The sequence below is a fragment of the Argopecten irradians genome, chromosome 3 (assembly GCF_041381155.1).
Source record: "Argopecten irradians isolate NY chromosome 3, Ai_NY, whole genome shotgun sequence".
Classification (NCBI taxonomy): Eukaryota; Metazoa; Mollusca; class Bivalvia; order Pectinida; family Pectinidae; genus Argopecten; species Argopecten irradians.
The window spans coordinates 71412613-71477355 of NC_091136.1; the positions used below are offsets into that span (position 1 = coordinate 71412613).

General features: G+C 37.3%; 1 protein-coding gene across 1 annotated transcript; it reads right to left on the reverse strand.

The window, feature by feature from the left end:
* Nucleotides 1–6770: 6770 nt before the first annotated feature.
* On the reverse strand, nucleotides 6771–50206 carry LOC138319856 (uncharacterized). The gene is made up of 7 exons (XM_069262987.1): nucleotides 49870–50206; nucleotides 49386–49544; nucleotides 46837–46915; nucleotides 46700–46750; nucleotides 46425–46534; nucleotides 44728–44814; nucleotides 6771–7637 (listed from the first exon to the last, which is right to left on the reverse strand). The coding sequence occupies exons 1-7, from the start codon at nucleotides 49975–49977 to the stop codon at nucleotides 6771–6773; spliced, it is 1461 nt and encodes a 486-aa protein (XP_069119088.1). The 5' UTR covers nucleotides 49978–50206.
* Nucleotides 50207–64743: the final 14537 nt, after the last annotated feature.

A 64743-nucleotide genomic window follows, 5' to 3' on the forward strand; every position in this document is an offset into this window, starting at 1 on the left:
ACCAAATTTACAGATTACAAATATTCTACAAAGGTAAGCTAACTTTTTTTATTTCTCTGAAGAAGGCGACTCCCCTTATAAGGACGTCTACCTATTTTTCCACTAAACGTTTTATAGGTTGAAACCAGGACGAAGAAATACAAAGAGGATCTTTACATGAGTGGCTATGTAGTATGTAAAACCAGGACCACACAGCTCGGCGACGATCAGTTTTGGCAAAACTTGTCTGATTGGTCAATCAATCAGGGAACAGTGTCGGCGTGAATGTAAAACTGCCCAACTTGATGATGGATAAGAATAGTTTTGCCTGTAGGCGGGACCAACATGTGACGTAAAAGTCATGTTTTTTTTGTTTTGTTATTTCTTTATGAACGTTTGGATAATATTCAAATGAGCACATTCGCTAAACGCAGCATGCAGTTTGTAACCAACTTCTTTTTTTATGTGTAACATAAAGTAGGGAAATAATATTCTATTAACATATACATGTATCAAATAATTAAATAAAGTGAATAAACTTATACATTTTTTGCACACCAGGCGAAAATGATTAATGAAAGAAAATAATTTTTTTAAACAGTTTTAATAAAAAATAGTTCAACCAATCATTTTTTGTTGATCTGAAAAATTTGCAAATGTGGAATTTTCGGAATACTCAAAATTTTTTTACTATTCTCTGGACAGATTAATCTTCAAATAATCCCAATATTTTTCACAGTAATGTTGCATGCCCGCTAAGGATAATTTCATGCAGAGCTTCAATCTTCCTACTTTGAATAATGATAAGATTGCCTGAGCAAATATTAAAAAACATTTACATGTATATAGTTTTCCTGCATGTTATGGTTCAGATTTCATTTTGTAAAAACGCATTTTAACTGGATATAAAATCTTTGCTCTATGTAGTCCAGAGGGAAGAGAGAACAAAATCTTCAAATCCCTGTGTATCCTGTACAAATAAGGAATTAGATTCACTTATAAAGTCATGGTAAAAACTATAAAATTGAAAAAAAAATGCGACGAACAGTGGTCCCCGCCTTCTTTCAAACTATTCCGTCAATCAAAGTGTTAACACACTCACGCCGATACTGTTTTCCCCGATTGGTCAGCCAATCAGAAATTTTTTTGCAAACAGATCGTCGCCGAGATTACTTTGTTAGGAAAGGGATTTAAACTCGAAATTTACTGTTATTCAAGCGTTTCCTTTATAAATGAATGTATAGCGGTATCGCTGTAATTTACAGACACGTGTTGAATTTGTATTTCAACCAAAGGTATTGTCCTCTTTTAGTTAATCGATAGATTTAGTTATCAATTTCAGAGGTTTACGGAGTACTGTAGATGAATTCATGATGGTCCACTTAAAACTGTTGGGTGTTTTCAGTAATCGTACGTTCGAGGAAATTTTCAAAATATGGTTTGAACACATATACATCCTGTGTGTACAATATTTGAATTGCAACTTTTGCAGTGAACTGATAGATAGGGAAACATCGTTTCGAATGAAGTTTCGCGGCGGGAGATTGTTACACCACATGAAAATTTCTTTGATATTTGGACAGACCCCGTCATTGGTAAAAAAAATACACCCCCATATCACCGACCCAATTCTGTCGAAGAAAAAAACTCCACTTACAATTTGCAAATATGACGCCTTTTGATAAAGTCAGTCCAAAGATTTTAATATCATTGTGCTAGATGAAAACCTTCATATTAACAAACTTTTCATCGTAAACGGGCATATTCGTCTAAATTCAATAACTTTTAACGTATTAGCGTAAAAAAAAACCTTGAACTACGCCATAGTTATCTGTAGGATTGACATTCAAAAAGTCTAATTATGGACTGCGATATCACTTTCAAAGATTGGTCAATAATGGTAAGACCGTGAAAACGATTTCCGTTGAATCTAATGAATTGTGTTAATTCCTACTTTTCTTTACAAGGTCATGTGTTATTTAATGTATAGAAGTGATCGCTATATTCACAAGCGTAGCACAAAGGTTTGGCAGTGGTAAAACCCTAAGTGCCTTTTGTTTAAAAAATTACCACAGATTTTATCCATGCAAAAAGTTAAACAAAGTCCGCGGAAACAAATCAGTCTCCTATGAAGTCTATCTTATGAAATTGATGAAACATTGTCACAGGGTGAATGACAATGAGGAGACGACACCGAAATTCTGTTACTGAATCTTTTATTTACGATAATTTAGCACTGTCTTTCCTGGTCTATTATCAAGGAATTATCCACAATACATAAGTCCAAGAATATACATTACACACAAAAGTCCTCAAGTACAGTATAGGTAAAATTAATCATCCAATATGGTAACGATACGTTGTCCAAATTAACTACAGTATTTTACGTGAGACGGTCACTACTGTGATCCGAAATCTGACATAATTTTCTAAAACATTCTAATTTATACAAGATCAACGAAATTCCCAACATACAGTATAAAACTATTTCCATTGGTCAAACAACCAATTAAGTGGGAGTGGTTAACCCTTTACTGTTTACCCCTAGAGCTGGACAAGTTATTGACATGTCTAAACAATTAATACGTCTGGCAGGTTTAACTTATATTCTTAATTACCCCTAAGCAACTCTAACACTACGAGTATACATAATAGCCCTAAGTACTGCGAATATAATGCGAACATTTCTCATCTGCCAACGTTTAATCTCTTCAACTCTACTTCCCACAAAATACCGGATATATCTACCTTCAGGAAATTTGTTTTAATTGTATATCATTAACTCATTATTATATAATACCACACAAATCAATGAAACTAAATGTGACCCTTGTCACACTTGCCCACCGTTAAAATCTTGTTTGCTCCTGCAAACTTTCTGAAGACGGGTCCAACTTTTTGACATATTCTAAAAAAAATTAATAAAAATATAGCAATGATATTGGAATGTCCATGGAAGGTCCTAAGTCGAAAGAGTTATTCACATTAGTTCTTTATTAAAGTTGTTACCGGTACCGTCCGCGTGACTGACCGCCCCGTCGCTGTTGTCGACCACGTCCGCGAGGATTGTCCCTTATGGCTACTTCACATGATTGGTCCTGATGACGGTTTGCGGATTCCTTCTTGGTCAATGTATGGCACACTATATCGAAATTTTGTCGAGTTTCTCTTTCCTCATAAATGGTAATTCGATCCTGTAGCCGTTGAATGCACTGATCTTTTTCTTTCATGTGGTGAGCTTGTGAAGTGACGATATTTGTTTGGAAATGAAACAGTTCTTCGAGGTTTTGACTTTCGGTTTTCACCACATCAAGAGTTCTTTTATCAAGATCGTGAAGGTTTTGAAGTTCGGTGTATTTGGAAAGACAATTTTGAATTGTGTTATTAAGTTCTTGATTTTCTTTCTCTAGCAATGTACATCGTTTTGAGACAATCAAAATTTTTGATATCAGAGACTGATGAACGTTTGTATTACGATCAACTGATGCACACGGGAAGTCTTCGTCTGACAAAGAGGCGAAAGGAAGAATACCTTGAAGACGCTGGCGTTGTCTGTAGGTCTGAATCCTTTTCTTATCACGGCGTCGTTTGGAGCTGGACTTGGTACGTACATGTAGTTGTTGGTTTCCGTCCTGGTTGGTGCTGGTGATGTTGTGAATGACTCGTTCTTGGAAGCCACTGGGCTTCGAATGGAAACATAGTCTTGCATAGTGCCCTATGCGTCCACAAGCGTAGCAGTGGGACTGTTTGGCAGGGCACACACTTAAGTGCCCTTGTGTAAAAATTCCTCCACACTTTGTACAAGGTCCATTCACAAAAGTTTTAACACCACTGTATCGCACAAATTCATGTCTCCTGTGAGCCTGACCCATTGCTGTAGAAACTTGGGGAATATTCTCTTCCATCGCTTGGCTTTTCGGAGAGTACGAAGATCGATCTGCAGCTAAAGAGTGCAGAAACCGGTTCTCACACCAAATTGTCACAGGGTGAATGACAATGAGGAGACGACACCGAAATTCTGTTACTGAATCTTTTATTTACGATAATTTAGCACTGTCTTTCCTGGTCTATTATCAAGGAATTATCCACAATACATAAGTCCAAGAATATACATTACACACAAAAGTCCTCAAGTACAGTATAGGTAAAATTAATCATCCAATATGGTAACGATACGTTGTCCAAATTAACTACAGTATTTTACGTGAGACGGTCACTACTGTGATCCGAAATCTGACATAATTTTCTAAAACATTCTAATTTATACAAGATCAACGAAATTCCCAACATACAGTATAAAACTATTTCCATTGGTCAAACAACCAATTAAGTGGGAGTTGTTAACCCTTTACTGTTTACCCCTAGAGCTGGACAAGTTATTGACATGTCTAAACAATTAATACGTCTGGCAGGTTTAACTTATATTCTTAATTACCCCTAAGCAACTCTAACACTATGAGTATACATAATAGCCCTAAGTACTGCGAATATAATGCGAACATTTCTCATCTGCCAACGTTTAATCTCTTCAACTCTACTTCCCACAAAATACCGGATATATCTACCTTCAGGAAATTTGTTTTAATTGTATATTATTCATTATTATAAAATACCACACAAATCAATGAAACTAAATGTGACCCTTGTCACACTTGCCCACCGTTAAAATCTTGTTTGCTCCTGCAAACTTTCTGAAGACGGGTCCAACTTTTTGACATATTCTAAAAAAATTAATAAAAATATAGCAATGATATTGGAATGTCCATGGAAGGTCCTAAGTCGAAAGAGTTATTCACATTAGTTCTTTATTAAAGTTGTTACCGGTACCGTCCGCGTGACTAGCTGTGACACGGTTGGGGAATTAGCTGAACTATTTTAGCTTCACCGTGACACGCAGTGTACCTTTTAAATATAAAGAGAAGTCTTGAATCAAGTCCAAAGTTTATTGCTGTCGTCGAAAGAGTGAAGTTACAAATACAAATACATTTATTAATAATGAAGTTATTGAATTGATGTACAAAGAAAATGTTTACATTTAACAAACAGATGATCTTACATCGAATAATAAAAACAGCAACATAATATTATATATTAGTGCCTAACGCTTATGATTCATGATCGGTTTATTATGATAAACACGGTAACTTTGCTTAGCGCTTACAAGTCTAAATAATTCCTATAAAATTGAATAAAAATGACAAATAGATCATTCTAATGAATCGTGGCAACATAAATAAATATTTCACGATTCATAACACATATACTCCCTGATAAAACAAAACTAAACTATAAAAGCCCTTTTCCTAATTTGCAAAAAGCCGAAAGTCTTGTTGCGGAAGTCAGTTATGCGTATGTAATATTATAAAAAGAGAGGGATAATTATGTCCGGAATTAACAAAACAAATGTTAAACCATTAGTTATAAAATATCCGGAATAAGACAAATGATATTATAAAAAGATACAGATAATTATGTCCGGAATTAATTAAATAATTGATAAACAATTAGTTATCAAATATCCGAAATAAAACACATGATCTATAATGTATTTACAGAATATTCAGAACTATTTACAACATATTACTGATTGTCAAAAAATATAAAAATTAAGCTATTTTTCAATAACCTTTATCTTTAACCTTTATAACAAAAATGCTATATTAATTCTGCTATCAAGAATCATTACGAATTAATATACATTTAAGATAAATACCATTATCAAAAAATAGAAATAATTTACACATAAAATTATATGTATAAATATAAAGCAATCAAGGAATGTTCTTACCTTTTAAATATAAAGAGAAGTCTTGAATCAAGTCCAAAGTTTATTGCTGTCGTCGAAAGAGTGAAGGACAACAGCTTGGACCAGACTATATCAAGATTCTCAGAACTTTCCTTGACCAATCAAAACTGGGTTTACATTCCATTATTTGGATTTTAAAAGAGAATTATAATAATTAGCCAATGAGGACAAGCTGACCGATACAAAACGTGGCAAGGTCCGGTGACCAATACAGAACCTTAGGGTAAGATTAAATTAACTAGAACCGAAGGCAAGTTTCCGTAACTAAAGTTTAGGGCTGCTTTGATGATGGCTATTAACATGCCATACGCATCCCTAGGCGAGGAATCGCTTCCTTTTTGAAGTCGAAAATAAAATCTTTCACAACGGAGATGACGTCGTTGTGATATATTTCGATTAAAAGGACGAACTCCAAAGACGCAGAATATTTTTCCAAATGTGAATTTATTAAATGTAACTTCCTAGAAGTCGGTAGGCGATTCCCGGAGTATCCGAAAATCGACCCGTGTCGTCCGAGCTCTAGACCCTAACTAACTCATCACAAAGCATAACACATATGATTATATAACAATATCAAAAACACGGAAGATAAACAGATCTAGATGGCATTTAGAATTCAAGTGTCAGTGGTCTTACAGGTGAATTAATTGTCCAATGTCCTTGGGGATACGTGTCACACCTGGTTGGACCGGTCTCCTTAATACTTCTCGGTTAACACCACACAATAAATAGATATAATTACTACTCAGAATTAAGTCAACAACAATAAATCAAAGAGTTAAGAATAGCAATATAGAAAGTAAATGAATTGATCATAGAATTTCAGTACAATATTATTACACAATATTAAAATGATTTAGCAAAATTTGGTAATCAAAAGTCTCGAATGATATAATAAACCAAATGTACACAAATGTTCTAATAAGCACTTTTTCCTTATGAAATTTCCCTCCGGCTTCGAAAAATGTCGCGTCCCGCGACTCTTTTAACGATAATATGTGCCAGGTCTGTTATTTCTACTGTGTCCTCTTACTCGGCCGGAATTCCAATTATTACAACAAACACTCGTGGGTGGTTGCGTTGATTGTAGCGTTTCCAGTTGTCTCTTTAGATCATATATTTGCGTTTTCAACGTATTGTTTGATGCTATATAAATTTTGTTTTGAAGGTTAATGTCGTCCAGTTGGTGTGATTTATGCTTTAAATCCATAATTTCATACTTTTGTTTTTGAATTAGGTCCGAAAAGGTTTTCTTATCTTCCTCGCTGTTTCGAACGATGTCCAGCGCTGAGTCCAGCTGTTTGTTTGACTCGGATATTTCTTCCCGTAGTCTCGAATTCTCCATTCGTAATATGGCTAGTTCTTCACTAAATGAGATGCACTCACACTGTTGGGAACATTTCTGCTGTAATCCATCCTTAGAAAGTTTTTCGCACTCTTCTGATAGTTTAGAAACTTGCTGCCGAAGTTTTGCTATTATTTTTTGATCTGCTATTCCATTCCAGTTACATATGTTAGATATTTCATTGTCCGAAATAGTTGAAAATGGTAGCATACCTTGAAGACTTTTCCTCTCTTTGAAAGCTGATATTCTTTCCTTGTCTCTCCTCTTTTTGGCGCGGGATTTACACTTGTTCCTTCTCTGTTTCTCGTGTCGATGCAACATCCCAGACAGTTGCGGATACGTAGCGTCTCTGTTATTTTGAATTCCGGCGTCCCTGCCGTTCTGAATTCCCGTTTGATTCCTCGAATCGATTGTCCTTAGACCATTATGACGCCTACTTGTTTTGAAACGAAACTCACTTGAGAAACAGTTCCTAGAAAAGTGTCCAATTTTTCCACACTTGAAGCACTGGGATAATAAAGCAGGACATACACTAAGATGACCATAACTAAAGGTGAGGCCACAACGGGTACAATTTCTGTTACTCGGTAAGGTCCAGCTGCTTCGTCCAGTTCCGGTAGGATTCCAGAATTGCTGAGGAGTGCATCTTTGATAGAAAGTCGTCATCTTGGGAATCTCTCGCTTGGCTCTTCATGTACTTGGAAAGCGTACCCAGCTAAAAAGTGGGTACAACCCGGATAGCTCCACCAATCTTTCACAACGGAGATGACGTCGTTGTGATATATTTCGATTAAAAGGACGAACTCCAAAGACGCAGAATATTTTTCCAAATGTGAATTTATTAAATGTAACTTCCTAGAAGTCGGTAGGCGATTCCCGGAGTATCCGAAAATCGACCCGTGTCGTCCGAGCTCTAGACCCTAACTAACTCATCACAAAGCATAACACATATGATTATATAACAATATCAAAAACACGGAAGATAAACAGATCTAGATGGCATTTAGAATTCAAGTGTCAGTGGTCTTACAGGTGAATTAATTGTCCAATGTCCTTGGGGATACGTGTCACACCTGGTTGGACCGGTCTCCTTAATACTTCTCGGTTAACACCACACAATAAATAGATATAATTACTACTCAGAATTAAGTCAACAACAATAAATCAAAGAGTTAAGAATAGCAATATAGAAAGTAAATGAATTGATCATAGAATTTCAGTACAATATTATTACACAATATTAAAATGATTTAGCAAAATTTGGTAATCAAAAGTCTCGAATGATATAATAAACCAAATGTACACAAATGTTCTAATAAGCACTTTTTCCTTATGAAAGTATTAAGGATCTTTTTCAAATTTCATGTTTAGAAAGTCATCTTTCTTTATTCTAATAGATGGACTTGTTGCTGTGGTTCAAATTCAACATGTGAGATTCATACTTAATGAACCTTTCTGGAATTTTATAAGTACAACATGTATCTCTCTCTTTACTCTTGTTGTGTATAATGCACCAATTGGAAAACGCGGTAGTCGACAACTTGAAGTTCGTTACCATGTAGACATACAATTATCAAATATCTTGTTCGATATAGACATTTTGATAATCATTTTTAACATAGGATTGTATTTATTAATGCTCATTTTTTGAGACAGATAAGATTACAAAATAATGAATATTTGGCTATCTTGAAATTATTTGACTACCACGGTGCTTGACACGCATTTGACATTCAGGGGTGCATGATCTGCTATCCGCTTATTTTTATGTGATGTCATAATTTTTGTGCCATCGATCACAGAAAATGGCTGTTTCGTCCTTGACGATATTGATTTTTTTCTTTATAGATACAAATATCTTGGGATGTTATCATATAAGTGTTATCAAATGAAAATATATTCATTAAATTGCATTCAGTTGACAATTAGGGGAGTATGAATGCCAACTGGACATCTGTTAATTCAACATGAAGCGCTAAAGATATTGGACCAACATGTTAAATTGACCGATTTGTAAATCCAATGGTAAACGTCACGATATCTCTTGGCCCTCTTGCATGTTATCAACTGATTTGCTTTTATAATTTGTTTGCATATGATCATTTGTGCTATTGTTGTTAAGTTATATTCTAAGTACCTTTTCAATCGTTATTGTGTGTTAAGTCTGTGGAGAAATTATTAGTGAACTGACATGTAGAACTGTACTAACGCTATCAGCTAAAAACCCTCAGTGATCCTGTGTATCATGTACATATTCACGTATTTCTGTAGCTTATAGATCAGTGTGCTTTTCCTTTTGTTTACATCTTTAAGTTTTATGTAGTTTCTTGTATATAATTACTTTAACACAGAAACGTACTTCAAAATAGTACAATGGTACTCCATGGAGATGTAATTTGTCTGCTTGGTAAGGATTGCCTCAGTTCTACTTTGCTTCAGCAAACATTCCACGCAAAGACAATGCAAGAACAAATGGGTGTGTACAAATACATGTATAGACAAAAACGAAACAATATACAGTGTACGAATAACCAAAGTATTCAGCAAAAATAAAAATAAAAAAATAGTTACGATAATAGTTAATGATGTATCATGTATCTCGGTAGTATTTCCTCTTTACCTGAATGATTAGTTAGGGAAAACAACGCTGCAATATTTCAGCAATCTTTACGAAGCGACAAACCAATTAAAAATCTTTGGATGTGACCGTTACCCTGTGAACGACATCCTTTTTAAAAACAACAAACCACCAACTAGGTTATACAGGTATGTCACTTTTGTAGCGGATAAAATGAACGATAGCTACTACTTGAAATATAAGGTATTTTATATCAGTAAATAACAATAAAGTTAAAAAAAAATACACTTGACATATTAGCCACGCTTTGGGAAAAAAGACGGACGGATGATGAGCAATAGACGAAAAGCGATTTCAATAGCTCGTGAACCAATTGCTGATAGGGGGTTAAAAAGTCGTCTTTCAAGATCAGATAAATTCAATAAAAGTATTTTGGCGACTTATCCACAGTTTTCGTAACTTTGGATGTGACCGTTACCCATAAAGTTCTAAGTGTGACCGATATCACTTTCATAATTTCTAATTAAGCACCGTATATGATTCTCCACTAGCAGATATAATGAATGAAATATTTTCTTCCAACAGTCATTTATTACATATTAGTAAACGGGAGAGTTTTGTGGCAGCAAAATTTATTTATTTGCAATTTATAACGTTTTAGTGAATAAAATGTGACCGATATCTCTGCTGTCTGAAAATATTGCGTCGAGGTGTTTGCATAATCTGAGCTAGTTTGACGATATCTTATAGTTTCACAGAGTCTCAAACAATACACTGTCTTTGACGCACGATAGGTTTAGAAGATGCATTGCTTTTATGTCATAATTTTACCCGATTTTCATCTTGAAGCGGGCGTTTTTTTCATTGTTTTTGTGTTACTGATATCACTTCCGGTGACATAGGTTGTCCCCATTGATACAATGTGATATAATAGAGACTGTATTGACAGTAAGTCCAGTACCAAAAATGTCCATGTTTACAGTATTACTGAAGTTTAATGGAACATACAATGTGATATAATACAGACTGTATTGACAGTACTGAAGTTTAATGGAACATACAATGTGATATAATACAGACTGTATTGACAGTAAGTCCAGTACCAAAAATGTCCATGTTTACAGTATTACTGAAGTTTAATGGAACATACAATGTGATATAATACAGACTGTATTGACAGTACTGAAGTTTAATGGAACATACAATGTGATATAATACAGACTGTATTGACAGTACTGAAGTTTAATGGAACATACAATGTGATATAATACAGACTGTATTGACAGTACTGAAGTTTAATGGAACATACAATGTGATATAATACAGACTGTATTGACAGTAAGTCCAGTACCAAAAATGTCCATGTTTACAGTATTACTGAAGTTTAATGGAACATACAATGTGATATAATAGAGACTGTATTGACAGTACTGAAGTTTAATGGAACATACAATGTGATATAATACAGACTGTATTGGCAGTAAGTCCAGTACCAAAAATGTCCATGTTTACAGTTTTACTTACGCATTCATGCATCTCCAATGGATACCCCGTCAAAATACTTTTATTGAATTGATCTTTTAAACCCACCATCAGCAAATGGTTGGCGAGCTATAAAAATAGCCTTCCCCCCATTGCTCGTCATCCGTCCGTCTTTTATTTCTGTTATTTCTCTGAAAGTACTGGAGGGGTTTCATATGTAGATCCAGTTATGTATAATATATTTCGGAATCAATCCGAAATCGATTTATTTCGATACCGTTACATGTATTTGCCAGAGAGTATTAAGGATCTTTTTTTTCAAATTTCATGTTTAGAAAGTCATCTTTCTTGATTCTAATAGATGGACTTGTTGCTGTGGTTCAAATTCAACATGTGAGCTTAATACTTAATGAACCTTTCTGGAATTTTATAAGTTCAACATGTATCTCTCTCTTTACTCTTGTTGTGTATAATGCACCAATTGGAAAACGCGGTAGTCGACAACTTGAAGTTCGTTACCATGTAGACATACAATTATCAAATATCTTGTTCGATATAGACATTTTGATAATCATTTTTAACATAGGATTGTATTTATTAATGCTCATTTTTTGAGACAGATAAGATTACAAAATAATGAATATTTGGCTATCTTGAAATTATTTGACTACCACGGTGCTTGACACGCATTTGACATTCAGGGGTGCATGATCTGCTATCCGCTTATTTTTATGTGATGTCATAATTTTTGTGCCATCGATCACAGAAAATGGCTGTTTCGTCCTTGACGATATTGATTTTTTTCTTTATAGATACAAATATCTTGGGATGTTATCATATAAGTGTTATCAAATGAAAATATATTCATTAAATTGCATTCAGTTGACAATTAGGGGAGTATGAATGCCAACTGGTCATCTGTTAATTCAACATGAAGCGCTAAAGATATTGGACCAACATGTTAAATTGACCGATTTGTAAATCCAATGGTAAACGTCACGATATCTCTTGGCCCTCTTGCATGTTATCAACTGATTTGCTTTTATAATTTGTTTGCATATGATCATTTGTGCTATTGTTGTTAAGTTATATTCTAAGTACCTTTTCAATCGTTATTGTGTGTTAAGTCTGTGGAGAAATTATTAGTGAACTGACATGTAGAACTGTGCTAACGCTATCAGCTAAAAACCCTCAGTGATCCTGTGTATCATGTACATATTCACGTATTTCTGTAGCTTATAGATCAGTGTGCTTTTCCTTTTGTTTACATCTTTAAGTTTTATGTAGTTTCTTGTATATAATTACTTTAACACAGAAACGTACTTCAAAATAGTACAATGGTACTCCATGGAGATGTAATTTGTCTGCTTGGTAAGGATTGCCTCAGTTCTACTTTGCTTCAGCAAACATTCCACGCAAAGACAATGCAAGAACAAATGCGTATGTATAAATACATGTATAGACAAAAACGAAACAATATACAGTGTACGAATAACCAAAGTATTCAGCAAAAATAAAAATAAAAAAATAGTTACGATAATAGTTAATGATGTATCATGTATCTCGGTAGTATTTCCTCTTTACCTGAATGATTAGTTAGGGAAAACAACGCTGCAATATTTCAGCAATCTTTACGAAGCGACAAACCAATTAAAAATCTTTGGATGTGACCGTTACCCTGTGAACGACATCCTTTTTAAAAACAACAAACCACCAACTAGGTTATACAGGTATGTCACTTTTGTAGCGGTTAAAATGAACGATAGCTACTACTTGAAATATAAGGTATTTTATATCAGTAAATAACAATAAAGTTAAAAAAATACACTTGACATATTAGCCACGCTTTGGGAAAAAAGACGGACGGATGATGAGCAATAGACGAAAAGCGATTTCAATAGCTCGTGAACCAATTGCTGATAGGGGGTTAAAAAGTCGTCTTTCAAGATCAGATAAATTCAATAAAAGTATTTTGGCGACTTATCCACAGTTTTCGTAACTTTGGATGTGACCGTTACCCATAAAGTTCTAAGTGTGACCGATATCACTTTCATAATTTCTAATTAAGCACCGTATATGATTCTCCACTAGCAGATATAATGAATGAAATATTTTTTTCCAACAGTCATGTATTACATATTAGTAAACGGGAGAGTTTTGTGGCAGCAAAATTTATTTATTTGCAATTTATAACGTTTTAGTGAATAAAATGTGACCGATATCTCTGCTGTCTGAAAATATTGCGTCGAGGTGTTTGCATAATCTGAGCTAGTTTGACGATATCTTATAGTTTCACAGAGTCTCAAACAATACACTGTCTTTGACGCACGATAGGTTTAGAAGATGCATTGCTTTTATGTCATAATTTTACCCGATTTTCATCTTGAAGCGGGCGTTTTTTTCATTGTTTTTGTGTTACTGATATCACTTCCGGTGACATAGGTTGTCCCCATTGATACAATGTGATATAATAGAGACTGTATTGACAGTAAGTCCAGTACCAAAAATGTCCATGTTTACAGTATTACTGAAGTTTAATGGAACATACAATGTGATATAATACAGACTGTATTGACAGTACTGAAGTTTAATGGAACATACAATGTGATATAATACAGACTGTATTGACAGTAAGTCCAGTACCAAAAATGTCCATGTTTACAGTATTACTGAAGTTTAATGGAACATACAATGTGATATAATACAGACTGTATTGACAGTACTGAAGTTTAATGGAACATACAATGTGATATAATACAGACTGTATTGACAGTACTGAAGTTTAATGGAACATACAATGTGATATAATACAGACTGTATTGACAGTACTGAAGTTTAATGGAACATACAATGTGATATAATACAGACTGTATTGACAGTAAGTCCAGTACCAAAAATGTCCATGTTTACAGTATTACTGAAGTTTAATGGAACATACAATGTGATATAATAGAGACTGTATTGACAGTACTGAAGTTTAATGGAACATACAATGTGATATAATACAGACTGTATTGGCAGTAAGTCCAGTACCAAAAATGTCCATGTTTACAGTTTTACTTACGCATTCATGCATCTCCAATGGATACCCCGTCAAAATACTTTTATTGAATTGATCTTTTAAACCCACCATCAGCAAATGGTTGGCGAGCTATAAAAATAGCCTTCCCCCCATTGCTCGTCATCCGTCCGTCTGTTATTTCTGTTATTTCTCTGAAAGTACTGGAGGGGTTTCATATGTAGATCCAGTTATGTATAATATATTTCGGAATCAATCCGAAATCGATTTATTTTCAATACCGTTACATGTATTTGCCAGAGAGTATTAAGGATCTTTTTCAAATTTCATGTTTAGAAAGTCATCTTTCTTGATTCTAATAGATGGACTTGTTGCTGTGGTTCAAATTCAACATGTGAGCTTCATACTTAATGAACCTTTCTGGAATTTTATAAGTACAACATGTATCTCTCTCTTTACTCTTGTTGTGTATAATGCACCAATTGGAAAACGCGGTAGTCGACAACTTGAAGTTCGTTACCATGTAGACATACAATTATCAAATATCTTGTTCGATATAGACATTTTGATAATCATTTTTAACATAGGATTGTATTTATTAATGCTCATTTTTTGAGACAGATAAGATTACAAAATAATGAATATTTGGCTATCTTGAAATTATTTGACTACCACGGTGCTTGACACGCATTTGACATTCAGGGGTGCATGATCTGCTATCCGCTTATTTTTATGTGATGTCATAATTTTTGTGCCATCGATCACAGAAAATGGCTGTTTCGTCCTTGACGATATTGATTTTTTTCTTTATAGATACAAATATCTTGGGATGTTATCATATAAGTGTTATCAAATGAAAATATATTCATTAAATTGCATTCAGTTGACAATTAGGGGAGTATGAATGCCAACTGGACATCTGTTAATTCAACATGAAGCGCTAAAGATATTGGACCAACATGTTAAATTGACCGATTTGTAAATCCAATGGTAAACGTCACGATATCTCTTGGCCCTCTTGCATGTTATCAACTGATTTGCTTTTATAATTTGTTTGCATATGATCATTTGTGCTATTGTTGTTAAGTTATATTCTAAGTACCTTTTCAATCGTTATTGTGTGTTAAGTCTGTGGAGAAATTATTAGTGAACTGACATGTAGAACTGTGCTAACGCTATCAGCTAAAAACCCTCAGTGATCCTGTGTATCATGTACATATTCACGTATTTCTGTAGCTTATAGATCAGTGTGCTTTTCCTTTTGTTTACATCTTTAAGTTTTATGTAGTTTCTTGTATATAATTACTTTAACACAGAAACGTACTTCAAAATAGTACAATGGTACTCCTGGAGATGTAATTTGTCTGCTTGGTAAGGGTTGCCTCAGTTCTACTTTGCTTCAGCAAACATTCCACGCAAAGACAATGCAAGAACAAATGGGTGTGTACAAATACATGTATAGACAAAAACGAAACAATATACAGTGTACGAATAACCAAAGTATTCAGCAAAAATAAAAATAAAAAAATAGTTACGATAATAGTTAATGATGTATCATGTATCTCGGTAGTATTTCCTCTTTACCTGAATGATTAGTTAGGGAAAACAACGCTGCAATATTTCAGCAATCTTTACGAAGCGACAAACCATTTCAAAATCTTTGGATGTGACCGTTACCCTGTGAACGACATCCTTTTTAAAAACAACAAACCACCAACTAGGTTATACAGGTATGTCACTTTTGTAGCGGATAAAATGAACGATAGCTACTACTTGAAATATAAGGTATTTTATATCAGTAAATAACAATAAAGTTAAAAAAAAATACACTTGACATATTAGCCACGCTTTGGGAAAAAAGACGGACGGATGATGAGCAATAGACGAAAAGCGATTTCAATAGCTCGTGAACCAATTGCTGATAGGGGGTTAAAAAGTCGTCTTTCAAGATCAGATAAATTCAATAAAAGTATTTTGGCGTCTTATCCACAGTTTTCGTAACTTTGGATGTGACCGTTACCCCTAAAGTTCTAAGTGTGACCGATATCACTTTCATAATTTCTAATTAAGCACCGTATATGATTCTCCACTAGCAGATATAATGAATGAAATATTTTCTTCCAACAGTCATATATTACATATTAGTAAACGGGACAGTTTTGTGGCAGCAAAATTTATTTATTTGCAATTTATAACGTTTTAGTGAATAAAATGTGACCGATATCTCTGCTGTCTGAAAATATTGCGTCGAGGTGTTTGCATAATCTGAGCTAGTTTGACGATATCTTATAGTTTCACAGAGTCTCAAACAATACACTGTCTTTGACGCACGATAGGTTTAGAAGATGCATTGCTTTTATGTCATAATTTTACCCGATTTTCATCTTGAAGCGGGCGTTTTTTTCATTGTTTTTGTGTTACTGATATCACTTCCGGTGACATAGGTTGTCCCCATTGATACAATGTGATATAATAGAGACTGTATTGACAGTAAGTCCAGTACCAAAAATGTCCATGTTTACAGTATTACTGAAGTTTAATGGAACATACAATGTGATATAATACAGACTGTATTGACAGTACTGAAGTTTAATGGAACATACAATGTGATATAATACAGACTGTATTGACAGTAAGTCCAGTACCAAAAATGTCCATGTTTACAGTTTTACTTACGCATAATGGAACATACAATGTGATATAATACAGACTGTATTGACAGTACTGAAGTTTAATGGAACATACAATGTGATATAATACAGACTGTATTGACAGTACTGAAGTTTAATGGAACATACAATGTGATATAATACAGACTGTATTGACAGTACTGAAGTTTAATGGAACATACAATGTGATATAATACAGACTGTATTGACAGTAAGTCCAGTACCAAAAATGTCCATGTTTACAGTATTACTGAAGTTTAATGGAACATACAATGTGATATAATACAGACTGTATTGACAGTACTGAAGTTTAATGGAACATACAATGTGATATAATACAGACTGTATTGACAGTAAGTCCAGTACCAAAAATGTCCATGTTTACAGTTTTACTTACGCATTCATGCATCTCCAATGGATACCCCGTCAAAATACTTTTATTGAATTGATCTTTTAAACCCATCATCAGCAAATGGTTGGCGAGCTATAAAAATAGCCTTCCCCCCATTGCTCGTCATCCGTCCGTCTTTTATTTCTGTTATTTCTCTGAAAGTACTGGAGGGGTTTCATATGTAGATCCAGTTATGTATAATATATTTCGGAATCAATCCGAAATCGATTTATTTCGATACCGTTACATGTATTTGCCAGAGAGTATTAAGGATCTTTTTCAAATTTCATGTTTAGAAAGTCATCTTTCTTGATTCTAATAGATGGACTTGTTGCTGTGGTTCAAATTCAACATGTGAGCTTCATACTTAATGAACCTTTCTGGAATTTTATAAGTACAACATGTATCTCTCTCTTTACTCTTGTTGTGTATAATGCACCAATTGGAAAACGCGGTAGTCGACAACTTGAAGTTCGTTACCATGTAGACATACAATTATCAAATATCTTGTTCGATATAGACATTTTGATAATCATTTTTAACATAGGATTGTATTTATTAATGCTCATTTTTTGAGACAGATAAGATTACAAAATAATGAATATTTGGCTATCTTGAAATTATTTGACTACCACGGTGCTTGACACGCATTTGACATTCAGGGGTGCATGATCTGCTATCCGCTTATTTTTATGTGATGTCATAATTTTTGTGCCATCGATCACAGAAAATGGCTGTTTCGTCCTTGACGATATTGATTTTTTTCTTTATAGATACAAATATCTTGGGATGTTATCATATAAGTGTTATCAAATGAAAATATATTCATTAAATTGCATTCAGTTGACAATTAGGGGAGTATGAATGCCAACTGGTCATCTGTTAATTCAACATGAAGCGCTAAAGATATTGGACCAACATGTTAAATTGACCGATTTGTAAATCCAATGGTAAACGTCACGATATCTCTTGGCCCTCTTGCATGTTATCAACTGATTTGCTTTTATAATTTGTTTGCATATGATCATTTGTGCTATTGTTGTTAAGTTATATTCTAAGTACCTTTTCAATCGTTATTGTGTGTTAAGTCTGTGGAGAAATTATTAGTGAACTGACATGTAGAACTGTGCTAACGCTATCAGCTAAAAACCCTCAGTGATCCTGTGTATCATGTACATATTCACGTATTTCTGTAGCTTATAGATCAGTGTGCTTTTCCTTTTGTTTACATCTTTAAGTTTTATGTAGTTTCTTGTATATAATTACTTTAACACAGAAACGTACTTCAAAATAGTACAATGGTACTCCATGGAGATGTAATTTGTCTGCTTGGTAAGGATTGCCTCAGTTCTACTTTGCTTCAGCAAACATTCCACGCAAAGACAATGCAAGAACAAATGCGTATGTATAAATACATGTATAGACAAAAACGAAACAATATACAGTGTACGAATAACCAAAGTATTCAGCAAAAATAAAAAAAAAAAAAATAGTTACGATAATAGTTAATGATGTATCATGTATCTCGGTAGTATTTCCTCTTTACCTGAATGATTAGTTAGGGAAAACAACGCTGCAATATTTCAGCAATCTTTACGAAGCGACAAACCAATTAAAAATCTTTGGATGTGACCGTTACCCTGTGAACGACATCCTTTTTAAAAACAACAAACCACCAACTAGGTTATACAGGTATGTCACTTTTGTAGCGGATAAAATGAACGATAGCTACTACTTGAAATATAAGGTATTTTATATCAGTAAATAACAATAAAGTTAAAAAAAAATACACTTGACATATTAGCCACGCTTTGGGAAAAAAGACGGACGGATGATGAGCAATAGACGAAAAGCGATTTCAATAGCTCGTGAACCAATTGCTGATAGGGGGTTAAAAAGTCGTCTTTCAAGATCAGATAAATTCAATAAAAGTATTTTGGCGTCTTATCCACAGTTTTCGTAACTTTGGATGTGACCGTTACCCCTAAAGTTCTAAGTGTGACCGATATCACTTTCATAATTTCTAATTAAGCACCGTATATGATTCTCCACTAGCAGATATAATGAATGAAATATTTTCTTCCAACAGTCATATATTACATATTAGTAAACGGGACAGTTTTGTGGCAGCAAAATTTATTTATTTGCAATTTATAACGTTTTAGTGAATAAAATGTGACCGATATCTCTGCTGTCTGAAAATATTGCGTCGAGGTGTTTGCATAATCTGAGCTAGTTTGACGATATCTTATAGTTTCACAGAGTCTCAAACAATACACTGTCTTTGACGCACGATAGGTTTAGAAGATGCATTGCTTTTATGTCATAATTTTACCCGATTTTCATCTTGAAGCGGGCGTTTTTTTAATTGTTTTTGTGTTACTGATATCACTTCCGGTGACATAGGTTGTCCCCATTGATACAATGTGATATAATAGAGACTGTATTGACAGTAAGTCCAGTACCAAAAATGTCCATGTTTACAGTATTACTGAAGTTTAATGGAACATACAATGTGATATAATACAGACTGTATTGACAGTACTGAAGTTTAATGGAACATACAATGTGATATAATACAGACTGTATTGACAGTAAGTCCAGTACCAAAAATGTCCATGTTTACAGTATTACTGAAGTTTAATGGAACATACAATGTGATATAATACAGACTGTATTGACAGTACTGAAGTTTAATGGAACATACAATGTGATATAATACAGACTGTATTGACAGTACTGAAGTTTAATGGAACATACAATGTGATATAATACAGACTGTATTGACAGTACTGAAGTTTAATGGAACATACAATGTGATATAATACAGACTGTATTGACAGTAAGTCCAGTACCAAAAATGTCCATGTTTACAGTATTACTGAAGTTTAATGGAACATACAATGTGATATAATAGAGACTGTATTGACAGTACTGAAGTTTAATGGAACATACAATGTGATATAATACAGACTGTATTGACAGTAAGTCCAGTACCAAAAATGTCCATGTTTACAGTTTTACTTACGCATTCATGCATCTCCAATGGATACCCCGTCAAAATACTTTTATTGAATTGATCTTTTAAACCCACCATCAGCAAATGGTTGGCGAGCTATAAAAATAGCCTTCCCCCCATTGCTCGTCATCCGTCCGTCTGTTATTTCTGTTATTTTTCTGAAAGTACTGGAGGGGTTTCATATGTAGATCCAGTTATGTATAATATATTTCGGAATCAATCCGAAATCGATTTATTTCGATACCGTTACATGTATTTGCCAGAGAGTATTAAGGATCTTTTTCAAATTTCATGTTTAGAAAGTCATCTTTCTTTATTCTAATAGATGGACTTGTTGCTGTGGTTCAAATTCAACATGTGAGATTCATACTTAATGAACCTTTCTGGAATTTTATAAGTACAACATGTATCTCTCTCTTTACTCTTGTTGTGTATAATGCACCAATTGGAAAACGCGGTAGTCGACAACTTGAAGTTCGTTACCATGTAGACATACAATTATCAAATATCTTGTTCGATATAGACATTTTGATAATCATTTTTAACATAGGATTGTATTTATTAATGCTCATTTTTTGAGACAGATAAGATTACAAAATAATGAATATTTGGCTATCTTGAAATTATTTGACTACCACGGTGCTTGACACGCATTTGACATTCAGGGGTGCATGATCTGCTATCCGCTTATTTTTATGTGATGTCATAATTTTTGTGCCATCGATCACAGAAAATGGCTGTTTCGTCCTTGACGATATTGATTTTTTTCTTTATAGATACAAATATCTTGGGATGTTATCATATAAGTGTTATCAAATGAAAATATATTCATTAAATTGCATTTAGTTGACAATTAGGGGAGTATGAATGCCAACTGGTCATCTGTTAATTCAACATGAAGCGCTAAAGATATTGGACCAACATGTTAAATTGACCGATTTGTAAATCCAATGGTAAACGTCACGATATCTCTTGGCCCTCTTGCATGTTATCAACTGATTTGCTTTTATAATTTGTTTGCATATGATCATTTGTGCTATTGTTGTTAAGTTATATTCTAAGTACCTTTTCAATCGTTATTGTGTGTTAAGTCTGTGGAGAAATTATTAGTGAACTGACATGTAGAACTGTGCTAACGCTATCAGCTAAAAACCCTCAGTGATCCTGTGTATCATGTACATATTCACGTATTTCTGTAGCTTATAGATCAGTGTGCTTTTCCTTTTGTTTACATCTTTAAGTTTTATGTAGTTTCTTGTATATAATTACTTTAACACAGAAACGTACTTCAAAATAGTACAATGGTACTCCATTGGAGATGTAATTTGTCTGCTTGGTAAGGATTGCCTCAGTTCTACTTTGCTTCAGCAAACATTCCACGCAAAGACAATGCAAGAACAAATGCGTATGTATAAATACATGTATAGACAAAAACGAAACAATATACAGTGTACGAATAACCAAAGTATTCAGCAAAAATAAAAATAAAAAAATAGTTACGATAATAGTTAATGATGTATCATGTATCTCGGTAGTATTTCCTCTTTACCTGAATGATTAGTTAGGGAAAACAAACGCTGCAATATTTCAGCAATCTTTACGAAGCGACAAACCATTTCAAAATCTTTGGATGTGACCGTTACCCTGTGAACGACATCCTTTTTAAAAACAACAAACCACCAACTAGGTTATACAGGTATGTCACTTTTGTAGCGGATAAAATGAACGATAGCTACTACTTGAAATATAAGGTATTTTATATCAGTAAATAACAATAAAGTTAAAAAAAATACACTTGACATATTAGCCACGCTTTGGGAAAAAAGACGGACGGATGATGAGCAATAGACGAAAAGCGATTTCAATAGCTCGTGAACCAATTGCTGATAGGGGGTTAAAAAGTCGTCTTTCAAGATCAGATAAATTCAATAAAAGTATTTTGGCGTCTTATCCACAGTTTTCGTAACTTTGGATGTGACCGTTACCCATAAAGTTCTAAGTGTGACCGATATCACTTTCATAATTTCTAATTAAGCACCGTATATGATTCTCCACTAGCAGATATAATGAATGAAATATTTTCTTCCAACAGTCATATATTACATATTAGTAAACGGGACAGTTTTGTGGCAGCAAAATTTATTTATTTGCAATTTATAACGTTTTAGTGAATAAAATGTGACCGTATATCTCTGCTGTCTGAAAATATTGCGTCGAGGTGTTTGCATAATCTGAGCTAGTTTGACGATATCTTATAGTTTCACAGAGAGTCTCAAACAATACACTGTCTTTGACGCACGATAGGTTTAGAAGATGCATTGCTTTTATGTCATAATTTTACCCGATTTTCATCTTGAAGCGGGCGTTTTTTTTCATTGTTTTTGTGTTACTGATATCACTTCCGGTGACATAGGTTGTCCCCATTGATACAATGTGATATAATAGAGACTGTATTGACAGTAAGTCCAGTACCAAAAATGTCCATGTTTACAGTATTACTGAAGTTTAATGGAACATACAATGTGATATAATACAGACTGTATTGACAGTACTGAAGTTTAATGGAACATACAATGTGATATAATACAGATACAGACTGTATTGACAGTAAGTCCAGTACCAAAAATGTCCCTGTTTACAGTATTACTGAAGTTTAATGGAACATACAATGTGATATAATACAGACTGTATTGACAGTACTGAAGTTTAATGGAACATACAATGTGATATAATACAGACTGTATTGACAGTACTGAAGTTTAATGGAACATACAATGTGATATAATACAGACTGTATTGACAGTACTGAAGTTTAATGGAACATACAATGTGATATAATACAGACTGTATTGACAGTAAGTCCAGTACCAAAAATGTCCATGTTTACAGTATTACTGAAGTTTAATGGAACATACAATGTGATATAATACAGACTGTATTGACAGTACTGAAGTTTAATGGAACATACAATGTGATATAATACAGACTGTATTGACAGTAAGTCCAGTACCAAAAATGTCCATGTTTACAGTTTTACTTACGCATTCATGCATCTCCAATGGATACCCCGTCAAAATACTTTTATTGAATTGATCTTTTAAACCCACCATCAGCAAATGGTTGGCGAGCTATAAAAATAGCCTTCCCCCCATTGCTCGTCATCCGTCCGTCTTTTATTTCTGTTATTTCTCTGAAAGTACTGGAGGGGTTTCATATGTAGATCCAGTTATGTATAATATATTTCGGAATCAATCCGAAATCGATTTATTTCAATACCGTTAATAAGCACTTTTTCCTTATGAAAGTATTAAGGATCTTTTTCAAATTTCATGTTTAGAAAGTCATCTTTCTTTATTCTAATAGATGGACTTGTTGCTGTGGTTCAAATTCAACATGTGAGATTCATACTTAATGAACCTTTCTGGAATTTTATAAGTACAACATGTATCTCTCTCTTTACTCTTGTTGTGTATAATGCACCAATTGGAAAACGCGGTAGTCGACAACTTGAAGTTCGTTACCATGTAGACATACAATTATCAAATATCTTGTTCGATATAGACATTTTGATAATCATTTTTAACATAGGATTGTATTTATTAATGCTCATTTTTTGAGACAGATAAGATTACAAAATAATGAATATTTGGCTATCTTGAAATTATTTGACTACCACGGTGCTTGACACGCATTTGACATTCAGGGGTGCATGATCTGCTATCCGCTTATTTTTATGTGATGTCATAATTTTTGTGCCATCGATCACAGAAAATGGCTGTTTCGTCCTTGACGATATTGATTTTTTTTTCTTTATAGATACAAATATCTTAGAATGTTATCATACAAGTGTTATCAAATGAAAATATATTCATTAAATTGCATTCAGTTGACAATTAGGGGAGTATGAATGCCAACTGGACATCTGTTAATTCAACATGAAGCGCTAAAGATATTGGACCAACATGTTAAATTGACCGATTTGTAAATCCAATGGTAAACGTCACGATATCTCTTGGCCCTCTTGCATGTTATCAACTGATTTGCTTTTATAATTTGTTTGCATATGATCATTTGTGCTATTGTTGTTAAGTTATATTCTAAGTACCTTTTCAATCGTTATTGTGTGTTAAGTCTGTGGAGAAATTATTAGTGAACTGACATGTAGAACTGTGCTAACGCTATCAGCTAAAAACCCTCAGTGATCCTGTGTATCATGTACATATTCACGTATTTCTGTAGCTTATAGATCAGTGTGCTTTTCCTTTTGTTTACATCTTTAAGTTTTATGTAGTTTCTTGTATATAATTACTTTAACACAGAAACGTACTTCAAAATAGTACAATGGTACTCCATGGAGATGTAATTTGTCTGCTTGGTAAGGATTGCCTCAGTTCTACTTTGCTTCAGCAAACATTCCACGCAAAGACAATGCAAGAACAAAAGGGTATGTACAAATACATGTATAGACAAAAACGAAACAATATACAGTGTACGAATAACCAAAGTATTCAGCAAAAAAAAAAAAAAAAAAATAGTTACGATAATAGTTAATGATGTATCATGTATCTCGGTAGTATTTCCTCTTTACCTGAATGATTAGTTAGGGAAAACAACGCTGCAATATTTCAGCAATCTTTACGAAGCGACAAACCAATTAAAAATCTTTGGATGTGACCGTTACCCTGTGAACGACATCCTTTTTAAAAACAACAAACCACCAACTAGGTTATACAGGTATGTCACTTTTGTAGCGGATAAAATGAACGATAGCTACTACTTGAAATATAAGGTATTTTATATCAGTAAATAACAATAAAGTTAAAAAAAAATACACTTGACATATTAGCCACGCTTTGGGAAAAAAGACGGACGGATGATGAGCAATAGACGAAAAGCGATTTCAATAGCTCGTGAACCAATTGCTGATAGGGGGTTAAAAAGTCGTCTTTCAAGATCAGATAAATTCAATAAAAGTATTTTGGCGACTTATCCACAGTTTTCGTAACTTTGGATGTGACCGTTACCCATAAAGTTCTAAGTGTGACCGATATCACTTTCATAATTTCTAATTAAGCACCGTATATGATTCTCCACTAGCAGATATAATGAATGAAATATTTTCTTCCAACAGTCATTTATTACATATTAGTAAACGGGAGAGTTTTGTGGCAGCAAAATTTATTTATTTGCAATTTATAACGTTTTAGTGAATAAAATGTGACCGATATCTCTGCTGTCTGAAAATATTGCGTCGAGGTGTTTGCATAATCTGAGCTAGTTTGACGATATCTTATAGTTTCACAGAGTCTCAAACAATACACTGTCTTTGACGCACGATAGGTTTAGAAGATGCATTGCTTTTATGTCATAATTTTACCCGATTTTCATCTTGAAGCGGGCGTTTTTTTCATTGTTTTTGTGTTACTGATATCACTTCCGGTGACATAGGTTGTCCCCATTGATACAATGATATAATAGAGACTGTATTGACAGTAAGTCCAGTACCAAAAATGTCCATGTTTACAGTATTACTGAAGTTTAATGGAACATACAATGTGATATAATAGAGACTGTATTGACAGTACTGAAGTTTAATGGAACATACAATGTGATATAATACAGACTGTATTGACAGTAAGTCCAGTACCAAAAATGTCCATGTTTACAGTATTACTGAAGTTTAATGGAACATACAATGTGATATAATACAGACTGTATTGACAGTACTGAAGTTTAATGGAACATACAATGTGATATAATACAGACTGTATTGACAGTACTGAAGTTTAATGGAACATACAATGTGATATAATACAGACTGTATTGACAGTACTGAAGTTTAATGGAACATACAATGTGATATAATACAGACTGTATTGACAGTAAGTCCAGTACCAAAAATGTCCATGTTTACAGTATTACTGAAGTTTAATGGAACATACAATGTGATATAATACAGACTGTATTGACAGTACTGAAGTTTAATGGAACATACAATGTGATATAATACAGACTGTATTGACAGTAAGTCCAGTACCAAAAATGTCCATGTTTACAGTTTTACTTACGCATTCATGCATCTCCAATGGATACCCCGTCAAAATACTTTTATTGAATTGATCTTTTAAACCCACCATCAGCAAATGGTTGGCGAGCTATAAAAATAGCCTTCCCCCCATTGCTCGTCATCCGTCCGTCTTTTATTTCTGTTATTTCTCTGAAAGTACTGGAGGGGTTTCATATGTAGATCCAGTTATGTATAATATATTTCGGAATCAATCCGAAATCGATTTATTTCGATACCGTTACATGTATTTGCCAGAGAGTATTAAGGATCTTTTTCAAATTTCATGTTTAGAAAGTCATCTTTCTTGATTCTAATAGATGGACTTGTTGCTGTGGTTCAAATTCAACATGTGAGCTTAATACTTAATGAACCTTTCTGGAATTTTATAAGTACAACATGTATCTCTCTCTTTACTCTTGTTGTGTATAATGCACCAATTGGAAAACGCGGTAGTCGACAACTTGAAGTTCGTTACCATGTAGACATACAATTATCAAATATCTTGTTCGATATAGACATTTTGATAATCATTTTTAACATAGGATTGTATTTATTAATGCTCATTTTTTGAGACAGATAAGATTACAAAATAATGAATATTTGGCTATCTTGAAATTATTTGACTACCACGGTGCTTGACACGCATTTGACATTCAGGGGTGCATGATCTGCTATCCGCTTATTTTTATGTGATGTCATAATTTTTGTGCCATCGATCACAGAAAATGGCTGTTTCGTCCTTGACGATATTGATTTTTTTCTTTATAGATACAAATATCTTGGGATGTTATCATATAAGTGTTATCAAATGAAAATATATTCATTAAATTGCATTCAGTTGACAATTAGGGGAGTATGAATGCCAACTGGTCATCTGTTAATTCAACATGAAGCGCTAAAGATATTGGACCAACATGTTAAATTGACCGATTTGTAAATCCAATGGTAAACGTCACGATATCTCTTGGCCCTCTTGCATGTTATCAACTGATTTGCTTTTATAATTTGTTTGCATATGATCATTTGTGCTATTGTTGTTAAGTTATATTCTAAGTACCTTTTCAATCGTTATTGTGTGTTAAGTCTGTGGAGAAATTATTAGTGAACTGACATGTAGAACTGTGCTAACGCTATCAGCTAAAAACCCTCAGTGATCCTGTGTATCATGTACATATTCACGTATTTCTGTAGCTTATAGATCAGTGTGCTTTTCCTTTTGTTTACATCTTTAAGTTTTATGTAGTTTCTTGTATATAATTACTTTAACACAGAAACGTACTTCAAAATAGTACAATGGTACTCCATGGAGATGTAATTTGTCTGCTTGGTAAGGATTGCCTCAGTTCTACTTTGCTTCAGCAAACATTCCACGCAAAGACAATGCAAGAACAAATGCGTATGTATAAATACATGTATAGACAAAAACGAAACAATATACAGTGTACGAATAACCAAAGTATTCAGCAAAAATAAAAATAAAAAAATAGTTACGATAATAGTTAATGATGTATCATGTATCTCGGTAGTATTTCCTCTTTACCTGAATGATTAGTTAGGGAAAACAACGCTGCAATATTTCAGCAATCTTTACGAAGCGACAAACCATTTCAAAATCTTTGGATGTGACCGTTACCCTGTGAACGACATCCTTTTTAAAAACAACAAACCACCAACTAGGTTATACAGGTATGTCACTTTTGTAGCGGATAAAATGAACGATAGCTACTACTTGAAATATAAGGTATTTTATATCAGTAAATAACAATAAAGTTAAAAAAAAAATACACTTGACATATTAGCCACGCTTTGGGAAAAAAGACGGACGGATGATGAGCAATAGACGAAAAGCGATTTCAATAGCTCGTGAACCAATTGCTGATAGGGGGTTAAAAAGTCGTCTTTCAAGATCAGATAAATTCAATAAAAGTATTTTGGCGTCTTATCCACAGTTTTCGTAACTTTGGATGTGACCGTTACCCATAAAGTTCTAAGTGTGACCGATATCACTTTCATAATTTCTAATTAAGCACCGTATATGATTCTCCACTAGCAGATATAATGAATGAAATATTTTCTTCCAACAGTCATATATTACATATTAGTAAACGGGACAGTTTTGTGGCAGCAAAATTTATTTATTTGCAATTTATAACGTTTTAGTGAATAAAATGTGACCGATATCCCTGCTGTCTGAAAATATTGTGTCGAGGTGTTTGCATAATCTGAGCTAGTTTGACGATATCTTATAGTTTCACAGAGTCTCAAACAATACACTGTCTTTGACGCACGATAGGTTTAGAAGATGCATTGCTTTTATGTCATAATTTTACCCGATTTTCATCTTGAAGCGGGCGTTTTTTTCATTGTTTTTGTGTTACTGATATCACTTCCGGTGACATAGGTTGTCCCCATTGATACAATGTGATATAATAGAGACTGTATTGACAGTAAGTCCAGTACCAAAAATGTCCATGTTTACAGTATTACTGAAGTTTAATGGAAATACAATGTGATATAATACAGACTGTATTGACAGTACTGAAGTTTAATGGAACATACAATGTGATATAATACAGACTGTATTGACAGTAAGTCCAGTACCAAAAATGTCCATGTTTACAGTATTACTGAAGTTTAATGGAACATACAATGTGATATAATACAGACTGTATTGACAGTACTGAAGTTTAATGGAACATACAATGTGATATAATAGAGAATGTATTGACAGTACTGAAGTTTAATGGAACATACAATGTGATATAATAGAGACTGTATTGACAGTACTGAAGTTTAATGGATACAATGTCTTTAATTTACAGAAGTTAATGATATAATAAGAACTGTATTGACAGTACTGAAGTTTAATGGAACATACAATGTGATATAATACAGACTGTATTGACAGTACTGAAGTTTAATGGAACATATACAATGTGATATAATACAGACTGTATTGAACATACAATGTGATATATAATACAGACTGTATTGACAGTAAGTGTACCAAAAATGTCCCTGTTTACAGTATTACTGAAGTTTAATGGAACATACAATGTGATATAATAAAGACTGTAAGACAGTTTACTGAAGAACTTTAATTAATGGATACATACAACTGTTCAGACTTTGATTATTACTGTAGACAGATACAGATTATAGAACTGTTTCAGACTTTACTATTTAAGACACAGATACAGTGATAGAACTGTTCAGACTTTACTATTAAGACACAGATACAATGATAGAACTGTTCAGACTTTACTATTAAGACACAGATACAGTGATAGAACTGTTCAGACTTTACTTATTAAGACACAGATACAGTGATAGAACTGTTCAGACTTTATTATTAAGACACAGATACAATGATAGAACTGTTCAGACTTTACTATTAAGACACAGATACAGTGATAGAACTGTTCAGACTTTACTATTAAGACACAGATACAGTAATAGAACTGTTCAGACTTTACTATTAAGACACAGATACAGTGATAGAACTGTTCAGACTTTACTATTAAGACACAGATACAATGATAGAACTGTTCAGACTTTATTATTAAGACACAGATACAGTGATAGAACTGTTCAGACTTTACTATTAAGACACAGATACAATGATAGAACTGTTCAGACTTTACTATTAAGACACAGATACAGTGATAGAACTGTTCAGACTTTATTATTAAGACAGATACAATGATAGAACTGTTCAGACTTTACTATTAAGACACAGATACAATGATAGAACTGTTCAGACTTTACTATTAAGACACAGATACAGTGATAGAACTGTTCAGACTTTACTATTAAGACACAGATACAGTGATAGAACTGTTCAGACTTTACTATTAAGACACAGATACAATGATAGAACTGTTCAGACTTTACTATTAAGACACAGATACAGTGATAGAACTGTTCAGACTTTACTATTAAGACACAGATACAGTGATAGAACTGTTCAAGACTTTACTATTAAGACACAGATACAATGATAGAACTGTTCAGACTTTACTATTAAGACACAGATACAGTGATAGAACTGTTCAGACTTTATTATTAAGACAGATACAATGATAGAACTGTTCAGACTTTACTATTAAGACACAGATACAGTGATAGAACTGTTCAGACTTTACTATTAAGACACAGATACAGTGATAGAACTGTTCAGACTTTACTATTAAGACACAGATACAATGATAGAACTGTTCAGACTTTACTATTAAGACACAGATACAGTGATAGAACTGTTCAGACTTTACTATTAAGACACAGATACATGATAGAACTGTTCAGACTTTATTATTAAGACACAGATACAATGATAGAACTGTTCAGACTTTACTATTAAGACACAGATACAGTGATAGAACTGTTCAGACTTTATTATTAAGACACAGATACAATGATAGAACTGTTCAGACTTTACTATTAAGACACAGATACAGTGATAGAACTGTTCAGACTTTACTATTAAGACACAGATACAGTGATAGAACTGTTCAGACTTTACTATTAAGACACAGATACAGTGATAGAACTGTTCAGACTTTACTATTAAGACACAGATACAATGATAGAACTGTTCAGACTTTACTATTAAGACACAGATACAATGATAGAACTGTTCAGACTTTACTATTAAGACACAGATACAGTGATAGAACTGTTCAGACTTTACTATTAAGACACAGATACAGTGATAGAACTGTTCAGACTTTACTATTAAGACACAGATACAATGATAGAACTGTTCAGACTTTACTATTAAGACACAGATACAATGATAGAACTGTTCAGACTTTACTATTAAGACACAGATACAATGATAGAACTGTTCAGACTTTACTATTAAGACACAGATACAATGATAGAACTGTTCAGACTTTACTATTAAGACACAGATACAGTGATAGAACTGTTCAGACTTTACTATTAAGACACAGATACAGTGATAGAACTGTTCAGACTTTATTATTAAGACACAGATACAATGATAGAACTGTTCAGACTTTACTATTAAGACACAGATACAGTGATAGAACTGTTCAGACTTTACTATTAAGACACAGATACAGTGATAGAACTTGTTCAGACTTTACTATTAAGACACAGATACAATGATAGAACTGTTCAGACTTTACTATTAAGACACAGATACAGTGATAGAACTGTTCAGACTTTACTATTAAGACACAGATACAATGATAGAACTGTTCAGACTTTACTATTAAGACACAGATACATGATAGAACTGTTCAGACTTTACTATTAAGACACAGATACAATGATAGAACTGTTCAGACTTTACTATTAAGACACAGATACAGTGATAGAACTGTTCAGACTTTACTATTAAGACACAGATACAATGATAGAACTGTTCAGACTTTACTATTAAGACACAGATACAGTGATAGAACTGTTCAGACTTTACTATTAAGACACAGATACAGTGATAGAACTGTTCAGACTTTACTATTAAGACACAGATACAATGATAGAACTGTTCAGACTTTACTATTAAGACACAGATACAGTGATAGAACTGTTCAGACTTTACTATTAAGACACAGATACAGTGATAGAACTGTTCAGACTTTACTATTAAGACACAGATACAGTGATAGAACTGTTCAGACTTTACTATTAAGACACAGATACAATGATAGAACTGTTCAGACTTTACTATTAAGACACAGATACAGTGATAGAACTGTTCAGACTTTACTATTAAGACACAGATACAGTGATAGAACTGTTCAGACTTTACTATTAAGACACAGATACAATGATAGAACTGTTCAGACTTTACTATTAAGACACAGATACAGTGATAGAACTGTTCAGACTTTATTATTAAGACAGATACAATGATAGAACTGTTCAGACTTTACTATTAAGACACAGATACAATGATAGAACTGTTCAGACTTTACTATTAAGACACAGATACAGTGATAGAACTGTTCAGACTTTATTATTAAGACACAGATACAATGATAGAACTGTTCAGACTTTACTATTAAGACACAGATACAGTGATAGAACTGTTCAGACTTTACTATTAAGACACAGATACAGTGATAGAACTGTTCAGACTTTACTATTAAGACACAGATACAATGATAGAACTGTTCAGACTTTACTATTAAGACACAGATACAGTGATAGAACTGTTCAGACTTTACTATTAAGACACAGATACAGTGATAGAACTGTTCAGACTTTACTATTAAGACACAGATACAATGATAGAACTGTTCAGACTTTATTATTAAGACAGATACAATGATAGAACTGTTCAGACTTTACTATTAAGACACAGATACAGTGATAGAACTGTTCAGACTTTACTATTAAGACACAGATACAATGATAGAACTGTTCAGACTTTACTATTAAGACACAGATACAGTGATAGAAACTGTTCAGACTTTATTATTAAGACAGATACAATGATAGAACTGTTCAGACTTTACTATTAAGACACAGATACAGTGATAGAACTGTTCAGACTTTACTATTAAGACACAGATACAGTGATAGAACTGTTCAGACTTTACTATTAAGACACAGATACAATGATAGAACTGTTCAGACTTTACTATTAAGACACAGATACAATGATAGAACTGTTCAGACTTTACTATTAAGACACAGATACAGTGATAGAACTGTTCAGACTTTACTATTAAGACACAGATACAGTGATAGAACTGTTCAGACTTTATTATTAAGACAGATACAATGATAGAACTGTTCAGACTTTACTATTAAGACACAGATACAGTGATAGAACTGTTCAGACTTTACTATTAAGACACAGATACAGTAATAGAACTGTTCAGACTTTACTATTAAGACACAGATACAGTGATAGAACTGTTCAGACTTTACTATTAAGACACAGATACAGTGATAGAACTGTTCAGACTTTACTATTAAGACACAGATACAATGATAGAACTGTTCAGACTTTACTATTAAGACACAGATACAGTGATAGAACTGTTCAGACTTTATTATTAAGACACAGATACAATGATAGAACTGTTCAGACTTTACTATTAAGACACAGATACAGTGATAGAACTGTTCAGACTTTACTATTAAGACACAGATACAGTGATAGAACTGTTCAGACTTTACTATTAAGACACAGATACAGTGATAGAACTGTTCAGACTTTACTATTAAGACACAGATACAATGATAGAACTGTTCAGACTTTACTATTAAGACACAGATACAGTGATAGAACTGTTCAGACTTTATTATTAAGACACAGATACAATGATAGAACTGTTCAGACTTTACTATTAAGACACAGATACAGTGATAGAACTGTTCAGACTTTACTATTAAGACACAGATACAGTGATAGAACTGTTCAGACTTTACTATTAAGACACAGATACAATGATAGAACTGTTCAGACTTTACTATTAAGACACAGATACATGATAGAACTGTTCAGACTTTACTATTAAGACACAGATACAATGATAGAACTGTTCAGACTTTACTATTAAGACACAGATACAATGATAGAACTGTTCAGACTTTACTATTAAGACACAGATACAGTGATAGAACTGTTCAGACTGTTATTAAGACACAGATTGATAGAACTGTTCAGACTTTACTATTAAGACACAGATACAATGATAGAACTGTTCAGACTTTACTATTAAGACACAGATACAGTGATAGAACTGTTCAGACTTTATTATTAAGACACAGATACAGTGATAGAACTGTTCAGACTTTATTATTAAGACACGGATACAATGATAGAACTGTTCAGACTTTACTATTAAGACACAGATACAGTGATAGAACTGTTCAGACTTTACTATTAAGACACAGATACAGTGATAGAACTGTTCAGACTTTACTATTAAGACACAGATACAATGATAGAACTGTTCAGACTTTACTATTAAGACACAGATACAGTGATAGAACTGTTCAGACTTTACTATTAAGACACAGATACAGTGATAGAACTGTTCAGACTTTACTATTAAGACACAGATACAGTGATAGAACTGTTCAGACTTTACTATTAAGACACAGATACAGTGATAGAACTGTTCAGACTTTACTATTAAGACACAGATACAATGATAGAACTGTTCAGACTTTACTATTAAGACACAGATACAGTGATAGAACTGTTCAGACTTTACTATTAAGACACAGATACAGTGATAGAACTGTTCAGACTTTACTATTAAGACACAGATACAATGATAGAACTGTTCAGACTTTACTATTAAGACACAGATACAGTGATAGAACTGTTCAGACTTTATTATTAAGACAGATACAATGATAGAACTGTTCAGACTTTACTATTAAGACACAGATACAATGATAGAACTGTTCAGACTTTACTATTAAGACACAGATACAGTGATAGAACTGTTCAGACTTTACTATTAAGACACAGATACAATGATAGAACTGTTCAGACTTTACTATTAAGACACAGATACAATGATAGAACTGTTCAGACTTTATTATTAAGACACAGATACAGTGATAGAACTGTTCAGACTTTATTATTAAGACACGGATACAATGATAGAACTGTTCAGACTTTACTATTAAGACACAGATTCAGTGATAGAACTGTTCAGACTTTACTATTAAGACACAGATACAGTGATAGAACTGTTCAGACTTTACTATTAAGACACAGATACAATGATAGAACTGTTCAGACTTTATTATTAAGACACAGATACAATGATAGAACTGTTCAGACTTTACTATTAAGACACAGATACAGTGATAGAACTGTTCAGACTTTACTATTAAGACACAGATACAGTGATAGAACTGTTCAGACTTTACTATTAAGACACAGATACAGTGATAGAACTGTTCAGACTTTACTATTAAGACACAGATACAGTGATAGAACTGTTCAGACTTTACTATTAAGACACAGATACAGTGATAGAACTGTTCAGACTTTACTATTAAGAGACAGATACAGTGATAGAACTGTTCAGACTTTACTATTAAGACACAGATACAATGATAGAGAACTGTTCAGACTTTACTATTAAGACACAGATACATGATAGAACTGTTCAGACTTTACTATTAAGACACAGATACAGTGATAGAACTGTTCAGACTTTACTATTAAGACACAGATACAGTGATAGAACTGTTCAGACTTTACTATTAAGACACAGATACAGTGATAGAACTGTTCAGACTTTACTATTAAGACACAGATACAATGATAGAACTGTTCAGACTTTATTATTAAGAACCAGATACAGTGATAGAACTGTTCAGACTTTACTATTAAGACACAGATACAGTGATAGAACTGTTCAGACTTTATTATTAAGACACAGATACAATGATAGAACTGTTCAGACTTTACTATTAAGACACAGATACAGTGATAGAACTGTTCAGACTTTATATTAAGACACAGATACAGTGATAGAACTGTTCAGACTTTTACTATTAAGACACAGATACAGTGATAGAACTGTTCAGACTTTTACTAGTAAGACACAGATACAGTGATAGAACTGTTCAGACTTTACTATTAAGACACAGATACAATGATAGAACTGTTCAGACTTTACTATTAAGACACAGATTACAGTGAATAGAACAATTCAGACTTTACATATGCAGGACTTTTATTAAGACATAGATACATATGATAGAACTGTTCAGACTTTAAACTAGTAAACACAGATACAGTTATAAGAAATGATCAGACAGTATTATTAAGACACAGATACAATGATAGAACTGTTCAGACTTTACTATTTAGATCAGACATCAATTCACTGTGAAAGAACAATTCAGACTTTACAATTGAACATCAGATACAATGAAAGGTCTGTTCTAGACTTTACTATTAATCAGACACAGGATACAATGACTAGAACTGTTCAGACTTTACTGATAGACACAGATACAGGCTATAGAACAATCAGACTTATACTATTAAGACATGGATTAACAGTGGGGTTTGCTGTTATCATCCTATGGAACGCCAACAGGTGTGAGTACTCAGCTGTAAAACTGATGGAGAATGTAGAAATTCTCTGTGGTCTGGACAACAACTTAGGATATCCAACATTTTCATTAAGTCTGAAACAGTAAAACAAGAGTTCAGACAACATGGGAGGATCACCTGATACAAACCCGTAATAGGCCTTTACTAGTCAACTTTCCATGATTTGATCAGACGAATCAGCATAGCCTATACTAGGTCTACATACACATGATTAGAACGCGGTCAACATTTACATCAAGGTACATTCACTAGGTCCAATTATAGTCCATTGGATCAGTGACAACAGGGCTAGGTCGCTAAATTACTGTAGACATTATCCATTATTGGATCAAACTAACAGGATTAAGGCCTATACTAGTCCTGTCCATGATTGAATCAGACAACAGGCTAGGCCTATACTAGTCCTGTCCATGTATTCGGATCAGACAACAGCTAGGCCTATACTAGTCCTGTCCATGATTGGATCAGACAACAGGCTAGGCCTATACTAGTCATGTCCATGATTGGGATCAGACAACAGGCTAGTCCTATACTTAGTCCCGTCCATGATCATAGGATCAGACAACAGACCACAGGCTAGGCCTTTACTAGTCCTGTCCATGATTGGATCAGACAACAGGCTAGGCCTATACTAGTCATGTCAATGATTGGATCAGACAACAGGCTAGGCCTTTACTAGTCATGTCCATGATTGGATCAGACAACAGGCTAGGCCTATACTAGTCCTGTCCATGATTGGATCAGACAACAGGCTAGGCCATATACTAGTAGGCCTTTACTAGTCATTTCCATGATTGGATCAGACAACAGGCTAGGCCTATACTAGTCCTGTCCATGATCGGATCAGACAACAGGCTAGGCCTATACTAGTCCTGTCCATGATCGGATCAGACAACAGGCTAGGCCTATACTAGTCCTGTCCATGATTGGATCAGACAACAGGCTAGGCCTATACTAGTCCTGTCCATGATTGGATCAGACAACAGGCTAGGCCTATACTAGTCCTGTCCATGATTGGATCAGACAACAGGCTAGGCATATACAAGTCCTGTCCATGATTGGATCAGACAACAGGCTAGGCCTATACTAGTCCTGTCCATGATTGGATCAGACAACAGGCTAGGCCTATACTAGTCCTGTCCATGATTGGATCAGACAACAGGCTAGGCCTATACTAGTCCTGTCCATGATTGGATCAGACAACAGGCAAGGCCTATACTAGTCCTGTCCATGATTGGATCAGACAACAGGCTAGGCCTATACTAGTCCTGTCCATGATTGGATCAGACAACAGGCTAGGCCTATACTAGTCCTGTCCATGATTGGATCAGACAACAGGCTAGGCCTATACTAGTCCTGTCCATGATTGGATCAGACAACAGGCTAGGCCTATACTAGTCCTGTCCATGATTGGATCAGACAACAGGCTAGGCCTATACTAGTCCTGTCCATGATTGGATCAGACAACAGGCTAGGCATATACTAGTCCTGTCCATGATTGGATCAGACAACAGGCTAGGCCTATACTAGTCCTGTCCATGATTGGATCAGACAACAGGCTAGGCCTATACTAGTCCTGTCCATGATTGGATCAGACAACAGGCTAGGCCTTTACTAGTCCTGTCCATGATTGGATCAGACAACAGGCTAGGCCTATACTAGTCCTGTCCATGATTGGATCAGACAACAGGCTAGGCCTATACTAGTCCTGTCCATGATTGGATCAGACAACAGGCTAGGCCTATACTAGTCCTGTCCATGATTGGATCAGACAACAGGCTAGGCCTTTACTAGTCCTGTCCATGATTGGATCAGACAACAGGCTAGGCCTATACTAGTCCTGTCCATGATTGGATCAGACAACAGGCTAGGCCTATACTAGTCCTGTCCATGATTGGATCAGACAACAGGCTAGGCCTATACTAGTCCTGTCCATGATTGGATCAGACAACAGGCTAGGGCCTATACTAGTCCTGTCCATGATTGGATCAGACAACAGGCTAGGCCTATACTAGTCCTGTCCATGATTGGATCAGACAACAGGCTAGGCCTATACTAGTCCTGTCCATGATTGGATCAGACAACAGGCTAGGCCTATACTAGTCCTGTCCATGATTGGATCAGACAACAGGCTAGGCCTTTACTAGTCCTGTCCATGATTGGATCAGACAACAGGCTAGGCCTATACTAGTCCTGTCCATGATCGGATCAGACAACAGGCTAGGCCTATACTAGTCCTGTCCATGATTGGATCAGACAACAGGCTAGGCCTATACTAGTCATGTCCATGATTGGATCAGACAACAGGCTAGGCCTTTACTAGTCATTTCCATGATTGGATCAGACAACAGGCTAGGCCTATACTAGTCCTGTCCATGATTGGATCAGACAACAGGCTAGGCCTATACTAGTCCTGTCCATGATTGGATCAGACAACAGGCTAGGCCTTTACTAGTCCTGTCCATGATTGGATCAGACAACAGGCTAGGTATATACTAGTCCTGTCCATGATTGGATCAGACAACAGGCTAGGCCTATACTAGTCCTGTCCATGATTGGATCAGACAACAGGCTAGGCCTGATACTAGTCCTGTCCATGATTGGATCAGACAACAGGCTAGGCCTATACTAGTCCTGTCCATGATTGGATCAGACAACAGGCTAGGCCTATACTAGTCCTGTCCATGATTGGATCAGACAACAGGCTAGGCCTTTACTAGTCCTGTCCATGATTGGATCAGACAACAGGCTAGGCCTATACTAGTCCTGTCCATGATTGGATCAGACAACAGGCTAGGCCTATACTAGTCCTGTCCATGATTGGATCAGACAACAGGCTAGGCCTTTACTAGTCCTGTCCATGATTGGATCAGACAACAGGCTAGGCCTATACTAGTCCTGTCCATGATTGGATCAGACAACAGGCTAGGCCTATACTAGTCCTGTCCATGATTGGATCAGACAACAGGCTAGGCCTATACTAGTCCTGTCCATGATTGGATCAGACAACAGGCTAGGCCTATACTAGTCCTGTCCATGATTGGATCAGACAACAGGCTAGGCCTATACTAGTCCTGTCCATGATTGATCAGACAACAGGCTAGGCCTTTACTAGTCCTGTCCATGATTGGATCAGACAACAGGCTAGGCCTATACTAGTCCTGTCCATGATTGGATCAGACAACAGGCTAGGCCTATACTAGTCCTGTCCATGATTGGATCAGACAACAGGCTAGGCCTATACTAGTCCTGTCCATGATTGGATCAGACAACAGGCTAGGCCTATACTAGTCCTGTCCATGATTGGATCAGACAACAGGCTAGGCCTATACTAGTCCTGTCCATGATTGGATCAGACAACAGGCTAGGCCTTTACTAGTCCTGTCCATGATTGGATCAGACAACAGGCTAGGCCTATACTAGTCCTGTCCATGATTGGATCAGACAACAGGCTAGGCCTTTACTAGTCCTGTCCATGATTGGATCAGACAACAGGCTAGGCCTATACTAGTCCTGTCCATGATTGGATCAGACAACAGGCTAGGCCTTTACTAGTCCTGTCCATGATTGGATCAGACAACAGGCTAGGCCTATACTAGTCCTGTCCATGATTGGATCAGACAACAGGCTAGGCCTATACTAGTCCTGTCCATGATTGGATCAGACAACAGGCTAGGCCTATACTAGTCCTGTCCATGAACGGATCAGACAACAGGCTAGGCCTATACTAGTCCTGTCCATGATTGGATCAGACAACAGGCTAGGCCTATACTAGTCCTGTCCATGATTGGATCAGACAACAGGCTAGGCCTTTACTAGTCCTGTCCATGATTGGATCAGACAACAGGCTAGGCCTATACTAGTCCTGTCCATGATTTGATCAGACAACAGGCTAGGCCTTTACTAGTCCTGTCCATGATTGGATCAGACAACAGGCTAGGCCTATACTAGTCCTGTCCATGATTGGATCAGACAACAGGCTAGGCCTATACTAGTCATGTCCATGATTGGATCAGACAACAGGCTAGGCCTTTACTAGTCCTGTCCATGATTAATTCAGACAACAGGCTAGGCCTATACTAGTCCTGTCCATGATTGGATCAGACAACAGGCTAGGCCTATACTAGTCCTGTCCATGATTGGATCAGACAACAGGCTAGGCCTATACTAGTCCTGTCCATGATTGGATCAGACAACAGGCTAGGCCTATACTAGTCCTGTCCATGATTGGATCAGACAACAGGCTAGGCCTATACTAGTCCTGTCCATGATTGGATCAGACAACAGGCTAGGCCTATACTAGTCCTGTCCATGAACGGATCAGACAACAGGCTAGGCCTATACTAGTCCTGTCCATGATTGGATCAGACAACAGGCTAGGCCTATACTAGTCCTGTCCATGATTGGATCAGACAACAGGCTAGGCCTATACTAGTCCTGTCCATGATTGGATCAGACAACAGGCTAGGCCTATACTAGTCCTGTCCATGATTGGATCAGACAACAGGCTAGGCCTATACTAGTCCTGTCCATGATTGGATCAGACAACAGGCTAGGCCTATACTAGTCCTGTCCATGATTGGATCAGACAACAGGCTAGGCCTATACTAGTCCTGTCCATGATTGGATCAGACAACAGGCTAGGCCTATACTAGTCCTGTCCATGATTGGATCAGACAACAGGCTAGGCCTAGGCCTATACTAGTCCTGTCCATGATTGGATCAGACAACAGGCTAGGCCTATACTAGTCCTGTCCATGATTGGATCAGACAACAGGCTAGGCCTTTACTAGTCCTGTCCATGATTGGATCAGACAACAGGCTAGGCCTATACTAGTCCTGTCCATGATTGGATCAGACAACAGGCTAGGCCTATACTAGTCCTGTCCATGATTGGATCAGACAACAGGCTAGGCCTATACTAGTCCTGTCCATGATTGGATCAGACAACAGGCTAGGCCTATACTAGTCCTGTCCATGATTGGATCAGACAACAGGCTAGGCCTATACTAGTCCTGTCCATGATTGGATCAGACAACAGGCTAGGCCTATACTAGTCCTGTCCATGATTGGATCAGACAACAGGCTAGGCCTTTACTAGTCCTGTCCATGATTGGATCAGACAACAGGCTAGGCCTATACTAGTCCTGTCCATGATTGGATCAGACAACAGGCTAGGCCTTTACTAGTCCTGTCCATGATTGGATCAGACAACAGGCTAGGCCTATACTAGTCCTGTCCATGATTGGATCAGACAACAGGCTAGGCCTATACTAGTCCTGTCCATGATTGGATCAGACAACAGGCTAGGCCTATACTAGTCCTGTCCATGATTGGATCAGACAACAGGCTAGGCCTATACTAGTCCTGTCCATGATTGGATCAGACAACAGGCTAGGCCTATACTAGTCCTGTCCATGATTGGATCAGACAACAGGCTAGGCCTTTACTAGTCCTGTCCATGATTGGATCAGACAACAGGCTAGGCCTATACTAGTCCTGTCCATGATTGGATCAGACAACAGGCTAGGCCTATACTAGTCCTGTCCATGATTGGATCAGACAACAGGCTAGGCCTATACTAGTCCTGTCCATGATTGGATCAGACAACAGGCTAGGCCTATACTAGTCCTGTCCATGATTGGATCAGACAACAGGCTAGGCCTATACTAGTCCTGTCCATGATTGGATCAGACAACAGGCTAGGCCTATACTAGTCCTGTCCATGATTGGATCAGACAACAGGCTAGGCCTATACTAGTCCTGTCCATGATTGGATCAGACAACAGGCTAGGCCTATACTAGTCCTGTCCATGATTGGATCAGACAACAGGCTAGGCCTTTACTAGTCCTGTCCATGATTGGATCAGACAACAGGCTAGGCCTATACTAGTCCTGTCCATGATTGGATCAGACAACAGGCTAGGCCTATACTAGTCCTGTCCATGATTGGATCAGACAACAGGCTAGGCCTATACTAGTCCTGTCCATGATTGGATCAGACAACAGGCTAGGCCTATACTAGTCCTGTCCATGATTGGATCAGACAACAGGCTAGGCCTATACTAGTCCTGTCCATGATTGGATCAGACAACAGGCTAGGCCTTTACTAGTCCTGTCCATGATTGGATCAGACAACAGGCTAGGCCTATACTAGTCCTGTCCATGATTGGATCAGACAACAGGCTAGGCCTATACTAGTCCTGTCCATGATTTGATCAGACAACAGGCTAGGCCTATACTAGTCCTGTCCATGATTGACAATCGAATCAGACAACAGGCTAGGCCTATACTAGTCCTGTCCATGATTGGATCAGACAACAGGCTAGGCCTATACTAGTCCTGTCCATGATCGGATCAGACAACAGGCTAGGCCTATACTAGTCCTGTCCATGATTGGATCAGACAACAGGCTAGGCCTTTACTAGTCCTGTCCATGATTGGATCAGACAACAGGCTAGGCCTATACTAGTCCTGTCCATGATTGGATCAGACAACAGGCTAGGTATATACTAGTCCTGTCCATGATCGGATCAGACAACAGGCTAGGCCTATACTAGTCCTGTCCATGATTGGATCAGACAACAGGCTAGGCCTATACTAGTCCTGTCCATGATTGGATCAGACAACAGGCTAGGCCTATACTAGTCCTGTCCATGATTGGATCAGACAACAGGCTAGGCCTATACTAGTCCTGTCCATGATTGGATCAGACAACAGGCTAGGCCTATACTAGTCCTGTCCATGATTGGATCAGACAACAGGCTAGGCCTATACTAGTCCTGTCCATGATTGGATCAGACAACAGGCTAGGCCTATACTAGTCCTGTCCATGATCGGATCAGACAACAGGCTTATAGGCCTATACTAGTCCTGTCCATGATCGGATCAGACAACAGGCTAGGCCTATACTAGTCCTGTCCATGATTGGATCAGACAACAGGCTAGGCCTATACTAGTCCTGTCCATGATTCGGATCAGACAACAGGCTTATAGGCCTATACTAGTCCTGTCCATGATTGGATCAGACAACAGGCTAGGCCTATACTAGTCCTGTCCATGATCGGATCAGACAACAGGCTAGGCCTATACTAGTCCTGTCCATGATTGGATCAGACAACAGGCTAGGCCTATACTAGTCATTTCCATGATCGGATCAGACAACAGGCTAGGCCTTTACTAGTCCTGTCCATGATCGGATCAGACAACAGGCTTATAGGCCTATACTAGTCCTGTCCATGATCGAATCAGACAACAGGCTAGGCCTATACTAGTCCTGTCCATGATTGGATCAGACAACAGGCTAGGCCTATACTAGTCATTTCCATGATCGGATCAGACAACAGGCTAGGCCTATACTAGTCCTGTCCATCAGACAACAGGCTAGGCCTATACTAGTCCTGTCCATGATCGGATCAGACAACAGGCTAGGCCTATACTAGTCCTGTCCATGATTGGATCAGACAACAGGCTAGGCCTATACTAGTCCTGTCCATGATTGGATCAGACAACAGGCTAGGCCTATACTAGTCCTGTCCATGATCGGATCAGACAACAGGCTAGGCCTATACTAGTCCTGTCCATGATCGGATCAGACAACAGGCTAGGCCTATACTAGTCATGTCCATGATCGGATCAGACAACAGGCTAGGCCTATACTAGTCCTGTCCATGATCGGATCAGACAACAGGCTAGGCCTATACTAGTCATTTCCATGATCGGATCAGACAACAGGCTAGGCATATACAAGTCCTGTCCATGATCGATCCAGACAACAGGCTAGGCCTATATTAGTCCTGTCCATGATTGGATCAGACAACAGGTTAGGCCTATACTAGTCCTGTCCATGATTGGATCAGACAATAGGCTAGGCCTATACTAGTCATTTCCATGATTGGATCAGACAACAGGCTAGGCCTTTACTAGTCATTTCCATGATTGGATCAGACAACAGGCTAGGCCTTTACTAGTCCTGTCCATGATTGGATCAGACAACAGGCTAGGCCTTTACTAGTCATTTCCATGAACGGATCAGACAACAGGCTGGGCCCATACTAGTCATTTCCATGATTGTATCAGACAATAGGCTAGCCCTATACTAGTCATTTCCATGATCGGTCCAGACAACAGGCTTATAGGCCTATACTAGTCCTGTCCATGAATGGATCAAACAGGCTAGGCCTATATTAGTCCTGTCCATGATATCCAGTTAGTGAAATCATTATAATTATGATTAATACAATTTTAGATACCTATTGTTATTAATAAATATCTGTAATAAACTCTACAGAACTCACCTGTAATGTGTAATCACCGAGCTGAAAGACAAATTTTCTCTTCTCCTTTGTAAGTGTACCACATAGGCTGTAGTTATCACCAGAATTCTGCCAAAATAATCAGAAAAACACTAAAATATGAAATACAAAAGTTATCTTTCAAAGTTTAGAAACTTGAACAGTTGGTTGTTTTTGGTTAGATATTAAACCTGCACATATTTATAAATGGTTATAATGATTAGTGTTTTTGACTAATAAAATTCTATTGAAGGAAAACGTAATCAGGCTGTAACTTATCAATAGAGTTTACCTTGAAGTAGACTGACACTTCTCCCTCTAACTTATCAATAGAGTTTACCTTGAAGTAGACTGACACGTCTCCCTCTAACTTATCAATAGAGTTTACCTTGAGGTAGACTGACACGTCTCCCTCTAACTTATCAATAGTTTACCTTGAGGTAGACTGACACTTCTCCCTCTAACTTATCAACAGAGTTTACCTTGAGGTAGACTGACACGTCTCCCTCTAACTTATCAATAGAGTTAACCTTGAGGTAGACTGACACGTCTCCCTCTAACTTATCAATAGTTTACCTTGAGGTAGACTGACACGTCTCCCTCTAACTTATCAATAGTTTACCTTGAGGTAGACTGACACTTCTCCCTCTAACTTATCAATAGTTTACCTTGAGGTAGACTGACACTTCTCCCTCTAACTTATCAATAGTTTACCTTGAGGTAGACTGACACTTCTCCCTCTAACTTATCAACAGAGTTTACCTTGAGGTAGACCGACACGTCTCCCTCTAACTTATCAATAGTTTACCTTGAGGTAGACTGACACTTCTCCCTCTAACTTATCGATAGAGTTTACCTTGAGGTATACTGACACTTCTCCCTCAAACTTATCAATAGAGTTTACCTTGAGGTAGACTGACACTTCTCCCTCTAACTTATCAATAGAGTTTACCTTGAGGTAGACTGACACTTCTCCCTCTAACTTATCAATAGAGTTTACCTTGAGGTATACTGACACTTCTCCCTCTAACTTATCAATAGTTTACCTTGAGGTATACTGACATTTTTCCCTCTAACTTATCAATAGTTTACCTTGAGGTAGACTGACACTTCTCCCTCTAACTTATCGATAGAGTTTACCTTGAGGTATACTGACACTTCTCCCTCTAACTTATCAATAGAGTTTACCTTGAGGTAGACTGACACTTCTCCCTCTAACTTATCAATAGAGTTTACCTTGAGGTAGACTGACACTTCTCCCTCTAACTTATCAATAGAGTTTACCTTGAGGTAGACTGACACGTCTACCTCTAACTTATCAATAGTTTACCTTGAGGTAGACTGACACGTCTACCTCTAACTTATCAATAGTTTACCTTGAGGTAGACTGACACGTCTCCCTCTAACTTATCAATAGAGTTTACCTTGAAGTAGACTGACACGTCTCCCTCTAACTTATCAATAGTTTACCTTGAGGTATACTGACACTTCTCCCTCTAACTTATCAATAGTTTACCTTGAGGTAGACTGACACTTCTCCCTCTAACTTATCAATAGTTTACCTTGAGGTATACTGACACTTCTCCCTCTAACTTATCAATAGTTTACCTTGAGGTAGACTGACACTTCTCCCTCTAACTTATCAATAGTTTACCTTGAGGTATACTGACACTTCTCCCTCTAACTTATCAATAGTTTACCTTGAGGTAGACTGACACTTCTCCCTCTAAATTACAATAGACAGGATCGGTCTCCAATAATGTTTTTAGGGTCTGTTTTTGAGTGAAGAGGTCATCTCCAGTATGTCGAACTAAAACAAGAAATTTAAAATTTAGGCCTAGCTGAAAGTTTGTAAGCTGTATGTAAGTAGATGTTTCTTATAGTCTAACACAGTAATCTTTAATTCAGGAGGAACCTGTATATAATTAGTACAATGACAATGGAGTAAAACACATTCAGTATCCAGTTTTCATACCTTTGGTTTCTTTGATTCTTGTCATTCTTCTGCTAGGAGATTCATCTATTTCTGAAAAAAAATGGATGGACATCAAACTATGATAACCATAAAACTGTCTTTCTACACATAATGATACAGACCATATCAACACTTACCAGAATCTGGAGGCGTGATGTCAAATCGGTATGATCCCATCTCATTTTTAGATAAGGATTTACTTACTTCCTTATGATGCTGAAAGAAAATGGAATAAAAATTTACCAAAAACTTATCAATTTTTACAATATACATTCATCAGGAACACTTGACCTTTACTGATAATGAACTAAGTTTTCCCTGTGTTTTATACTTTTACATAGATTGACCTTTTTCTGCCATCTGCCCTCCACTAAATAACCTCATAACTCCTTTAAGTCATTTGTTTAAGTGATTCCTTGTGGTTTTTACTACCTTTGTCATTTTTATATATGCATGCATGTTATAAAATTTCATTGTGATTGAAAGAAAATACATGGGTGCAATGGAACGCATTGGTCACTTGCTACCTGGTATTTTGGTCTATGCAATTAAGCAAGTATGACAGATAGCATTTGGTTAAATGAGACACAGTAATTATATCTATACATATAGATAAGAGAGTTAGACTGTCCACTGTGTAGTGTCAGGATAGAGGGACCATGCTGAGTCAGTACCCCTGGCTGAAGGGAAGGGTTGACCCCCGTGGTGACCATATGCTAGCAGGTCTCAGTAAGAGCTAAAATATATGTGTTTGTTTTATATTTAAAACAAGTAATAAGTAAAGAATTATAATAGTAATAATGTAATTTACTTAGCATTGGATACAGCAAGATGTGTATTATTGATATACTGAGTTACAATTCAATAGGCAGTATAGTTTGGAAGCTGTATAGCTTTGACAGTAATGTTTAGCATGTGAAAGTCAGTATTTCTAATGTAACATTTGTATTTAATAATAGTTCTATATATTTTCTATATCATAAGAAAGAAGATAAAGTTATCTTTAATTTGCAACCTTTATATTGGTTGTGTACTATATGGTTTCATTAATATATTAGGATAAAGATGTATAAGAAACACAGACTAGGCCAGTCAGGTAAAACCTAGAGATCCTTAGGGAGTCTGATTAGGGTGTCTTCTAGCAAGGTGTGGCAGGGACTTGTATAGTAGGGTCTTAGAGCCCAAAATCTAGACTAGTAGTCCCAGAGGTTCTAGGAGTTCTAGAGGTTCTAGAAGTTACAAAAGGTTATAGTAAGACCATTGAAATATATATATATACATGGAGTGTAATTTGTGAACTGGCAGTACGGATTGGACACTATATTTTAAGTGTAAACTAAGCATAATCATTATGTATGATTATGCAAGTGCTATGACCAGCCACGACGGCTGGTCATATAAGTATAAGATCCAAAGGACAATGGCCAATATACTGTATAAAAGGTCTTCAAGGAATTAATGATACTAGACTTTTCTGAAATTAAGACAAGGTGATTAATCATAAGGACAATTTGGATTTACTTAATAAAAACAAGTATAATACAGGTTAAATGTAGGGTCTTTAGGTTTGTTAGTTATAATATTGATATAAGTTGTTAAAAATAGCTCTGTGACTTTGTTTGAATGAAGGTCAACATAATTGAATAAATTATTTGGACATACTTAGAAGCCCTGTACTTTATATTAAATTTTCTACAGTTCAAATACTTTATAAATGTCATCCCTGTGAACGCTAATACAGTTTATTCATTTATACACTTTTTGTAGCCTTTCATCCCAACACGTTACAAGCCCAAAGACAGGTTTCTATGCCCTTTATTTATTAACAAGAATTTCTTGAAATATTTTAGAATATGCAACCTTGAATAAATCAATGACAAGTTATTTTCATTTGAACAAATATGGTAGCCTTTCATCCTAACATACCACAAGCCAAATATCAGATATACACATATAAGTTGGAAAACTTGTGCCCAATCCCATTGCATATAAAACACAATCTAATTACAAGAGGCCCAGAGGACCTGTATCACTCACCTGGATTTGTTTTTTACTAATTATCACAAAAACTCTTACAATTAGAAATAGCTAAATTGACCAGACGATTAGTTTTATTTTGAATCCCAACCATATAATGGTGCTATCAATATTATATGACTATGAGTGTTAGTCAATGCTTAGTTTCAGAGAAGAAGTCGTTTATATAAAAATTGTCAATTTGACCTCTTTTGGCCCCGCCCCTCAGGCCGAGGGTTAGCCCCATCATTTGTACAATTTTGAATCCTTACCCTATAAGGATGCTACCATTGCATAATGAGTGCTATCCCATAATTAGTTTCGGAGAGAAGAAGTCATTTGTATGAAAATAGCCAATTTGACCCTTTTTGGCCCCCTCCCCAGGGGAAAATCTGAGATTCTAGGGCCATGAAATTCACAATTCTTGTAAAGAGCCATAAAACCTTTCAATCTATGAAGAGTATCTGGTTCCATCAAATCAGTGATTTCAAGGTATCTTTGAAATTTCAGCCATTTTGACCCCTTTTTGCCCGCCCCTCTGGCCCCTCGCCGTCATAAAAAAAGTAGGAAATTTATCAATACCTAAGGCAAGTGCTTTCACCATTGTAAAACACAGATTATGTTATTGTTACTGATGCGTTGTAGGTATAGATGTATATAACATATGTACCAGTAATTTCTGTTTCTGCTTTTTATAAATTTCCAACACCAGGTCTTTCTCTGATTTGGACATAGCAGATGTCTTAAGATGGATCTGTGACAAACTCTCTGGCCTTACGGATTGTCTCTCTGTACTCTCAGGGGAGTCCACCGTAATTTCTGTATCAGCCTATAAACAAGAAAGTCCACATGCTAACCAGTTGGTCATAATGGTTTTCAATGAGACCCAAAATGGAATTTTCACAATTAGCGACTAGAGGGACACTACATTTGAAATTTGAAAAGATCCCTTTAATAATTTCTAAAAAATATTAAGTAGTTATACACTTCAATTTTTTTAATCGCAGATGGCTTACTACCTGTCAGTTAGGTAGGTTGGTTACCAATCAATCTAAAATATTATGTCCTGTTCCATAAACACAGTCTATTATATATATGTAGGTCAATTATAGGTGACCTTGTATTCTCTATCACAGGTTTAACTAAGATTTTACCGTCAGGTCTAGACGTTCTGAGTGCTGCTGGAGTCGTCTACAGCGGTTCAGAAGATAAAGTGGAAGGAGGAAGATTATGTAGATACCGAAAAACAGATTGAGGAACATCAGTTCACACCGGGACAATAGCTGCACTGGCTTATCACTGTCAACACAAACAGATTGAGGAACATCAGTTCACACCGGGACAATAGCTGCACTGGCTTATCACTGTCAACACAAACAGATTGAGGAACATCAGTTCACACCTGGACAATAGCTGCACTGGCTTATCACTGTCAACACAAACAGATTGAGGAACATCAGTTCACACCGGGACAATAGCTGCACTGGCTTATCACTGTCAACACAAACAGATTGAGGAACATCAGTTCACACCCGGGACAATAGCTGCACTGGCTTATCACTGTCAACACAAACAGATTGAGGAACATCAGTTCACACCGGGACAATAGCTGCACTGGCTTATCACTGTCAACACAAACAGATTGAGGAACATCAGTTCACACCGGGACAATAGCTGCACTGGCTTATCACTGTCAACACAAACAGATTGAGGAACATCAGTTCACACCGGGACAATAGCTGCACTGGCTTATGACTGTCAACACAAACAGATTGAGGAACATCAGTTCACACCGGGACAATAGCTGCACTGGCTTATCACTGTCAACACAAACAGATTGAGGAACATCAGTTCACACCGGGACAATAGCTGCACTGGCTTATCACTGTCAACACAAACAGATTGAGGAACATCAGTTCACACCGGGACAATAGCTGCACTGGCTTATCACTGTCAACACAAACAGATTGAGGAACATCAGTTCCACACCGGGACAATAGCTGCACTGGCTTATCACTGTCAACACAAACAGATTGAGGAACATCAGTTCACACCGGGACAATAGCTGCACTGGCTTATCACTGTCAACACAAACAGATTGAGGAACATCAGTTCACACCGGGACAATAGCTGCACTGGCTTATCACTGTCAACACAAACAGATTGAGGAACATCAGTTCACACCGGGACAATAGCTGCACTGGCTTATCACTGTCAACACAAACAACAGATTGAGGAACATCAGTTCACACCGGGACAATAGCTGCACTGGCTTATCACTGTCAACACAAACAGATTGAGGAACATCAGTTCACACCGGGACAATAGCTGCACTGGCTTATGACTGTCAACACAAACAGATTGAGGAACATCAGTTCACACCGGGACAATAGCTGCACTGGCTTATGACTGTCAACACAAACAGATTGAGGAACATCAGTTCACACCGGGACAATAGCTGCACTGGCTTATCACTGTCAACACAAACAGATTGAGGAACATCAGTTCACACCGGGACAATAGCTGCACTGGCTTATCACTGTCAACACAAACAGATTGAGGAACATCAGTTCACACCGGGACAATAGCTGCACTGGCTTATGACTGTCAACACAAACAGATTGAGGAACATCAGTTCACACCGGGACAATAGCTGCACTGGCTTATCACTGTCAACACAAACAGATTGAGGAACATCAGTTCACACACCGGGACAATAGCTGCACTGGCTTATCACTGTCAACACAAACAGATTGAGGAACATCAGTTCACACCGGGACAATAGCTGCACTGGCTTATGACTGTCAACACAAACAGATTGAGGAACATCAGTTCACACCGGGACAATAGCTGCACTGGCTTATGACTGTCAACACAAACAGATTGAGGAACATCAGTTCACACCGGGACAATAGCTGCACTGGCTTATGACTGTCAACACAAACAGATTGAGGAACATCAGTTCACACCGGGACAATAGCTGCACTGGCTTATCACTGTCAACACAAACAGATTGAGGAACATCAGTTCACACCGGGACAATAGCTGCACTGGCTTATCACTGTCAACACAAACAGATTGAGGAACATCAGTTCACACACCGGGACAATAGCTGCACTGGCTTATCACTGTCAACACAAACAGATTGAGGAACATCAGTTCACACCGGGACAATAGCTGCACTGGCTTATCACTGTCAACACAAACAGATTGAGGAACATCAGTTCACACCGGGACAATAGCTGCACTGGCTTATCACTGTCAACACAAACAGATTGAGGAACATCAGTTCACACCGGGACAATAGCTGCACTGGCTTATCACTGTCAACACAAACAGATTGAGGAACATCAGTTCACACCGGGACAATAGCTGCACTGGCTTATCACTGTCAACACAACAATTGAAAACAGATTGAGGCTATCATCAGTGAGAACATCAGTCACACCGGGACAATAGCTGCACTGGCTTATCACTGTCAACACAAACAGATTGAGGAACATCAGTTCACACCGGGACAATAGCTGCACTGGCTTATCACTGTCAACACAAACAGATTGAGGAACATCAGTTCACACCGGGACAATAGCTGCACTGGCTTATCACTGTCAACACAAACAGATTGAGGAACATCAGTTCACACCGGGACAATAGCTGCACTGGCTTATCACTGTCAACACAAACAGATTGAGGAACATCAGTTCACACCGGGACAATAGCTGCACTGGCTTATCACTGTCAACACAAACAGATTGAGGAACATCAGTTCACACCGGGACAATAGCTGCACTGGCTTATCACTGTCAACACAAACAGATTGAGGAACATCAGTTCACACCGGGACAATAGCTGCACTGGCTTATCACTGTCAACACAAACAGATTGAGGAACATCAGTTCACACCGGGACAATAGCTGCACTGGCTTATCACTGTCAACACAAACAGATTGAGGAACATCAGTTCACACCGGGACAATAGCTGCACTGGCTTATCACTGTCAACACAAACAGATTGAGGAACATCAGTTTCAGTTCACACCGATGAGGGACAATAGCTGCACTGGCTTATCACTGTCAACACAAACAGATTGAGGAACATCAGTTCACACCGGGACAATAGCTGCACTGGCTTATCACTGTCAACACAAACAGATTGAGGAACATCAGTTCACACCGGGACAATAGCTGCACTGGCTTATCACTGTCAACACAAACAGATTGAGGAACATCAGTTCACACCGGGACAATAGCTGCACTGGCTTATCACTGTCAACACAAACAGATTGAGGAACATCAGTTCACACCGGGACAATAGCTGCACTGGCTTATCACTGTCAACACAAACAGATTGAGGAACATCAGTTCACACCGGGACAATAGCTGCACTGGCTTATCACTGTCAACACAAACAGATTGAGGAACATCAGTTCACACCGGGACAATAGCTGCACTGGCTTATCACTGTCAACACAAACAGATTGAGGAACATCAGTTCACACCGGGACAATAGCTGCACTGGCTTATCACTGTCAACACAAACAGATTGAGGAACATCAGTTCACACCGGGACAATAGCTGCACTGGCTTATCACTGTCAACACAAACAGATTGAGGAACATCAGTTCACACCGGGACAATAGCTGCACTGGCTTATCACTGTCAACACAAACAGATTGAGGAACATCAGTTCACACCGGGACAATAGCTGCACTGGCTTATCACTGTCAACACAAACAGATTGAGGAACATCAGTTCACACCGGGACAATAGCTGCACTGGCTTATCACTGTCAACACAAACAGATTGAGGAACATCAGTTCACACCGGGACAATAGCTGCACTGGCTTATCACTGTCAACACAAACAGATTGAGGAACATCAGTTCACACCGGGACAATAGCTGCACTGGCTTATCACTGTCAACACAAACAGATTGAGGAACATCAGTTCACACCGGGACAATAGCTGCACTGGCTTATCACTGTCAACACAAACAGATTGAGGAACATCAGTTCACACCGGGACAATAGCTGCACTGGCTTATCACTGTCAACACAAACAGATTGAGGAACATCAGTTCACACCGGGACAATAGCTGCACTGGCTTATCACTGTCAACACAAACAGATTGAGGAACATCAGTTCACACCGGGACAATAGCTGCACTGGCTTATCACTGTCAACACAAACAGATTGAGGAACATCAGTTCACACCGGGACAATAGCTGCACTGGCTTATCACTGTCAACACAAACAGATTGAGGAACATCAGTTCACACCGGGACAATAGCTGCACTGGCTTATCACTGTCAACACAAACAGATTGAGGAACATCAGTTCACACCGGGACAATAGCTGCACTGGCTTATCACTGTCAACACAAACAGATTGAGGAACATCAGTTCACACCGGGACAATAGCTGCACTGGCTTATCACTGTCAACACAAACAGATTGAGGAACATCAGTTCACACCGGGACAATAGCTGCACTGGCTTATCACTGTCAACACAAACAGATTGAGGAACATCAGTTCACACCGGGACAATAGCTGCACTGGCTTATCACTGTCAACACAAACAGATTGAGGAACATCAGTTCACACCGGGACAATAGCTGCACTGGCTTATCACTGTCAACACAAACAGATTGAGGAACATCAGTTCACACCGGGACAATAGCTGCACTGGCTTATCACTGTCAACACAAACAGATTGAGGAACATCAGTTCACACCGGGACAATAGCTGCACTGGCTTATCACTGTCAACACAAACAGATTGAGGAACATCAGTTCACACCGGGACAATAGCTGCACTGGCTTATCACTGTCAACACAAACAGATTGAGGAACATCAGTTCACACCGGGACAATAGCTGCACTGGCTTATCACTGTCAACACAAACAGATTGAGGAACATCAGTTCACACCGGGACAATAGCTGCACTGGCTTATCACTGTCAACACAAACAGATTGAGGAACATCAGTTCACACCGGGACAATAGCTGCACTGGCTTATCACTGTCAACACAAACAGATTGAGGAACATCAGTTCACACCGGACAATAGCTGCACTGGCTTATCACTGTCAACACAAACAATTGAGGAACATCAGTTCACACCGGACAATAGCTGCACTGGCTTATCACTGTCAACACAAACAGATTGAGGAACATCAGTTCACACCGGGACAATAGCTGCACTGGCTTATCACTGTCAACACAAACAGATTGAGGAACATCAGTTCACACCGGGACAATAGCTGCACTGGCTTATCACTGTCAACACAAACAGATTGAGGAACATCAGTTCACACCGGGACAATAGCTGCACTGGCTTATCACTGTCAACACAAACAGATTGAGGAACATCAGTTCACACCGGGACAATAGCTGCACTGGCTTATCACTGTCAACACAAACAGATTGAGGAACATCAGTTCACACCGGGACAATAGCTGCACTGGCTTATCACTGTCAACACAAACAGATTGAGGAACATCAGTTCACACCGGGACAATAGCTGCACTGGCTTATCACTGTCAACACAAACAGATTGAGGAACATCAGTTCACACCGGGACAATAGCTGCACTGGCTTATCACTGTCAACACAAACAGATTGAGGAACATCAGTTCACACCGGGACAATAGCTGCACTGGCTTATCACTGTCAACACAAACAGATTGAGGAACATCAGTTCACACCGGGACAATAGCTGCACTGGCTTATCACTGTCAACACAAAAACAGATTGAGGAACATCAGTTCACACCGGGACAATAGCTGCACTGGCTTATCACTGTCAACACAAACAGATTGAGGAACATCAGTTCACACCGGGACAATAGCTGCACTGGCTTATCACTGTCAACACAAACAGATTGAGGAACATCAGTTCACACCGGGACAATAGCTGCACTGGCTTATCACTGTCAACACAAACAGATTGAGGAACATCAGTTCACACCTGGACAATAGCTGCACTGGCTTATCACTGTCAACACAAACAGATTGAGGAACATCAGTTCACACCGGGACAATAGCTGCACTGGCTTATCACTGTCAACACAAACAGATTGAGGAACATCAGTTCACACCGGGACAATAGCTGCACTGGCTTATCACTGTCAACACAAACAGATTGAGGAACATCAGTTCACACCGGGACAATAGCTGCACTGGCTTATCACTGTCAACACAAACAGATTGAGGAACATCAGTTCACACCGGGACAATAGCTGCACTGGCTTATCACTGTCAACACAAACAGATTGAGGAACATCAGTTCACACCGGGACAATAGCTGCACTGGCTTATCACTGTCAACACAAACAGATTGAGGAACATCAGTTCACACCGGGACAATAGCTGCACTGGCTTATCACTGTCAACACAAACAGATTGAGGAACATCAGTTCACACCGGGACAATAGCTGCACTGGCTTATCACTGTCAACACAAACAGATTGAGGAACATCAGTTCACACCGGGACAATAGCTGCACTGGCTTATCACTGTCAACACAAACAGATTGAGGAACATCAGTTCACACCTGGACAATAGCTGCACTGGCTTATCACTGTCAACACAAACAGATTGAGGAACATCAGTTCACACCGGGACAATAGCTGCACTGGCTTATCACTGTCAACACAAACAGATTGAGGAACATCAGTTCACACCGGGACAATAGCTGCACTGGCTTATCACTGTCAACACAAACAGATTGAGGAACATCAGTTCACACCGGGACAATAGCTGCACTGGCTTATCACTGTCAACACAAACAGATTGAGGAACATCAGTTCACACCGGGACAATAGCTGCACTGGCTTATCACTGTCAACACAAACAGATTGAGGAACATCAGTTCACACCGGGACAATAGCTGCACTGGCTTATCACTGTCAACACAAACAGATTGAGGAACATCAGTTCACACCGGGACAATAGCTGCACTGGCTTATCACTGTCAACACAAACAGATTGAGGAACATCAGTTCACACCGGGACAATAGCTGCACTGGCTTATCACTGTCAACACAAACAGATTGAGGAACATCAGTTCACACCGGGACAATAGCTGCACTGGCTTATCACTGTCAACACAAACAGATTGAGGAACATCAGTTCACACCGGGACAATAGCTGCACTGGCTTATCACTGTCAACACAAACAGATTGAGGAACATCAGTTCACACCGGGACAATAGCTGCACTGGCTTATCACTGTCAACACAAACAGATTGAGGAACATCAGTTCACACCGGGACAATAGCTGCACTGGCTTATCACTGTCAACACAAACAGATTGAGGAACATCAGTTCACACCGGGACAATAGCTGCACTGGCTTATCACTGTCAACACAAACAGATTGAGGAACATCAGTTCACACCGGGACAATAGCTGCACTGGCTTATCACTGTCAACACAAACAGATTGAGGAACATCAGTTCACACCGGGACAATAGCTGCACTGGCTTATCACTGTCAACACAAACAGATTGAGGAACATCAGTTCACACCGGGACAATAGCTGCACTGGCTTATCACTGTCAACACAAACAGATTGAGGAACATCAGTTCACACCGGGACAATAGCTGCACTGGCTTATCACTGTCAACACAAACAGATTGAGGAACATCAGTTCACACCGGGACAATAGCTGCACTGGCTTATCACTGTCAACACAAACAGATTGAGGAACATCAGTTCACACCGGGACAATAGCTGCACTGGCTTATCACTGTCAACACAAACAGATTGAGGAACATCAGTTCACACCGGGACAATAGCTGCACTGGCTTATCACTGTCAACACAAACAGATTGAGGAACATCAGTTCACACCGGGACAATAGCTGCACTGGCTTATCACTGTCAACACAAACAGATTGAGGAACATCAGTTCACACCGGGACAATAGCTGCACTGGCTTATCACTGTCAACACAAACAGATTGAGGAACATCAGTTCACACCGGGACAATAGCTGCACTGGCTTATCACTGTCAACACAAACAGATTGAGGAACATCAGTTCACACCGGGACAATAGCTGCACTGGCTTATCACTGTCAACACAAACAGATTGAGGAACATCAGTTCACACCGGGACAATAGCTGCACTGGCTTATCACTGTCAACACAAACAGATTGAGGAACATCAGTTCACACCGGGACAATAGCTGCACTGGCTTATCACTGTCAACACAAACAGATTGAGGAACATCAGTTCACACCGGGACAATAGCTGCACTGGCTTATCACTGTCAACACAAACAGATTGAGGAACATCAGTTCACACCGGGACAATAGCTGCACTGGCTTATCACTGTCAACACAAACAGATTGAGGAACATCAGTTCACACCGGGACAATAGCTGCACTGGCTTATCACTGTCAACACAAACAGATTGAGGAACATCAGTTTCATCACACCGGGACAATAGCTGCACTGGCTTATCACTGTCAACACAAACAGATTGAGGAACATCAGTTCACACCGGGACAATAGCTGCACTGGCTTTATCACTGTCAACACAAACAGATTGAGGAACATCAGTTCACACCGGGACAATAGCTGCACTGGCTTATCACTGTCAACACAAACAGATTGAGGAACATCAGTTCACACCTGGGACAATAGCTGCACTGGCTTATCACTGTCAACACAAACAGATTGAGGAACATCAGTTCACACCGGGACAATAGCTGCACTGGCTTATCACTGTCAACACAAACAGATTGAGGAACATCAGTTCACACCGGGACAATAGCTGCACTGGCTTATCACTGTCAACACAAACAGATTGAGGAACATCAGTTCACACCGGGACAATAGCTGCACTGGCTTATCACTGTCAACACAAACAGATTGAGGAACATCAGTTCACACCGGGACAATAGCTGCACTGGCTTATCACTGTCAACACAAACAGATTGAGGAACATCAGTTCACACCGGGACAATAGCTGCACTGGCTTATCACTGTCAACACAAACAGATTGAGGAACATCAGTTCACACCGGGACAATAGCTGCACTGGCTTATCACTGTCAACACAAACAGATTGAGGAACATCAGTTCACACCGGGACAATAGCTGCACTGGCTTATCACTGTCAACACAAACAGATTGAGGAACATCAGTTCACACCGGGACAATAGCTGCACTGGCTTATCACTGTCAACACAAACAGATTGAGGAACATCAGTTCACACCGGGACAATAGCTGCACTGGCTTATCACTGTCAACACAAACAGATTGAGGAACATCAGTTCACACCGGGACAATAGCTGCACTGGCTTATCACTGTCAACACAAACAGATTGAGGAACATCAGTTCACACCGGGACAATAGCTGCACTGGCTTATCACTGTCAACACAAACAGATTGAGGAACATCAGTTCACACCGGGACAATAGCTGCACTGGCTTATCACTGTCAACACAAACAGATTGAGGAACATCAGTTCACACCGGGACAATAGCTGCACTGGCTTATCACTGTCAACACAAACAGATTGAGGAACATCAGTTCACACCGGGACAATAGCTGCACTGGCTTATCACTGTCAACACAAACAGATTGAGGAACATCAGTTCACACCGGGACAATAGCTGCACTGGCTTATCACTGTCAACACAAACAGATTGAGGAACATCAGTTCACACCGGGACAATAGCTGCACTGGCTTATCACTGTCAACACAAACAGATTGAGGAACATCAGTTCACACCGGGACAATAGCTGCACTGGCTTATCACTGTCAACACAAACAGATTGAGGAACATCAGTTCACACCGGGACAATAGCTGCACTGGCTTATCACTGTCAACACAAACAGATTGAGGAACATCAGTTCACACCTGGACAATAGCTGCACTGGCTTATCACTGTCAACACAAACAGATTGAGGAACATCAGTTCACACCGGGACAATAGCTGCACTGGCTTATCACTGTCAACACAAACAGATTGAGGAACATCAGTTCACACCTGGACAATAGCTGCACTGGCTTATCACTGTCAACACAAACAGATTGAGGAACATCAGTTCACACCTGGACAATAGCTGCACTGGCTTATCACTGTCAACACAAACAGATTGAGGAACATCAGTTCACACCGGGACAATAGCTGCACTGGCTTATCACTGTCAACACAAACAGATTGAGGAACATCAGTTCACACCGGGACAATAGCTGCACTGGCTTATCACTGTCAACACAAACAGATTGAGGAACATCAGTTCACACCGGGACAATAGCTGCACTGGCTTATCACTGTCAACACAAACAGATTGAGGAACATCAGTTCACACCTGGACAATAGCTGCACTGGCTTATCACTGTCAACACAAACAGATTGAGGAACATCAGTTCACACCGGGACAATAGCTGCACTGGCTTATCACTGTCAACACAAACAGATTGAGGAACATCAGTTCACACCGGGACAATAGCTGCACTGGCTTATCACTGTCAACACAAACAGATTGAGGAACATCAGTTCACACCGGGACAATAGCTGCACTGGCTTATCACTGTCAACACAAACAGATTGAGGAACATCAGTTCACACACCGGGACAATAGCTGCACTGGCTTATCACTGTCAACACAAACAGATTGAGGAACATCAGTTCACACCGGGACAATAGCTGCACTGGCTTATCACTGTCAACACAAACAGATTGACAAACAGATTGAGGATCATGATTCTAAGGAAAGATAATTGATAAATATATATACACAGCCAACTTATATGTATTAGGTATGTATTTTGGCTTATTTTATAGATCACCTAAGTATAAGACAAGGACATTTACATTTTAATGTATTCTATATGCACTCATTAGTATGAAGATACTAATCACCCATTATTAATTGTTAGGACATTACACTGCAATTTATTTTATACATGTTTTTAAGCGTTGGATTATTTGAGTCCTTGTATTCATTGTCTACAATGATACTACAACTGGAATAGGCTCTTGTAAATGAAAATTTTAGGATTCTTTGATCCATGATCTGATGACAAGGATATTACTGGTTACACTTTTTTTTTTATATGAACATATGTATTTTAATGTAATTGAGTTTGATGATATTAATTCACTGTAATATATATAAATTCTGTAATTGGGAGTTGTTTGACTCCTTGACTAAAGGACAAGGACATTACACTACACTGCGAGAAATATATAGTATACAATTCTGTATTTGGATTATTTGTGACCCGTTGACTAAAGACAAGGACATTAACTTACACTGCCATAGTAGGATAACTTTCTGTATTTGGATTTGTTTGACCCTTGACTAAAGACAAGGACATCACACTACACTGCAATATATTATACACATTCTGTCAAGTTGTGATTATTTGAACCCTTGGACTAAGGACACAAGGGCACTACAACTGACCATATAATATATCATTCTGCATTTGGATTAGTTAGACTCCTTGACTAAAGACAAGTGACATTAGGTCATGATATTACACTGCAATATATATATATTACATTCTGTAATTTGGTTTGTTTGAACCCATCATTCACTGCCATGATATATACATTCTGTAATTGGATTGTTTGAACCCTTGACTAAAGACAAGGACAAATACACTAAAGCACTGCCATATAAATATACATTCTGTATTTAGATTATTTGGACCACCTTGACTACAGAAAAGGACATTAAACTGCACTGACTGCCATATATATACATTCTGTATTTGGATTGTTTTACCCTTGACTAAGACAAAAACATCACACAACACCTGCAAAATATATTATATACATATCTGCAATTGGATTATTTGACCCTTGACTAAAGACCAAGGACATTACACTGCCATATATATTTGGACTTCTGTTTGAAAACCCTTGACTAAGACAAGGACATACACTACACTTGGCATATATATACATGTCTGTAATTGATGTTTGACACGTTGACTAAAGACAAGGACATTACACTGACATATATAACAATTCTGTATTTAGATTGTTTGACTGTGCGACTAAAAGACAAGGACATTACACTGCACTGCCAAATATCATATACATTCTGCTATTTGGATTATTTGACCCTTGACCTAATGACAAAAACCAATCGACACTACAACTTGCCAATATATATAACATTCTGTATTTGGATTATTTGACACCTCGACTGAAAGGACAAGGACATTTAAAGCAACACAGCCATATATAAATACATTATATATTTGGATTGTTTTGACACTATGGAATAAAGACAAGTGACATCACACTACACTGGGCCAGAATATTATAGCATTCTGTAATTGGATCTGTTTTGACCCTTGACTAAAGACCAAGGACATTACACTGCCATATATATACATTCTGTATTTGGATTGTTTGACCCTTACGAACTAAAGACAAGGACATTACACTACACATGCCATATATATACACATTCTGTATTTGGATTGTTTGACCCTTGACTAAAGACAAGGACATATACATTACACTGCCATACGTATATATATACAATTCTGTAATTGGATTGTTTTTGACCCTTGACTAAAGACAAGAACATTACAACACACTCCATATATATACATTCTGTATTTTGGATTGTTTGACCCCTTGACTAAAGACAAGGAACATCACACTACACGTGCCATAGTATATATACATTCTGTTATTGGATTATTGACCCTATTGACTAAAGACTAAAGGACATTACATTACACTGCACATATAATATACCATTCTGTATTTGGATTGTTAAGACCTCTTGACTAAAGGACAAGGGACACAATTACACTACACTGCCATATATATACATTCCAGTATTTTGATTGCATTGACCCTTGACTAAATTCAAGGACATTACATTCTGTAATTTTTACTTTTGTATTGATTCTTTGACCCTTGACCTAATGACCAAGGACATTACAGATACACGGCCATATATATACATTCTGTAATTTGGATTGTTTGCCCCTTGACTAAAGACAAGGACATTCACACTACACTTGCCATATATATACATTTTCTGTAATTGGATTGTTTGACCTTGACTAAAGGACAAGGACCATTCACTACACTGCACATATATATACATTCTGTAATTGGATTGTTTGACATTGACTAAGACACAAGGACAGATATACATTCTGTAATTGGATTGAAGCCATTGGATATAGTGACATGGATATTACCTAAACTGACATATCTACATTATTGGGATTGTTTGAACCCGTTGGACTAAACCACAAGGACTATTTCACTACACTGCCATATATATACATTCTGTATTTGGATTGTTTGACCCTTGACTAAAGACAAGGACATTACACTGCCATATATATATACATTCTGTAATTGGATTGTTTGACCCTTGACTAAAGACAAGGACGATTACACTGCCATATATTACATTCTGGATATTTGGTTTGTTTGACCTCATTGACATATAAACATTCCAATTGTTGAACATAGAGACATAGCACTGCCATATATATACATTCTTGTAATTAGGATGTTTGACCCTTGATAAAGACCAAGGAATTACACTGCACTGTATATATATACTCATTCTGTATTTGGATTGTTTGACCCTTGACTAAAGACAAGGACATTACAATGCCATATATATACATTCTGATTATTTGCGATATGTTTGACCAATATTGAATAAAAGGACAAGGAACATTGCACTGCTCTGCCACATATGCCATATATATACATTCTGTAATTGGATTGTGTAATCCTTGACTAGACACCAAAGGACATTACAAACTGCCAATACATATACTTTCGTAATGGACTTGTTTGACCTCTTGACTAAACACAAGAACATAACCACTGCCTATATACCTCATACCAATCTGTTATTTAGGATTTGTTTGACTAAACACTAGAGACAAGGCCACTACAATGACTGATAATATATTACATTCCTGTATTCAGTTTGTTTGACCCATTGGACTAGAGACAAGGTACACTAACACTGCTATTATATTATACTTTCTGTAATCGGATTGTTTGACCCTTGACTAGGAGACAAGGACTCTAACACTTCCTTATATATACATTCTGTATTCGATTTTGTTAGACCCTTGACTAAAGACAAGGAAATTACACTTCCAATATTATATTTACATTCTGTATTCGGATTGGTGGACCCTTGACTAAAGACAAGAACATTAACTTCTCCAGTTTATATAAATTCATGTAATCGGATTGTTTTGACCCTTTGCCTAAACACAAGGACATTGCACAGACATATTATATACATTCTGTATTTGGATTCGTTTGACCACTTGACTAGAGACAAGGAACATTAACAATGCCATATATATATTACTTTCTGTTAATATGATTGTTTGACCTTGACTAGACACAAGGAGCATTACACTGCATGACATATATATATACATTCTGTAATTGGATTGTTTTGACCCTTGAACTAAACACAAGGACATTGCACTGCCATATTTATACATCCTGTAATTAGGATTGTTTGACCGTTGACTAGAGACAAAGCGACATTACACTGCCATTTATATACATCCTGTATTTGGATTGTTTGACCCTTGACTAAACACAAGGACATTACACTGCCATATATATACATTCTGTAATTGGATTGTTTGACCCTTGACTAAAGACAAGGACATTACACTGCCATATATATACATTCTGTAATTGGATTGTTTGACCCTTGACTAAAGACAAGGACATTACACTACACTGCCATATATATACATTCTGTATTTGGATTGTTTGACCCTTGACTAAAGACAAGGACATTACACTACACTGCCATATATATACATTCTGTATTTGGATTGTTTGACCCTTGACTAAAGACAAGGACATTACACTGCCATATATATATACATTCTGTAATTGGATTGTTTGACCCTTGACTAAAGACAAGGACATTACACTACACTGCCATATATATATACATTCTGTAATTGGATTGTTTGACCCTTGACTAAAGACAAGGACATTACACTGCCATATATATACATTCTGTAATT

Bases quoted from the DNA above. Each gene is read 5' to 3' on its own strand.
- LOC138319856 (XM_069262987.1), bottom strand. From the start codon at position 49,977: ATGTTCCTCAATCTGTTTTTCGGTATCTACATAATCTTCCTCCTTCCA. The intron at 46,916-49,385 runs GTACATATGTTA...ATTTTCTTTCAG, and splicing joins AGCAGAAACAGAAATTACTG to CATCATAAGGAAGTAAGTAA. The intron at 46,535-46,699 runs GTATGAAAACTG...TTCTTGTTTTAG, and splicing joins AAGAATCAAAGAAACCAAAG to TTCGACATACTGGAGATGAC.